Genomic DNA, 72,089 nt, shown 5'->3' with positions numbered 1-72,089 from the left:
CAGAGTGGCCCTGGACATCGTATCCAAATACGCCCAGGTTTCTTTTCACATGAACTGGATTGAGGCCAAACAACATAACCTTACAGAAAATCAGGTAGTGCAAATTATTACAGAAAAAATGGATTTAGCCAAATATAAAGACTTCATATTGGGGCCGAAAACATAAAATCTTGTAAACAGTTGCATGAGAGAGAGTGAACGATATGTTGTTTCAAATTTCAGTCTAGACATTTTTGACTATGATTGATTGTGGTGTGAATTCATTTCCAACTCGATTGAAAATTAAACCAATTCAATTCAAGTTGATGTATTGATTAATTAACCTCAGTTAATGTTCAACCATTGAGTTGAAAGGTAATGAAAAATGGTATGTAGGAGAAAAAAGCAGAGGTCGAGGAAACGGGGTAGAGGAATCTTGAGTTCAGCGGCAAGAGTTTTTAAAGGTGTGTCAGGTTTGGCAGGTAATGTGACATCAACTATTTTAAATAAGGTAATTGATAACCTGGGAGAAGAATATCATATTCTGGGATACGAGTATTGCGGGCCGGGCACCAAGGTTAATGAAAGGTTAAAGAGAGGTGATCAAGGTATAAATTCATTAGATAGAGCTTGCAAGATACATGATATAGCCTATACTCAAAATAGCGATAATAAAACTCGAGCGGTAGCTGACAGAGCTCTAGCAAACGCTGCATGGGACATTTTCAAAAATCCTCAAACACCCCTTGCCGAGAAAGCACTTAGCTATCTTGTTACAAACGTTATGAAAGCTAAAGTGGCGTTTGGTGGGTCTTTGAGAAAGAAGAAGAAGAAGAAGAATGAGAGAAGTTATAGTAACGATATTAGACGCAAAGCTATAGCTCAGTTGAAACAACATATTGCAGGAAAAGGATATTATTTGAAGCCTTACCCACCGCTTAGTGGTGGCAGACTTCCACCCCTACCCCCATCATCATATGGAGTGAGTTTATTCCCTCAAGTTAAGAAACGTAGAACAACAAAGAAGAGTAGGAAGAAGACAAAGAAGAAGAAGGCATGAATATTGAAGGAGAATTGAGTAAATATGATTTGATTGATTGGTCGAAATTATTACAGATTCAGCTAAGAGGAATATATATGCTAGATGCATTACCCAAAAAAATTCTAAAAAACGAAAATGCCATTGTGAATTTAGCAAGGGAAAGCGAGGATGGCACACATTGGGTAGCATATAAGAAAGTTGGCTCTAATGTTTGGTATTTTGATCCAATTGGAAATTTACAACCTCCATACGAATTGGACAAATATTGGAAAAAAGAAAATGGAGTAAATATATTTTATAATGTGGAGCATATGCAGCCATTAAATAGCGATTTTTGTGGTCATCTTACATTATTGTTTCTTGCAAATCAGTTGTAATTAAGTGTTTGTGGTGAACACACAAGATGGTCGTTATTACCTTGAGATCAAAGTCAAGTAACCTCTATGAACATTTACAAGAAATTATAGAATTGGACAAAAATTGTGAATGGGAAATTGGACTGATTAATTTTTCTAGTTACAATAGCATTGCAAACGTAAACAAAGGAACAAATTCTAGTGTAACCGAACTGGCGGGTAGATCTGGTAGCGGGCCCAACCAGTTCGGACATAAACTTAAACCTAGTTAGGAGGTTGGCCCAGTCCTGCCTATACGCCCCTGGAAGAGGCCCTCTGAGTTCAAGTGGGTTGAAATCTCAACCCCAATGGGAAAGAGGCACAAACTCCTCCAGGAGACGCAGACCACAGCAGAACTATTCGACTCTCCCTCTTATCTATTTAACATGCCTTAACTAAGTGAGAACAAGGCGACTGGAGAAACAACGACTGTTGAAATGAAATAGATTTAATTTACAAAATAAATTGAATAGATCAATATTATGTATCCCTCACTAGTTCGCAAGAATGTCCAATTAGTTGTTAACGTTGAAACATAAAATTCTTCTCAACTCACATTAAATTCGAATTTTAATACTACACCAAATTAATGCCTTAGACATCGGCTTAAAAAGTAACATAGGTACACACATTTAAATACTCTCTACATCATAAAAATATGCAACTGTCGTCAGGATAATTGTTAACAAAATTATAACTGTCTTCTCGTTAATGGTACAATTGAATAAAATGGACAAATTATTATAAGTGTTCCTCAATAGTAGGCGAGAGTATCCAATTAGCTGTTAACGTTGGAATATAAAAACCCTTCGCCACTCTCGTCCAAATCAAATTCTAATAAAACACTAACATTTCAATTAAATAACATTCAGAGTAATTATCAACTTGGTCAATAAATAATATTAAATAATAATAGCACAGTACAACCTATCTCTTACTCCAGCCGCCAAATAGACTAAGATAAAAGTAATTCTCGACAATTCCAAAGGGAAGGTTCGGTCAAATATTAATCAATTATAGTGGCCAGAATAGATTCACTCACCCGTGATAATAATTCCGAGGGTCACTTTCATTAGGATCCAAAACCGCATCTTGGCTTCTGGATTCAGGTTAGAGTCACACGAATACGTTGTTCCCGCGAATTAATTTATTGTTCTCACGGAAAATAATCACACGAATAAGTTCCACAAGATATATCAGAAAACTACAGGCGAACTTTATCATTCATACTTCAGGAATAAGTTCAACAAATTAGCCTATAACGAAAAACTGGAACCAATCCTTATTGTCCGTATCGCTCGAATAATTTCAACAATATTATAACGAAACACAAAGAAAGATTCTATCGTTCATATCTCACGAATTGTTCAACATAACACAACGAGTACAACGAATTAATTCGACATCAACTAAACACTAAAGACAAATTTTATCGCTCGTAGCACGCGAATAATTACAACAAATATAACGAATCAATTGAACTTGATTTTTATCGTTCGAATCACAAAATAAATTTAACAATATATAACAATTAAAACTTATTTCACCGCAGTGCGTCTCGCGTTCGAGAGTAACCGTTCGCTCAGGAGTCCATCGCTGACTGACTCGAGGGCTGTCCATGGACATTACCCTAGCCTAAAACGCTTGGGAAACTCACCTTTTTCTCACGGCAGAGAAAGAGTGAGAGCTCAAAATTGGATGGAGAAAGAGATAGTTCCTCGTGGAAAACTGTCACCAGATTGCAGTTTTTTCTCCACGAGGCAGAAGAATACGCTGTACTGTGCACAATTCTTATATTCTAAAACGCAATAATCTATTTCTCACACTAGAGAAAATTGAAATACCCTTACGTCTAGAAAAAAAATGAACATTAGAAAATTCAGTCCGATCACGCCATCGAGTCCAAAGTTCAATGATTTTAGATTGGCGTATCATGAGAAATAAAAAAATTAAATTAATTCACCTCCTCTCAATAATTCTACCCATTTACATTGCACCCCCCTTCGGGGAAGGGTGGACATCCCCTTCCGCACTTCTAACCGCACTCTCTTTCTTTGACACCTTGGGAACTTTGGCTTTGTTTATGGCACTATCACTAGAACTCACTTGTTGGGTGGTGGTCACCTGGGGCAGAGGTGCAGGCGCCTCCTCGCCGCTGGGGGTGGGGGCGGTCTGACTGGTCAGCAGCCTCCAGGCCACCGCGCCGCCGGACAGTGCCATTACCATAGTGACCGCTGCTATAACGTAGTACCAGCAGGGAACCAGCTGGTCAGAAAACTCCTCCGCCTCCAACTCTCGTAGGGAGTTCATCAAGTGGTTGACCGTGACCTCTTCCACTCCACTCGTTCCAGGCCAAGCATGACCTTCTTGCAGACGTCTCGCCAGCTGCAGGCGAATCTGGGAAGCCGAGAATCGACCCTCAGCCAATGACAGGGCCGCTGGGATGTCGATGGCCACTGGCCTCAGTCGCACCTCGGTTCGACCACCAAGGCTGGTTGGTGCAGGAATCTGATAAGAGGGGTGACTGAGTGTGCACCCTTTATCGCTCGCATCGCTCCAGTGCCATGAAGGTGTAACTCGTTCACAGTCGTCTGCCCGCCCGTCTTGCATTGAGAGACGAATCGTTTCTCCATTGACAGGCTATATATCCAGCTGTTATCGCTCCGACGCCATAGCCAGACGTCAGGATGATCCTTAGTCAGCACAAGACGTGTGCAGTGCTGACGGGCGAGCGTGATCTCTCCCAGGAACAAGAGGCTCAGACAGGACGGGTGGTGTCTGGCATAGAGTGGTGAAAATGCTGGACAAAGGGTGAGCGAGCCCACTCGGTTACACTGTTCAAGCATTGATTCACTCAATGTGGAATAACGGTCTCTGTCCTTGCTGACAAATAGAATTGTAGAGTCGAGTTGGTAACGCACACTCACATTAGTGTGGAAGTCCTTGACGGGGAGTACAAGTGCCTGAAACATATCAAATCTGCGTCCAATTGAAGAGAGGGGTACAGTCAACAATAGTTTAATCACTTCACCACTGGTTACCGCACAAGTCTTTATCAACTGGTAAAACGCCATCACTTGAGAAATGTCTGTTCCAAAAACTAATTCTAAGCCACTAGGTAAACTTGACCGAACCTTTAACAATATATTTCTTAATTCTAAAGGCGATAATAAATTCATACTCAATTTGCCGCTAGCAGCATCATTTAGACATTGTAAAATTTTTCTTAAATCTATTAGGGCCTTAAAAGTAGCAAGTTCTAATTCTTCTAACGCAGTAGAAGTATCCATATATACATGTAGTAAGTTCTCTACTTCAATAGTTTTCTTATTAGTTGTCAAAAATTGATTCATGAGAACAGTTAGATTACCATAGATTTCTTGTGAAACCCTTCCTAACTCTTGATGATTACGCTCCGTTTTCCGACTGAGTTCTCTAGTAACGGTCAAGTGTTCTCCTTCAATGTGTATTAAACTGGCAGTTTTCAACTTCGTCAACTCTTCGCTGTGTTGTACCTTCTCTAAGTCCTCACTCTCGGCTACTCCAAATAAAATATGAAGGATCTTCCCCCCCAAGTTTATTAATCCTCTACGGCTCCGTCCATAGTACAGATCGGTTAACGTTTGTACAATATCTTTTAATTCATTTTCCATTGTTATTATTCGTTGAAGTACTTTATGTTGAACTCCTAGAGCAGGGAGTTTCTCGGCCGCTTGTGCTAGCAGGAACGCTGTATCCTCTGTTCGTCCCTGAAGTTCGGCTACTTCTTGTCGAGTTTCAGTGAGATTGATTTCGATGACGATGGTCCACTTCTCTCCGGTAATAAGCGCCTCTCCCATACTTTCGAACCATACTCCTTCCTTATTAGCTTCGTGTGGAGAGATAGACATCACACCTGTAACCAATTATATTCGATGTTCTATTCTGTCAGAGTTATCTTTATTCCACCCTTATTCCACCATAATTCCACCACACCTCCATTAATTTTTATGGGTTGACAATTTGGTTACCCATTCATTCAATTCCGATCAATTCCAATTAAAAACCGGTTTTAATGTCAAGTGCCAATTGAAGTTAACAATTTCTCTGAACAACGGTGACTCAATGTTCATTGTTGGCCTAGGAACGCTGATTCAACAAGGCTGTCACAAGGTAGAACCGTTGACCTACAATGTAAACATTGGACTCCATTGTTATAGTTACAACTGTCGCCGCTAGATTGCGTAAGATTCCAATCGCAGAAATTAATAAATTTTTCTCTAATATTTTTCTCACGGCTGTCGTTCGTTTACCCGCGTGAACATGGTTGCCGTTTCTATTGAGTTGTGGTAAACAATGGGTATTAGCTTAGGCGTGTTTGTCACTTTTCTTCTATCATGTAATTCGATACAATAAATTACCTTCCGTCACAATAATTCAACCCGTAATCTTGAACAAATCATTTTCCTAGATTATAGGCCTGCTTGCAAACCTTTCTATCAATCATAATAATATTATTCTATAGTCTCTATCGTCGTCATTCGTCGTTTATTGTTTTATTCACATTTGTATTGAAGTACATTTTATCACAACAAAAATTTTACTACTAAAATTCTTTCACTACTAAATCCTTACTAAAATAAATTGGAACGTTTCTTGTTCTCTTCTAGAACGTGGGCCTATTCCAGGGAAGTTCAACCAGGGCTCGGTTTGAGTACTACCGCCTACTCAATTCAACGATAGCCCTTACCCCTTATGGTTTTCACTAACCAACTGGTCATCCCTTACCGCAACAGCAATTATAACGTTCTCGAATCAGATACAATAAATTTCGTAATATTTCCATTGAAAATATTCATAACTATTCCACAAAATTCAATGACAATTCAATATTATACAGTTGCAATTATTCTCAACACGACTTACAAGGTAACAATTTAACAATAACTAAACATCAATCCTCATCAATCTAATCTCAATTATAAAATTACAATCAATTACTGCATCTCTGTATCGAAATTAATTTTTATACATCATAGTCACGTAATCTAAAACAATTCTTCCTAACACATTGAACTACAATAATCACGAAATCATCAATATCATCATAACATAATACAACAGTTAATATTTCATAGTCTTGGACTCAATCAAATTAATCGTTATCAATCAAAACATCAAATAACCATAAGCACTCGTTATCGAATTACTCTTCAAGTACAACATAAATCAATAATTCATCGAAATCATATTCTCATCGGAATCATAATTATTGAATCGCAATTAAAGATACATTACAATAATTCATCAATTATACACCGTAGTCGTCAGCAATCGATAATTACATTAATTTTCGTAAGCAGCATATGAGTTAGCAACTCTATCACTTATATTTTTACCGCACCTTATTCATAATCACATATAAATCAACAAAATAACGTAGCAGTTCTAATCTATAATCGTCTAGTATTCATCAACATCATAATAACGTCATCGTCTTATCAATATTCGTTCATCTTCATACTAATCGTAAATCGTTTTTTTTTTGTAAACTAATTCCTTAATAGTTTGTTTGTCGGATCTACCTTCATCTCATTTCGAAGCGATTAGCAAGCCATTGTGTATGCCTTGACATCTTATAACAATAGGCGGCTGTCCGTCTTCTTTCCTTCATTTCATTTCGCTCGTGAATAGTGTATTGATCTATCACACTCATTCATTCTCGATAATAATATTATGAAATTTAATATTATTCATGGTCTTTTTTTTTTCATCTCGATACAATAGCTTCTTACTCGAAATTCCTTTCCTATTTCGTTCTACTCCAATTATCACGTAATTATACTCCATTCAATCGTTACATCAAATACGTTACATTCATTAATTTTTCCGTACGAATTCATTCAACACTCTTTCCTTAAATACGGTTTTCCTACACTAATTTTCGAACGCAGTTTTCTGACATGCTCGGGTCATAATTTTCTCATTTTCCAAATATCGTTCGCCTACCCTAATCTTGAACGCAGTTTTATGACATGCTCGGGTCATATTCTTCTTATTCCTTATACTCTAGGTGATTGTGCGTGCTCTCGATCGCAGAGGATATGGTGATCTCTGCTCCAGATTTACACGCTCGGTTGGTTCAAAAGTGAGGTCCCGTGAATCGTCATCAAAAACGTTATCCGGTGAAGAGGGCTCCATCACTTCCACGTTTCCTTCTTCTGATCCCATCTCGTCATTGTTGTCGACGCGATTTCGTGATTCCTCAACATATTCATCTTCGTCGCTATCTGGCTGTTGATAAGGTTCTTCTTCTCCATCTGTTTCGTTCATGTATTCGTCATTGTCCATTATATCGTTCTCGACTTCCTTCTCTGCTTTTGAGTCATTGGTACTTTGTTTCTCCTTGTTACTAGATTTCAGCCTATTTACGTGCACTACGACTTGTCTCCCATCTGGTAGTTGTAATGCATAGTTCACTATCGATAACTTTTTAACAATGATAAATGGTCCATTCCAGGGTTGGTGGAATTTGGTCGCCTCTCCCGGTTTGACAGCAGGGTCGTATAGATAGACTGATTCTCCAACTGCAAATTCTCTCAGCTTTCTCCCTTTATTGATTATCTTAGATCTTTTTTCAGCAGATTGCACGGATTTTTCGTGGGTTGTTCTGTAGGCTTGTGACAATTTATTCCGCAGTTTGATTAGATGGTCGCCCACGGCCGTCTCCTGGACTTCCCTTGGGATTACACAGGTCCCTGGAAATATCATCTCTCTTCCGTGTAGCAGATAATAAGGGGAGTATCCAGTCGATGCATGAGGGATAGATCTATAGGCGGCTAATACATACGGTAGCCATTTATCCCAGTCAGCTCCATCCCTCTGCACATAGTGTGCAATTGATTCATTCAGTGTCCTATGCAGGCGCTCCAATCTACCATTTCCTTCGGGATGGTATGCTGTCGTCCTCAACTTCTTAACTCCTAATAGTTTACACACCTCGGTGAACAGTTGGGAAAGAAAGTTGCGGCCTTGATCGCTAAGAAGTCGTCCTGGTACGCCGTGTCGGGTGATAACGTGGGTAACAAACACACGTGCGATCGTCTCTGCTGTCTGGTCGCGAACTGGCACGGCCTCTGCGTAGCGGGTGAAATGATCAATGAAACTAACGTAGTATCTATTGCCAGCTTGTGTTACAGGCAATGGACCGACTACATCGACACTTATCAGTTCAAACGGATATCCAGGTTCCTCTGCAGTTTGTAAGGGTGCTTTTAACATGATGGGTGTTTTCCTTCGAGCACACTCATGACATCTCATTACGAAATTTTTTACATCTTCGTCTATACGTGGCCAATAGTAACGTTGTTTTATCAAGCGGCTTGTTCGTTCTCGTCCTGGATGGCCCGCCCATGGCACGCTGTGGTTGAGCTCGATTATATTCATTCGCATAGATTGGGGTATAGCTAATTTCCACTGTCTGTTCTCTTCTATATTTTTAGTCCACCAGATTATTCCGTTTTCGCATTGACCCTCTCCGGTTTGTAGAATCTTATTACACCAATCATCCCCTTTTTGTTCTTTGACTATTTCTTCCTCTGATAATTCACAGTTTTCAATCGTCATTACAGCTCGACTAAGAGCATCACAATTTACATGTTTCTTCCCAGGTCGATGCACCACACTGTACTCGTATTCGGATAATCTTAAGGCCCATCGTGTCAACCGTGAAGAAGGATCTCTCAAACTCAGCATCCATTTTAGGGCTGCATGGTCAGTGATAAGAGTAAACTTTCTTCCCAGGAGATAACATCTGAACTGGGTGGTTACTGCCCATATTATGGCTAAGAGCTCTCTTTCAGTTGTCGAATAGTTCCTTTCGGCTGTATTCAATTGTCTACTTGCATAGGCGATAGGTCGTTCCTCTCCATCAAAGTCTTGTGATAGTATTGCACCAACAGCCACCCCTGATGCATCGGTTGCTACTGTGAATGGTTTTGTAAAATCAGGAAAGGCTAGCACTCGGTCTGAACATAGGGTCTGTTTCAAGCTGTTGAATGCCTGTTCTTGTATAACTCCCCAATCGAATTTCACTTCCTTCTTTGTTAATTGAGTCGTGCTATTTCCGCAAAGTCTGGTACAAATCTCCTGTAGTAGCCAGCTAGACCTAGAAATCCTCTTACTTCTTTCACGGTTTTTGGAGTTGGGAATTTTGCTACTGCTTCTATTTTCGACGGGTCAGGTTTCACTCCTTCTGCTGATACTACATGTCCCAAATATTGTACTTCCTCCTTTCCAAAATGACATTTTTCTAAATTGGCTTTCAAGTTTACATTCTCCAAAATTCCAAGTACTTGGTCTATCCGTTTGGCATGCTCTTGAATTGAACTACTGGCTATCACTACGTCATCTAAATATACGAAACATCCAGTACCTTTTACGGAGGCAAGAATATTGTCCATTAGTCTCTGAAACGTTGCTGGTGCTCCACATAGCCCGAACGCCATACGTTGGTATTCAAAATGCCCGCCTACCGTTGTGAACGCCGTCTTTTCTTGATCTTCCTTAGCAATTTTAATCTGGTGGTATCCAGCAGTCAAATCGAGTGTAGAGAAATAACAGCAGTTTCCCAGATGTTCTAAAGTTTCGTTGATTAGAGGCAACGGATAGGCATCTGTTTTCGTAACTTCATTAAGGGCGCGAAAATCAGTACAAAAACGGTATTTTATTGTTCCGTCAGTGGATTTTTTCTTGACTAAAACAACTGGCGCACTATACGGACTCATAGATGGTACGATTACTCCCTTGTTAAGCATATCCGAAAGGTGTTCCTCTACTACTGGTCTTAAATGAAAGGGGACTCTGTACGGTCTTTTCCTGATGGGTCTGTCGTCTGTGGTTGGAATCTTATGTTCTACAGGAACATTACAACCCTCCGTATCTGGTTCACCAAACACTGCCCAATATTTCATTAGAACAGGCTCCAGGATTGCTCTCTCTCTTCCTGGAAGGTGAGCTATTTTTTCTTTTATCTTCTGACGAATCTCTTGGCTATCACTTTCATCCTGTGATATGGTTGCTATAAATGGTCCAATATTTTCATGATCCAATAATTCACCGGTTCCAATTACTGTCTTCTTCTGTAATTTTATTGCGTTCTCTGTCACGTTAACTATGGAAGTGGTTACACATCCTTTCTTAGGTATGGCTAGAGCTCTGCTAACATACAAACCCGGTATCTGATGGTGAGGTTCAATTAATATCGGATTACCGTGTAAATCCCCATCAATTGACAATTTGATCAACAACTCCGACTGTGGTGGTATCACCAAGAATTTGGAATTCCTCAATTCATAAGTGAATACGTCATAAGCATGGTTTTTTGAAACTGTACCGCGCGCGGTGACATCACAGTTTGAAGCTCTCCCTATGCAGGCTACAGAGGGAATTTCGTTTCGGCCGCATTGCCGTGGTGACTGGGAATTTCCCTGCGGGTGGGAAATTTCCATAGGTTGCGGAACATTTGATGTCGGCTGTTGGTTAATCTGGATGCGCGCGCAAGGCTGACCCTCCTCCTCCTTCATCACAACTCGTCTCGTTCCATTCTTGTTCTCCTTCTTCTTCTTCTTGTCGGCCTCTCTGCTTTGTGCGGTATTTCGTTTCTCGCTATCAATTCTATCTCCTTGTGCTCCGTCGTTTGTACGCTCCACTCCCTGGTCACTGTTATCATTGTCTATCGGTCTCTCTTTCTTCTCTCTATCCGTTCCACTTCGTTCCACGATATGCACTGCGCTGACTGGCGATCCTTGACGCTTATCGCCTATTTCATTATACTCATCTTCTTCTGGTGCGACTCCACAACACGTTATTCGTTTTCTTTTCACGTCTATCACTGCTTCAACTCTGTCTAGGAAATCAGCTCCTAAAATGCCGTCAGCTTGTATTGCGATTTCGGCTATAGAGAAAGGGTGAACAAAATTCAAGTGTGCTATCTGACAATTTAAATATTGTATGCCGAATACCCCCAGTGTAGCGCCGGTCACTCCCCGTGATCTTGAGTGTTTTTTCGATAAATCCACGCCTTCTATAGGATACTTCAGGATGGATATCTCGGCTCCGGTGTCCACTAGCAGGGTTCTCGTCTCTCCCTCTATGCGTAGTCTGACGTAGATGTTGTTCGTCTTGCCTGCTGCAATACAAGGTATCCAATCTACTGGTCCATTTTGGGTCTGGCCGGCATTTGGACCTCTGATACCTGGCCGTTCCCATTTGGGTGATTTCGGATATTATCATTTTTTGCTCCCTGTCCGCGAGTCGGGCAGTTGAATGAGAGGTGATCGGGCGCCCCGCACGAAAAACAAAATTTCGGCCTTGCTTGTCCTCCGTCTCGACGTCCACCTCTCGATGTTCGGTTCGGCTCACTCGGATTCGTTCTCTTCCTCCTTGTGGCACACTCTCTCCCATAATGACCGAACCCTCCACACTCGTAGCAGGTGTCTTTCTGGTTGCCTCGTTTCGGAGTAGACTCGTCTCTACGTTCAACTTTTCGACCTTGTATTAAATTGACATTGACGTCATTATTCATATATTCAGTTGCTATTGGGAAAATATTATTACTGGAGTTAATTGAGGGTTGTGCCTCTGCCGTTCGCTCTGCTATTCCGATCGCCTCCTCCAAGTCCTTGGGTGGGAATACTTGTAGCGTGGTCGCTGCTGGGCCCTTGATCCCTCGTACGAAGGCAGCCAGGAGAGTGCGTTGCAGCTGGGCACGCGTCCACTCAGCCTCTTGTCGGTTGCTAGGAGCTGGCATCGCCTTCAATCCCATTTCTCGGCATCTATCAGCAAATGCACGTGCGCTCTCTCCTACATTTTGCTGTACCGTACTCAGTGATAACAGCCAGCGTTCGGGGTCGATGGATCTTTCAAATCTTTGGAGAAGTAGCTTCCTAAAATCTTCAAAAGTTGCTGATTCGAGTGTAAGCTCTGGGTGGGCTTCAATACACGATGCAGCCGCTCCCGTCGATTTCAAACGACAAATCAATTTTTTGTCTTGATCGTCCCAACTTCCCGTTTGAGCTACAAGGTCGATGTTTCGTAGAAACTCTCGTACATTTTGGGTGCTTGATTCACCTGAGAAATTTTTAATGAGTGATTGTAATCCTAAATCTTTTCGCTTCGCCACCTGCCTAGTGTTACTGCTACTTCCGGAAGCCTGATTTCCGGCAGCGTCCCGGTTGATTTGTTCTGTCAATTCCCTGTTCTGTTGTCTTAATCTTTCTAGCTCCTCCCTCTCCGTGGTCGTCTCGTTCTGATCTTCCGCATCTGACATGATTGTGGATAGGTGGTAACTATTCTCTATATCTATCTACTCCGAATTAAAGGGTGAATTTGAAGGGTCACTTGAATTGAATCAGAGTTAATTAACTCAAATTAATTCTCCTAAATCAATCAATCAATCAAATAGTCAAAAATTCCTAACAGTGCATCGATCATTTCAATAAGCATTGAGAACACATTGTGTGCGTAATGGTTGAAACTTGGCATAAGGTCAACTATGATTGATACAAGCTCTACAATGAATTCGGCGACATTGTATGATAATAATCTACGACCATTAGGCATTTTTGCAGCCTAATCCCACCGCTGGGGCCACCAAATAATGTAACCGAACTGGCGGGTAGATCTGGTAGCGGGCCCAACCAGTTCGGACATAAACTTAAACCTAGTTAGGAGGTCGGCCCAGTCCTGCCTATACGCCCCTGGAAGAGGCCCTCTGAGTTCAAGTGGGTTGAAATCTCAACCCGAATGGGAAAGAGGCACAAACTCCTCCAGGAGACGCAGACCACAGCAGAACTGTTCGACTCTCCCTCTTATCTATTTAACATGCCTTAACTAAGTGAGAACAAGGCGACTGGAGAAACAACGACTGTTGAAATGAAATAGATTTAATTTACGAAATAATTGAATAGATCAATATTATGTATCCCTCACTAGTTCGCAAGAATGTCCAATTAGTTGTTAACGTTGAAACATAAAGTTCTTCTCAACTCACATTAAATTCGAGTTTTAATACTACACCAATTAATGCCTTAGACATCGGCTTAAAAAGTAACATAGGTACACACATTTAAATACTCTCTACATCATAAAAATATGCAACTGTCGTCAGGATAATTGTTAACAAAATTATAACTGTCTTCTCGTTAATGGTACAATTGAATAAAATGGACAAATTTATTATAAGTGTTCCTCAATAGTAGGCGAGAGTATCCAATTAGCTGTTAACGTTGGAATATAAAAACCCTTCGCCACTCTCGTCCAAATCAAATTCTAATAAAACACTAACATTTCAATTAAATAACATTCAGAGTAATTATCAACTTGGTCAATTAAATAATATTAAATAATAATAGCACAGTACAACCTATCTCTTACTCCAGCCGCCAAATAGACTAAGATAAAAGTAATTCTCGACAATTCCAAAGGGAAGGTTCGGTCAAATATTAATCAATTATAGTGGCCAGAATAGATTCACTCACCCGTGATAATAATTCCGAGGGTCACTTTCATTAGGATCCAAAACCGCATCTTGGCTTCTGGATTCAGGTTAGAGTCACACGAATACGTTGTTCCCGCGAATTAATTTATTGTTCTCACGGAAAATAATCACACGAATAAGTTCCACAAAATATATCAGAAAACTACAGGCGAACTTTATCGTTCATACTTCAGGAATAAGTTCAACAAATTAGCCTATAACGAAAAACTGGAACCAATCCTTATTGTCTGTATCGCTCAAATAATTTCAACAATATTATAACGAAACACAAAGAAAGATTCTATCGTTCATATCTCACGAATTGTTCAACATAACACAACGAGTACAACGAATTAATTCGACATCAACTAAACACTAAAGACAAATTTTATCGCTCGTAGCACGCGAATAATTACAACAAATATAACGAATCAATTGAACTTGATTTTTATCGTTCGAATCACAAAATAAATTTAACAATATATAACAATTAAAACTTATTTCACCGCAGTGCGTCTCGCGTTCGAGAGTAACCGTTCGCTCAGGAGTCCATCGCTGACTGACTCGAGGGCTGTCCATGGACATTACCCTAGCCTAAAACGCTTGGGAAACTCACCTTTTTCTCACGGCAGAGAAAGAGTGAGAGCTCAAAATTGGATGGAGAAAGAGATAGTTCCTCGTGGAAAACTGTCACCAGATTGCAGTTTTTTCTCCACGAGGCAGAAGAATACGCTGTACTGTGCACAATTCTTATATTCTAAAACGCAATAATCTATTTCTCACACTAGAGAAAATTGAAATACCCTTACGTCTAGAAAAAAAATGAACATTAGAAAATTCAGTCCGATCACGCCATCGAGTCCAAAGTTCAATGATTTTAGATTGGCGTATCATGAGAAATAAAAAAATTAAATTAATTCACCTCCTCTCAATAATTCTACCCATTTACACTAGCTTCAAATATGGCGATAAGTTAATCATGTTGGATACCGGCGCATATGAACTTTAAGATATTATAAAATCTTTAAAGAATAAATTGAATATTGATGGGAAGAAGAATAAACTTATTATACGTGCAAATGCAAATACTATGAAGATTGAAATTTATTCTGATAAGCCTATTGATTTAACACGTTCTGATTCGATTGCTAAGATACTCGGTTTTGATAATGTTGTTTTGCAAGCAAATAAATGGTATTATTCCAAACATTTGGTTAACATAGCAAGCATTGACGGTATTCTTGTTGAGTGTAATTTAGCATGTGGCAGTTACTTTAACGGAAAAGAAAAACATATAATCTACGAATTTTTGCCAAAGGTTCCTAGCGGTTATTTAATAAACGAAGTACCCTCTCCAATTATTTATGTACCTTTGAATATGCATCAAATTCAAACTATTAATGTAAAGGTAACAGACCAGAACGGATCGTTTATTGATTTCCGCGGAGATACAATTACAATTGGACTGCACATACGTGAAAAACAAAAGTAATGGGATATCTTGTTTTTAATCCACGTTCGAATAAGACCAATCAAGTCATTAGAGAAAGGAACGCGATAGCGTCAACATCTACTAAAAGCAATAGGGCGTTATCGGCTAAAAGCGCGAGAATATTGGAAAAATTAGGTTTTATAGTTGATTGGCGAAATGTCAGGCGCAGCAATTAGTGATATTCTGGATGTGGAGACAGAGCTTCAGTTTTATAATGACATAACCAAATTCCAATTTCATACTCATACAGTTTATTCGGGACAAGAAATAAAAAACTCTGATGAAGCTCGGATAGGAATAAATTCATTGGATGTGTACACTTTACCTTGTAAATCATTTATATTGATTGAGGGAACGGTTAGCTGCACAAAACCGGCAGCGCCTGCGATTACAGTAGCAGGGGAGGCAACTCAAGCGGCTGGTGCGCCCGTTCCGGCAGATTATAAATTAAGCAGTAACGTAGTGGGCAACCTTTTTGATGAAATACGATACGAATTAGCAGGTCAACAAATTTCCAAATCAAGATTAATTGGTTTAACTTCTACAATTAAAGCTATTCTTGTGAAGAACGCATCTGATAAAAACACATATCATTTAGCTGGTTTTGACAGAGCAGGATATGAGCTAACAGATATTAAATTCACTTTCTGTGTGCCGTTGAAATTAATCCTTCCATTTTTTGAAGATTTTCAAAGAATAATTTTAAACTTGAAACAAGAGCTTGTATTATTGAGGTCGCCCTCAGACCTCAATTGCGTCGAGTCTGCAACCGGTACAGAGGTTAGTGTAAAAATTACTAAGCTCCAATGGCGGATGCCCTACATTACTTTAGAAGATCATGTGCGATTGAAATTTTTGAGACTGCTCGATGCCGACACTCCACTGAAATTAAGTTTCCGCCATTGGGAAATTTGTGAATTACCAAATTTGCAAAATTCGCTTGTTCATTCTTGGTCAGTACGCACGACATCGAATTTTGATACTCCAAAATATATTATAATTGCATTTCAAACTGATCGAAAGAATAAAATTAAAAAATCAATATCTAATTTTGACAGCTGTGATATTTATAATGTTAAAGTATATTTGAATAGTGAGTATTATCCATACGAAAATCTGCTAGGTAAGAAGGAAGTTTTATACCGGATGTTCCTGGATTTCGCACCCTCGTATTATAATCATTCAATCAATAGCGAACTCGGAACAGAAATCGATTTTAAAACGTTTCGTGAATCAACACCGCTGATTGTTGTAGATTGTTCACACCAACCAAGTCATTTGAAATCATCGACAGATGTTCGTATTGAAATGGAATTTAATAGTGCAGTACCTGCAAATACTTCCGCGTATTGCATTTTAATTAGCGATCGTGTGATGGAGTACATGCCTCTCACGAGCATGGTGAAAGAAGTTCAGTAATTTGTTGATAGAGCGTGCCGCCTATATAAGGTGTGCATTCTGCTCAATTTAGTTCATTATCAGTTTCACCTTTGAACAGACAACATGTCCTATTCTTTGTGTTCTGATATTTTGGACAAGCCACAAACTCGCTCATTGGTATTCAGTGTGATCTTGATAGTTTCTATTATGAACCAAGCTGTGGTGCACCGATCCAGAAGCCGCTGCAGGTGGAGGAGGAGGAGGAGAAACGAGAAGAGAAAGACGAAGGATTCGAGGAGCCCGCCGTCGAAGATAAAGAAGTGGACAAGCAGACGTCTACGAAAATTGCTACGGTTGATCTTCACTGGTTTAAACAAGATTGTAATCAAATTATTGTGAAAGAACTTGCCATAATTGATCAGTTTAATAATTATATTGTGTTACATTTCAAATCACCATTTGCAAAGACAGAATTGAGTGCAAAATTGTATAACGATGTAACATGGTTAGAACATCACTATCATAAAATAAAATGGGAAGATGGAGATTTAGAATACAGTGACTCATTAATACGTGATTACCTTGCAGGTTATGAGAAAATTTTCACAAAAGGAACTGAGAAAGCAAAGTTTTTAAGAAGATTGCATAGCAACGTTCAATGTATACCAGAGGATTTTCCAAAACCTGATTTCAGCCTTTTCACTAGTTCATGGTGTTATGCTGCATGTAACATTCATAAAAATAGACCACATTCCCGCTGTGCTTTATTCTCTGCCCAACATTATAATTCTTTGTTGTTTAAAAATATGTATCAAACAAATAATTTCTTGTGCGAAAACAATCGAATGCAAAGTATGAAAATGGCTCCGATGTACACGAATTCACAGAAAAGAAACTTTGCTCGTTATGGATTCTTCTACAACGGAAAGGATCTACAACGTGTTTATTGCCTGCATGCATTGAGACTGCATAAAGCACGTACATGTTGTCTGTCGTCAATTAATGAAGAAAGACCACTTAATTACTCTATAATAGTTCCTGCCTATACTTAGTTTTCTTCATTCGCTCAACAACATGGATCCGAGAAAGTGGTTGGCTGCTGACAACGAATTGGAAGTGAGGTTAAAAAACTGTATTGAATGGTATGATGAGTGTGAAAGTGCAATTAGGAAATCAACTCCTGAAAATTATAGTTTGGCGAAACAATTGAAAGACATTTTTCTAAGCACGGTTAATTTAAATGACATAAGAGACTATCTATGTTATTATCGTCCTCATAATTTGTGTATAGATAAGCTAATTAGAATTGAAGATGAAATTATGAATAGTTGTGCCGAAATGTGTAAATAAACTTTTTCTGCCTTCAAATGATTTTTCATTCCAATATCCCATTCACGATTTTTAGTTTAGTTGCTGCTTAGAGCTAGACCAGACAACACGTGTGGGGTGATCTTTTTTATACAGACACGAGCCCCTATAACACGTGCATCTCATCAATTTAGAAAGAGAGATATATCTTTCTCTATTCCCCTCATTCGAGACATCTGCGAGATGCAGTGTTATGGTTTTTCAAAATTCAAAAAATTAACTCGTCTCTTGATGTCAATTTCATTTAATGAATTTGATTCAATTGCGAAGAATATTAAATTTTCAACAGGATGTCAAGATGTTGATTTACCGTTAACAAAAACAGAAAATGTACACTTTTCGATTTTATCTGAGATTTTCGAACTGCTCAATATTCTAGACAGCGGTCATCTACATTATGATTGTACAAATGATTCAGCATTATCTGTTGTTAAAAATTCCGATGAACTTTGGAAATGCTTGTACAATATTGCAGATAAAAAATGTAAAAGAACTTAGATCATTGTAGAGATTTATAGCATTAGATGTGAGAGAGAGAGAGAGAGAATTTCTCAATTCAATTGGATGTAGAGAGAGTCATTGACCTCACTCTGGATTCGCCAGTATAGAGTAATATGGATTCACTTTAATTTGTCAGTAGAGAATTTTTTCCCCCTCAAAGGGAAATTATTCCCCCTCATCTATACTGGGAGAGAGAGAATTTCTCAATTCACTTCAATCTGTCAGTATAGCAATATGGATTCACTTTAATTTGACAGTATAGCAATATGGATTCACTTTAATCTGTCACCAAGGGAATTTTTCCCTCTCAAAGAGATTTTTTTCCCTCATCTAGCATTCACTTTAATTTGACAGTATAGCATTAGATGTAGAAATATGGATTCACTTTAATCTGTCAGTATAGAGAGGGAATTTTTCCTCCAAAAAGGGAAATTTTTTTTTCCCTCACCTGGGCAAGGGGAAGGGGAGAGAGAGAGAGAGAAAGAGATATATCTCTCTCTTTTCAACCCCCTCACCTCCACTGGACAAGGGGAAGGGGAAATCTATTTTTAGAAAGAGAGAGAGAGAAAGAGATATATCTCTCTCTTTTCAACCCCCTCACCTCCACTGGACAAGGGGAAGAGATTAGATTAGATTAGATAAGATAAGATAAGATAAGAGATTAGATAAGATAAGATAAGATAAGAGGGAGAGGGAGTGGGAGAGGGAGAGGGAGAGGGGGGAGGGGGGAAGGGGAAGGGGGAGTTTCAGGGGGGTGGGGGAGGGGGTAGGGGGGAGATTGCGCAAAAAAGCTTCCTTGAAATCTTAGAATTCATCTACTAGCAACTATTGATTATGCCTGAGATAACATCATTATGAGAAGAAGTGGTAGCTAATACCTGAACTGATTGAGAACTGATTTCCTGAACCGATTTCTCTAACTGATGAGAGACATCATTTGAAGTTAGAAAATTCGACATGACCCTACAGGGAGCGGCCACAGGCGAAGCAGGGAGGCACGTACGAGGTGCTGCAATAGGACGAATAGTTTTACAAGAACCAAATATGACCCAACCTAGACTGGTTTTCTGAAGAATAGGAGCATTTTGAGCTAAATACAATTTACCAGGCTGAAGTATCGATGCGAATATGCCAGCACCAAGTAACAAATCTACAGGTTTAGATTGATCAAACAATGGATCTGCTAATTTAAGTTCAACGGGAATTGAAATTTTGGAAAGATCGATGTTCACACTAGGAACATTAGATGATATGCTATCAACTACAATACAATTTTCTTCAACCGACCACGAATGATCAGATGAAGACAAGCAAGCTGAATGAGAAATAGATGATTTGGTCTTATTCTCACCTACACTATGAATCAAAGTGTCCGAATACAAAGTAACAAGTGACAATTTTTTAGCCAACCTAGTTGACATCAAATTACAATCAGAACAAGAATCTAAAAGCGTGGTTGCTTTAATGAATTCCCCACTAGAAGATTGAACCAAAACTTCAGCAGTAGGTAACAAAGCGACAGTTGATTGCTGTTGCAAACACAGTGACGAGGTGGAGCTCATTGTGACATGAGAGTTCTTCTGAGGCTGTTCTGCATGAGAAACAGCTTGTTTAGTTGTTTCCGCATTCTGAACCATGACGGAATTCAAAACAGCATTCTTACCCTTGGAGGGAGCAACAGATTGAGAATGAATAACATTGGAAGTTACCTTATCCTTAGAAGTAGGCTGAGTGTCTCGTGATTGGGGATACGACCTATGAAGAACAGTGTGGTGACTCTTGCCACAAAGTGTACAAGATTTGTCCGAACAAATATGATTGGGTGTGAAAGGCTTGATGCAATTATAACATAACCTTTTGTCACGGACAGCATTCCAATGATCAGTAACCTGCAACTTCAATAATTCATTACAACGATTTGGAAAATGACCAACAGAGTTACAAAAACTACAAGGTGGCATAGAAGAGGTAGTAACCTGCATTCTTGATTGAACATTTGATTGATTTTGATTGAACTTTGGCTTGCTATGAGCACCAACCGAGTTGGATGTACCTTGCTGTACATTTCCTTGATGGTGGTTAGCTGAGCTTGAAGCAACAGCATTTTGCATTGTGATTCCAAAAAATTCCAAAATTTATCAATGGTGGGAATGTTGTGTATACCAACACTCTTTTCCCATTCTCGAACAGTAGCAGTATCCAACTGCAACAACATTTTGTGCATGTACAATAAGTCCTTGATTTGCACTCCAAGTTGAAGCGCTTCGAGTGCGGTAATGTGGGACTTGCAAAAATCAATGAATGCCCGTAATGATTGCGGACAGTTACGTTTTATGGTAGGAGGAGATTCAATTGCCGTGACGTGCCTGGCAGCAATTAATCTCTTATTGTCATACCTCTCCCTTAAGAGGTTCCATGCAAGCTGAAAACCATTTTAGTCAGCTTCAATGTGTTCCACTCTAGCAAGAGCTTCACCACTGAGTGATTGACGAAGATAGAAAAATTTTAATGAGTCATTAATATTATCCTGATTACCAATAATATTGGTAAAAGTGAATGAAACGATACTGCACTGTAGCAATGCGATTGCTGCGCCAATAAGCAACTTTGGGCGCTGGTCCAGTACGCAGAGAGGCACGCCTGTGCATTTGAGGCAAGTTGTGTCAAGCTTGCTGTGCAGCGAGTCAAGTAGCGAGCTAGCAAGGCGGTGAAGTGTGCCGTGTGTTGTTTTCTCAATGCCCAATAGCCGTCTGTGACCAGTTCAGTGCGGTTCAGTCTCTCAGGGTACAAGATAGTTGATAGCTGGTGCATACACATCGCAGCGTGCTTTGAGTTGCAGCCAGTACTGAAAATTTGAAACAAGTGTGTGAATGCTTAATATTAAACAATACAAACATACAAAAGTACAATGGAATAAAATATACTCTAGTGTGGGACCTAATCATTGGCGTCAAGCTAGACTATTAGGCACACAGTCACTGAAACCCTAAGGTTCAATGGACCAAGAAATGAGTAATAAAAATTAACAATTATCCTAGGTAAACACTGGATCAAAAATGAATGGGCTGGAGGACCAATTTTTAACAATTATCCTAGGTAAACACTGGATCAAAAATGAACGGGCTGGAGGACCAATTTTTATCCTAGGTAAACACTGGATCAAAAATGAATGAGCCGGAGGACCAATTTTTAAACACTGGATCAAAAATGAACAGGCCGGAGGACCAATTTTTAAAACACTGGCTCAAAAAATCCGGCCCGGAGGACCAATTTTTATGACAGAATCCAAAGTCAGGGCAGTGGACTGTGAATGATAGTTGGTATTAATACCTACAAATGAATCTCTGAATTCTGTTCATAAAAATACTGATAGCTTGAAGTATGGTAAGTACGCCAATGAAAGACAAAATGAGTCAACAAGATGAGATTTATTATTAATAAAATAATAGGCAGATGGCCACATACAAAAACAAGTGTAAGTAGATTAAATCGAATAAAAACCTTGGGACAATTACAACATGTAATAAAAAATGTTAGAAAAATACAAAATTTAAATGAAATTAGGTCAATGACATTAATGACCATTGAAGCCTGACAATAATCGAAAGGTATTATTAATGATAACTGAATTGAGAATATAAAATTTAAGTGCTACAATAATAAAGTTACTGCTGAAAAATTCAATCTTAATGATTTTTTAAAAAGGAATAGTAACAAACGACAATGAGATGTAGCTAATGCTCTATATATAGAAATGATTAAGTGTTGATTAACACTAACACAAATAATCTTAGAATGATTGGATGTCTCGGTCGACATTAACACAAGTAAATAAGTTCAGAAATGAAGATGCCTTGGTCGACATTAACACAAGTAAGTAAGTTCAGAAATGAAAATGCCTTGGTCGACATTAACACAAGTAAGTTCAAAGGTCAATGTCATACACATTGAAATAGGCATCGGTGGCCTTAAAATAACACTTATGAGCTAAAGGTAGCTGTCAAATACAATGAAATAGTTGTTAATATTGAGTACATTAATATAGGCGGCATAGGCCTTCAGTGATTTGAATGTCAAGATAGACATCAATAGAATAATCAATAGGCATCAGTGGCCTTAAAATATCACTTGTAAAGCCAAGGGTAGCTATCAACAAACATGAATGAAGTACATATTATAACCTTGACATTATGTAGGACAGTGCTCTCAATGAGACATGCACTGTAGCATATTGAATTCATGAAGATGGACTCGATTGCCAAAGGTAAGGACAATTAAATGTTTTTAATTGCCGAAAAAAAGTTGAATGATAGCTACAAAAATCATATGAATGCACATTAAAATGTTTGAATTAGAAATAGAGAACAACGTGGTCCAGTATCGACACGCTGTAGTATTTTCATTAACAGTTATGTAATACATGCGTAAATGAAAGTTGATTAAAACAATTTACGTAACCTGAATAAAATTTTGAAGAAGAGATGCAGCCAGGCAGACAGGCAAGGAATCCACGGTACCCAAAAGAACAGGACATCAGCAAGTGACGATGTGATCTGGCCATGCGATGACAAGAATGGAAGCATCCAACAGTAGGCAAATCCCCCAGTGGAAATGTGAGCAGGAACATGTAGAATTCCAAACAAATAATCCGAATTTCAAGTTGTGGAATTTTTAGATTGATTTCCAAACGGTAGAGATGATGAAATTGAAAGTTTGAGTTTCAAGAGGTAAAGCCAATTGTTAGAAAAAATGGCGATAGACGCCAACACGAGGTTGTGATCTTGACAAAGTTTATCAGTGTAAATATGTGAAGAATTTGATGAATAATTGAATCACAATTGAAGAAGAGAGTAAACGAATTAATTTGAAAGAATAATTCACTTTTTAAAAACGTTCCGTAGATCAGATGAATATGGATGAAAAGTTTAGACCGGGAGCGAAAGTGCACTCTCCGACTAGACGATGATCAAAGACAAGGAAAAAGCTAATGCTTGGCTGAAAAGGGACATGCAGGATATGTTCAAAACATAAGTAAAACGTTTGATGAAAAAATAGCAAATATCTAGAAAGTAAGATGCCTAAAAGACAAAATAAATTCCATAAAATTGAATAATACAAATCTTAAGATTGAAACGACAAATAATACGACGAATAATAGAAAACAAACTTGATTATGTGGAAGTGACGTGGAACCGTGACTGTGACGTCACCGGACAGCGCAGATGGACAAAATGACGACATGACGTCTACGTAGTAACGGAACGAGTAACAAAGTGGAACCGTTCCAATAAATGCTATGTCAGATTTTACAATAGGTAACTGTAAATAAAACAGCTATCAGTTATTGAATAACTAAAATTTATTGCAAATGCTCTCTATAACAACATCAATAAACTTAATTTATATTCATTTAGAAATGAAACTCACTTTATCAATAATTACATTAGTAAGTATATCTTGTTTATTCAAAACCAAATATAGAAGCTTATTTTATAAAATGACATTATAGTAAGTTACCCTTTCTTTGAAAAAAATTTAACATAAAAATAATAGATTAAAAACACAAACTGCAACTACTAGTTTTAATGTTTCACATAATCTTCATAAAAACATTTAAATCGTTTACATTATCTGTACTAATATTATATCAAAACATAGTTGCTTCCTTGTTTGTACTACATGATATTATATGAATAAAATATCGCAACCACCCAGGCATATGGACAAGATTACAAGTTGAAGAAAAAATCAAGTACAGCAGTACCTACGAAGGCTATATATAAGGTTTATTACCTTGGTCAATATAAGAGTATTAGGGTTTTTGAAACTCAATTAATATTCTGAGTTTTTGTTTGAATCCTCAGTGAATTCTATACATAATGATAATACTAAAAGTTATTGAATGTCAAAATTGGAGGCTCGATTTTTATTTATATAGATTATGGGTAACAGTATACAGGGTGTCCCAGATAAGGTGTAAACCCCGGCTACCATAGATTTTACATGCAATTTGCAACAAAAAATGTTCAGTAAAATTTTCTCCTATCGACCTTCGTTTTCGAGATATATCGATTTTTTGATATTTTTCAAGTAGGCGTACTTCCAGTCATTAAATCGTCAATATCTCAAGAACCATTGGTCTAAAGTTAATTTTAAGGACATCGTTGAAAAGAGGACAAAATTTCACATTGATTTAAGGTATTAAACATGCCAAAGTCAATTATTGAGTAGTATTTTTTTAGCGGTCAAAGTTGAAAAAGAGTGATTTTTGAAGTTTTTTTGAAAACTTCTGACACATTTTTCTCGATTTTTCTTCCAGGGTACGAAATAATTTTTATAGCGCAAAAACTTTCTTTTTTGATTATCTTTCGAATGAGACCAAATACAGGTGTCTAGCTCAAATCCTCGAATCAGAATTTCAGTTTAAATTCGATTTTTTAATTGAAAACGAGACTTATCTTGTTTGAGTGTGAATAATTGTCTACAATCGAATAGCTTTGTGTCGAGTGATTGAGGGCTTAGGTTAATAAGTCTGTGAGTTATTAAGTCTAGTTTTTTCATGAGTGTTTGATTTTTCCAATTCTCTATTTCAGTTTTGTTGTTTTCTGTTTCCAAGTTTATATTTTAGTTAGAGTATTGTTTTCGAGTGTAGCTTGTTTGAGTTTTTTTTAGTTTATTAGTATGATAAGTCTTTTTTTATTCAAGTTCAATACGTTATCAAGTGTCCGTGTTTATTATTATGTTACGAACCAACTGGGAAAACTTGACTATTGACTGGAAAGACATCATTATCGACCGACTGGAAGCACGTTACTTTTCATACAATGACTGCGAGAATTGTCTCTATTGTTGGGTGAGCATTAGAAAAACATTTTATTCTATCAGAGCAGCTGATTAATGAACAGATTGATTTTTTCTTCTCACTCAATTGAATCTCAATGGTATGAATTTAAAACAACGAAAAGATGGCTTTAGGGTGCTCTACTTGAACATTTTCATTTTTTAACACTCTAGTTTTGAAATTTTCCTGGAAAATTTATACTCATTCGATAGTTTATAAAATGGCAAAGTTTTTTCATTATTGGGAAAATATTGTTACCGTGAAAAAAAATCAAGAAAAAACTGTTTGAAAAGTTTAGATTTTAACTCGACTTTGAACTTTTTTCAACTTGTATCTCAATAACAATTGCAGATACGAACTTCTAACCAGTTTCATTGAATTTCTCAGCCAAATTTCCTATACAGAAAGTATTTTTAAGCCCTCAATCACTCGACACAAAGCTATCAAATTGTAGACAATTATTCACACTCAAACAAGATAAGTCTCGTTTTCAATAATTGAAAAATCGAATTTAAACTAAAATTCTGATTCGAGGATTTGGGCATGTTTTATACCTTAAATCAATGTGAAATTTTGTCCTCTTTTCAAGGATGTCCTTAAAATTAACTTTAGACCAATGGTTCTTGAGATATTGATGATTTAATGACTGGAAGTACGCCTACTTGAAAAATATCGAAAAATCGATATATCTCGAAAACGAAGGTCGATAGGAGAAAATTTTACTAAACATTTTTTGTTGCAAATTGCATGTAAAACCTATGGTAGCCGGGGTTTACACCTTATCTGGGACACCCTGTATAAAACAGCTCAGTTATTGAATAACTAAAATTTATTGCAAATGCTCTCTACAACAACATCAATAAACTTAATTTATATTCATTTAGAAATAAAAATCACTAATCTTTATCAAAATTATTAAAATTTTCATTAATTTACATTAGTAAGTATATCTTGTTTATTCATTCTCAGATTGCCGTTGTAGTAGACCTCACGCAGTTTTCTCATCCACAAGTATCTGATGTCACCTGTTCTATTTGACTCAGTTGAATTATAATTTACTCTTAAAAACAGTTAGTTGTTTTCTTCAAGATCAAAAACTCACTTATGTTAATGAACTCAGTTCACCTTTGAATTTGTATCCCATATGATAATCTATCTAGTTCCGTGGTAATCTTTCCATCTGATAAAAATCTTTCACAACTAATTTTTAAAATTAATTTGTTTCAATCAAGAATATTATAATTTCTCCAGCATTATTTAGTTCATTGAATCATTTTTTATTTTATTTTCAATCACCTATTAATTTTTTTTCAAATGTGGGAATATTGATACTGATGGGCAAGCATCATAAAAAATATTGAAACCCTACCTTACAGAAATAGGCACGGCCAGACCTCTGTCTAATGCATGCAATGAATAATCCACTTTCAGCTGATTGATTATGAATAATTCTATAGTCTGATTAATCCTATCTTCAAAGTAGATGATATATAGTGATATCAGAGTATGGAGGAATTCCTTTTCTTTCCATATTATCATTAACATTTCAAAAAACCATGTGTATACATCGACGCCCAGTTGAAAAAGGAATATTCCTGCCAAATCTCATCGAATTCTATCAACGCGTTTGGCCGTAATCGCGTTACATACAGACAGACAAAAGAAAATCAGAGTTAAAGCATAGACCTCACTACGTTCGGTGAGTTATCTGCTTCCATATGATATAAGAAATACCCAGTCTGAATTCATTTGATGAAAAAGTTGAATACTGACTGGCTAGTGATGTCTTTTTCAATCCTGGTGTTTATTAAAGTTTTTGTAATATTTTGAATGTATGAACATCAATGTCATGTATTTGTTTCCATGCCAATAAATTATTAATTAAAAAATGTTGTAGATTCACATAATTATATTAATACCTACACATTACCCAGTAAATCAAGACTAATTTCTTAAATTAAGAGAATTCATCTCTATAGCATGGAGCAGGGTTTCACCAAGGACACTATCATATACAGAAATCTACTGAAAGTGAGAGCTCCACAAGTGTTTCTAGACCTCGGCAAGGATGGTGAAGCCAGGTTAAGGCTGACTATGACTATAGTGAGGTTCATGTTATAATGGCAGTGGAGAAAGATAGTTGAATAGCGTTGCCAATTCTCTGCCTTGTCACTGTCTTCTATGGAGGATATCTGCTACTGATATATCTGATTTAAAATTAACATGAAAATCTTGTTGAGAGTGATGACTTATATTTTATTCCTCATGAAAATATATTTGCCAAAGATTAAATACTAAATTTTCATAATTATTGAGATTGAATGTTTTGTTGAGTATAAATCTACATGGTTGGAAAAGGATCTGGAAATGTTGCAGAACTAGAAAAGGATAGAGCTTTCTGCTACGAAGTATGATAGACAAGGAAAGCAACACCAATGTTAATCAAATACTGCCATTATAACGTGGACCTCACCATAGGAGAGCTAATGAGGGAGGAGCAGAGGATCAAGCTGCATGACGTTGAGTTGATGGTGGGGAAAAAATATCATTAAAATATCATAAAAAATATCAAATATTTTATCAAATGACTTGATAATTTTATTGTGGATGATGACCATGTGACCAGGTAATGCTTGTGAGTAGGTAATGGAAAGTGCGAGGTTGATTTCATAAGGCTGACCACTAACGGTGAGACATGCATAATACACATATTGTCATAGATTGTTGTGTCATCACAGCAAAAGGCTTCCAGCAAAATTTGTTGACGTTAGGTTTTTGCATCTCCAAATTTATGTTGTTTATTTTTCTTTGCTGCACTATTTGAGTTTAAGTTTTCATTTATCTAAAGAAAAAAAGGAGGTCAGGTGACCTTTGGTGACCGGTAGGGGTCACTAAGAGGACGAACCGAACACCACTTGATCTGGAGGCAGACCGGAGTCAGTGACAAAGGCTCGCCTGGAAGACACTAGGAGACCATTTCTGACAAGTTTTGACCTGTTGCCATGCACTACAACGACGGTGATGACTGCCACTACTCTCCCACCACTCCTAGCGACTCCCCTCCCACCAGGTAGTGAAAAAGCATGGCCTATCACCTCCCAGAAAGGAGAGAATTTCAGTGTTGTGACATGACAACTGTGGTGTATGTGGAGGACACCCAACACCGCGAGGAGCCCAGCCGTCCCCAACCACCCGCCGGCACACACCAAACTGTGAGCAGCATCCCCCACTCCGCCCCTCCACAGACGCCAGTCCAGGGCAACCCTGGCAATTTAAATAGAGGAGTGGGGAGGTGTGAGCCGATACTTACTCAGTACCTCAAAAAATGTTGTTTGAAGCCTTTAGCTGTGATGAAACAACAATGTATGGACGACATTTGTGTGCACACACATGTTCAACACACTTGTCCTGTTATTAGTGACCACCTTACTAGGAAACACAGTAAAATAAATTTAAATGAGCACATGTAAAGTCACAAATTTTCAGCTGGTGGTTGTTTCTTCTTTATGATATGTTCTTATATGTCTTTTCAAATTATTTGATCGAGCACATTTATAGTCACAATACTCGCAGCTGAAAGGTGTTTCTCCTGTATGTGTTCTGATATGTCTCTTCAAAACACCAGATTGAGCACATTTATAGTCACAATACTCGCAGCTGAAAGGTCTTTCTCCTGTATGTGTTCTAGTATGTTTTTTCAAAGCACTTGATCGAGCACATTTATAGTCACAATACTCGCAGCTGAAAGGTGTTTCTCCAGTATGTGTTTTGATATGTTCCTTCAAATCATTTGATCGAGCACATTTATAGTCACAATACTCGCAGCTGAAAGGTGTTTCTCCTGTATGTGTTCTGATATGTCTCTTCAAATCACCAGATTGAGCACATTTATAGTCACAATACTCGCAGCTGAAAGGTGTTTCTCCTGTATGTGTTCTAATATGTTTTTTCAAATCACTTGATCGAGCACATTTATAGTGACAATAATTGCAGCTGAAAGGTGTTTCTCCTGTATGTATTCTAATATGTTTTTTCAAATCACTTGATCGAGCACATTTATAGTGACAATACTTGCAGCTGAAAGGTGTTTCTCCTGTATGTGTTCTGATATGTGATTTCAAAGCACTTGATCGAGCACATTTATAGCCACAATACTCGCAGCTGAAAGGTGTTTCTCCTGTATGTGTTCTGATATGTGATTTCAAAGTACTTGATCGAGCACATTTATAGCCACAATACTCGCAGCTGAAAGGTCTTTCTCCTGTATGTGTTCTGATATGTTCATTCAAAGTACCAGATTGAGTAAATTTATAGTCACAATACTCATAACTGAAAGGCTTTTCCCCAGTGTGTTTTCTCATGTGTCTCTTCCAATGAGTGATCGATGGAGTTTTATAGCTGCAGTCAGCACAGCTGTAGAGCTTGATCTTTTTGCCAGCCACAGATGGCTCAGTGCACTCTTCCATGGGAGAGATTGAATGTGCATTCAGTCCACCCACTTCTGTTGCATTGGCAGTTTCAGATGTGCTGCAGTTTGAAGGCCACATCTCCGGTTCACTCTCCACTGAACATCCTTCTGCCTCTTGCTCAACTGCAAACACCAATAATGCAACTTGTAAATGATTGAATCAGAATAAAGATAATAGAGTAATGATAGAATCTAGTGTAAAACACTCACACAATTTTCATTGCCTCACCTTAATCATACCGCATTAATTATCATAATCATTATTCATCAATTGATACATTAGTTTATACAAACCAAGAGTTTTGCAGCCGATTGTAGAAATAGTAAATAGTACATAAAACACATTATAGTGTTAAATATTCGGTTGGATTATGAACAATCAGAGAAATAATAATAATAACAAATGAATTATGCCATGAGCTACTTTTTTATTGAATAATGATCCATGATTGCTAATCCAGACCATGGTTTTCTCTCAAAATTGACATACATATACGTTGAATTGACTGAAAATGATTGGTTATGTATATGGCTGCCTATCTTTTTTGTTTCAAAACACAAAAATACTGTTTAATAGTAGGAAATTTCACCTGCGTTTTGACACAAACTGTAAGAAATGTGCATCAAAATTACAACTTTTAACTGACATGAAATTGTGAGCTCTAGTTTGATGAGTGGGGCATCCACTATTCATCGACTACTCAGAAGAGCAACATGGCTACAATTGGCAAACACAGCACATTATTGCATATCAGTTGTGCTGGAAATAGGATGATAATCTGTAGTGGACACAAGTAATCAAGTGAAGGGCAATTTATTGAAAGAATGAGACGATGATGTTGTCAATACCACTATGTATACAGAGTGTCCCAAAAGTAAAGTGCCAAACTTCGGGAATAGGTTCTATGGGTCAAAACATAGGAAAAATGTGGAATATTTTTTTCCTAAAACGCTTCGTTTACAAGATATTGGACATTTTATATTTTTTACAAAATAATTTTTATCTTCAAAGTTTTCCAACCGATCGCAATAAAAATCGGTAGGTATGTTCAAATAAGAGATGAAGTGTAGAAAAAATTTCAACTTTGTTAAATTCGAAAATTGAAAATGGCGGCCATTTTGAACTTTCAATCCAAAATTTCGGGAGAACGGTGATAGATAGAGAAATTTAACAAGAGAAACTTTTTTTAGGAAATTTCATTTACAATCATTCAACACCAAAAAAAATGAGAATCATTTACATTGACAAAGTACAGGGTGGGGCAGAGCCGATTGACGAGTTTGGAAAGGTTATAAGTAATGAACCGTTCAACTTGGAAGAACAATCTTTACTGGGTTCAATTCAGTTTGAGATGTAGTTTTATTGTTATTTTTTTTTGAAATATCAGTTAAATGGCGGCCATCATCAGCAATACACTGATATAGCGTATTTATGAAGTTTTAAAACGCATTTTGGAACACTGAGATTGATAAGTCCTGAATATCTTCTCTAATTCATTCCTTTAGTTCTTCCAAAGTGTGTGGGCGATCTTTGAAAACTTTATTTTTGAGGTAACCCCATAGAAAAAAATCTCATATGCTTAAATCGGGTGATCGTGCCGACCACCTCAAGTCCACCCTTAGTGAGATAAGAAGCCATGTGAACATTTGTCTCAACACATTCATTGAAATGCGTCCTGTGTGGGCTGTAGCTTCATCCTGCTAAACCATATTTCTCCCAAGTCATGTTCCTGAACAAGTTCTTCCAATATGGGGTGAAAAACGTTTGTAACATTGTCACATAACGCTGGAAGGTGACATTGACGGTGATGTTGCCATTCTCAAAGAACTTTGGCCAGCACGCTCACCCGATTTAAGCATATGCGATCTGTTTCTATAGATTACCTCAAAAATGAAGTTTTCAAAGATCGCCAACACAAAGGAGCGGATCAGAGAAGAGATCCAGGCCTTGCTAATCGCAAAATCGTGTGCCAAAATGCGTTCTAAAACTTCAAAAATACGCTACATCAGTGCATTGCTACTGATGGCCGCCATTTAACTGATATAATTTCCAAAGAATTAACAAAAACTACATTTCAAACTGAATTTAACCCATTAAAGAATTTTTTCCAAGTTGAACGGCCAATTACTTATGGCCTTTCCAAACCCGTCAATCGGCTCTGCCCCACCCTGTATAACAGAGATACAATGAAATGTGTGTTACTAGGCAGCAAAACATGAGTACATCACAGTAAGCTATTAGAAAAAAATATTTAAAACAAATTTTTTTCATCCAAACACAAGAAAATAATAATTTGATGTTAATACAGACTGGTAGGCTTCCTTTCTATTTATAACGAATTGATGTTTTGCTGCCTAGTAACACACATTTCATTGTATCTCTGTTATGCTTTGTCCGATTCTCATTTTTTTTGGTGTTGAATGATTGTAAATGAAATTTGCTAAAAAATTGTTCTTGTTAAATTTCTCTATCTATCACCGTTCTCCCGCAATTTTGGATTGAAAGTTTAAAATGACCGCCATTTTGAATTTTCGTATTAGACAAAGTTGAATATTTTTTCTACAGTTCATCTCTCTTATTTGAACATACCTACCGATTTTTATAGCGAATACAAAATGGCGAATATCTCGTAAACGAAGCGTTTTAGGAAAAAATTATTCCACATTCTCTCTTTGTTGACCCATAGAACCTATTCCCGAAGTTTGGCACTTTACTTTTGGGACACTATGTATAGTGGTATATAATATACCACAATATATCCTCACATACAATCAAATTATTGAAGAAATGTGTATAAATGCAACTTATACCTATAACTGTTGCTATGGCAACCACATCTGATAGCTATTACCCTACATAATGAATTATTGACCGAGCGAAGTGAGTTCTAAGATTCAAGTCGACGGTTTGGCATTTCTCTTAATGTTTAAATGTTTATATGTTTGCATTTACGCGGTAAAAATGTAATAATGTTCTTTACATTATGTTGCAGAAACGCGGTAATAGATTTCGATGAAATTTGGCAGGTATGTTCCTTTTTAAATTGCGCGTCGACGTATATACAAGGTTTTTGGAAATTTAGCATTTCAAGGATAATATAAAAGGAAAAAGGAGCCTCCTTCATACGCCAATATTAGAGTAAAAATCAGACTATAAAATTATTCATCATAAATCAGCTGTCGAAAGATTATAAATTGCATACCATGACGCAAGCAATTCAATATCTCAATGTAACTTGGTAAAAATGCTGTGTAGACTATTAATTGCATGCCTCATTGAATGCAGTTTTTATGCACTATTAAATGAACTCTTGATTACGTGCAATAGCGCATGCGATTAATAACTAAAATAACATACTATTGTCTCTCGAACTTTCTCTGCTTTGAACTCGGGCTGTCCTGTTGCCAGTATGTCTTGAAAGGAGATTAGATTTTTATGTTGGCATTTTTGATTCACCAACCCGAACAGCCATTAGCCGTTTTCACACCGATATCTCGCCGACAAGTCATAAAGACAGGATTTACTCTGATGGACAGTATAAAAGGAGGCTGCGGTTTATAACTGCGCGAGGTCTACTGTTCACAGAACTACTAGTTCCTTCATTTCCTGTTATGTGTTATTATCATTGATGAATGAAAATGAATGAAATAATAACACGAATCTCACCATATTCTTCCTCTTTGATGAATATTAGATTATAGCCAGGGATTAGATAATGTTGTTGGCTGAAATCATCATCAGTTGGAGAGCATGCAGTGCTGCACTCTGGCGCTGGTTCTTGGCTGCTATCATTCTCCTGCTTAACTCTCGCCATCTGCAATATTGACATCACAAACAATGAGGAGACAATCGATTATTGTTACACTTCATGTAAAAGACACAAATATTGGTGAAGGAGCAGCAGCTACTGAATTTGACAGCTGTCTTGAGTTATATCACGATAATTCCAGTTCAATGTCAGTAATTGTACTGGTTCTTAATAATCATGAAATTTCAAGCTAAGGCCAGCCATTCACGTTAAGGTTTGCCAAAGAGCTATAACTGTACAGATATTCGTCTGCACCCTGCAGTACACCTGGACAGGCAAGAGATACTACTGTGCACTGGGTGAGTGAGGGGTAGTTGAAGTTGAAATAGCAGCCATCAAGTTATGCTCTCTAATCTAGATAAACTGATTGCTAATGTGCGAGATAAATTACTTTTAACATGAAGAGGAGAAACCCAATTCTCCCTCCACAGTTTGTAGCATAGTCACCGACGGACATCCTGCGCACAATTGGATGCGCCGTGTCATTTCGCTTCAGGTTCTTGTAATGAACACATCTCCGTAACATACACAAACATATCACTTCGGAACATTGCCAGTGGAGGGGAGCGAAGCGTTACAATGTTCAACTCACACTTACGCGACTCAGGTAGAGAAGAGACTCGACTCTAGTCGAGAGCATGTGTTTCCAAATGATGATACTCAGACCAGTCGATTCTAGTCTCCGCGATTGTCACCATTTGAAAATACATGCTCTCGACTAGAGTCTAGTCTCTTCTCGACCTGATTCGCGTAAGTGTGAGTTGCCCCCTGTGGGTTGGGGGAGCTTTTGGTCGAGTATCGTACTCAAGAATGTGTTGAGAACCAGAATACACCCACAATATCCCTGCTTGTCGTAGAAGGCGACTAAAAGGGACCCCAAGGCAACTCCAGAAGTTGCCTTGCCTTCAAACCCACGGGATCTGCCCCATCAGGGCAGTTTCGGAGGGGCAAAAAGAAAAATCCAGGAGACCAGAGATGGGTGAAACTCCAGCACAAATGCGGGTCAAGAGACTGAATCGAGGACTAATCAGCCTGAAGAGACTGCCAAGCATATCACATTGGATTGCGACAAGCAACCAGGTGATGAATTGGATGTTAGTATAGGAAAAAACTCCAGGTTCTTGTAAAGGACACAGATATTGGTTTGCTAACTAACATACTACTTGGGAACACAATAATCTTCGGTTGACATGTGGGGTTCCATGAACCTCTGGATCCTTGAATCCGTCCCTTCAAAAACGATAAACAATAAGTGTGAGTTGAGCCTTAATGTTATTGACAATATTGCAATACAGGCATTGATTGTGTTCCTTGAATTAGAAGGGAATAGAATTCTATCCTTCTATTCCAAACAAGCTGGTCTTCCTGAGGGACTCCCCACAATTCAAGCCTGCGCTAATAATAACAACAACCGAATCTGGAAGAAAAGTTTTCATTCAGCAATAAGTTTTAATTATAATTTGAAGAGAAAATCTCAAACTAAACTGTATCATTTATTTATTCTAGTCAAGATAGAATGAATACATGCCTGATTGGAAGTTGAACCAATGTGCGAGGATGACTCATCTTTGATGCTGCTAGTTGCTAATTCACATTCTCCAAATTCATCCTCCTGCTTCTCGATCTTGATCTGCGAACATAAGATATTCTTGTATCACTTGAAAACTAGACGAATATCAAACTCAGCAAGTAATAGTGCTCACAATTAAATATGGGTTGTAGTAGTTTGTTATTTATTTCTGTTGTTGTTGTTGTTATTTCTGTGTTGTTTATCAATCAATCAATCAATCATTTATTTCTTTCCAAAACATACATGAAAAAGTCAAAAACTAAAAACTAACTTAAAGCTAAAGAGAAATTAGTGACTGTATAAAATTCATTTTTTTACAGTAAACTCGTCTATACTGTAGCATGCTAAATCCATCAAATATGCTCTCAGCAATTCCTTAAATTTTGATCTATCAGGTTCATGTCTTATGCAACCTGGGAGACAACCAATAAATTGTATTCCCATGTACGTTGGACTTTGTTTATATTTTTCCTTATTGTGTTTCTTTATTGTAAAATTATTTTTATTTCTTGTGTTGTAATTATGTATATCTACTTGCCGTGGGAATCTAGATTCGTTAGTTTTTATATATAATATTGTCCTATAAATGTACAGGCTGTACACCGTCATGAACTTTAACTTACTGAAGAATGGCTTGCATGATCGCTCTCTATCAAGATTTAGAATTATTCTTATTGCTTCTTTTTGTAATAGGAGTATTTTTTTTAAGTTTGAGATGCTTGTTCCTCCATATATTTCAACTCCATATGAAATGTGGGAGTGGATCATTGCAAAGTACACTGCTTTTAACGTTTCTAAGTTCGAAATTTTTGCTAGTCGTCTCAGCGCGAAAATTCCTGAGCTTAATTTTTTAGATATTTTTTGAATGTGAACTTATCGATCAATAGATTCAAGAATGTATCTTTTAAAGAATGGACCTTTTACTATTGTTCCCATTGATATCTACTCTACTTTTTTATAACATGCATGAAAGGCGATCAATATAGTTATTTGTGCAACTAGTGCGCAAAGTGATAGTTTGCTGCACCGAAAGAAACGTTTACGCCCGAGTCGTAGGCGAGGGCGGAATGGTTTCTTGAGTGCAGCAGAGGAACTTTGCGCACGTATTTCACATTAAGTTTTTCCTACAGTTACCATTGAATATGAAAAGTGGGTAATTATGGGTAAAATTTACTGAAATGCATCAAATGTATATCTGTGTAATTTTATTATTAATAAATAAAATAGAATGTAGTATGTGTGTTTGAATGGTGGCTGTGTGCTGTCAACTGATGTCATCCACCACACTCCACCACCCTCAAGACTCTTATAACGTGCTAGACCCACAGTCACAGTTACCAACTTAATTTCGATTTTGCTGCACTGGTGCTCCATATAACCTACTAACTATTTTGCGTTGCCATGTTGCAAATCTGGAGTGCAGGAAAAATTTTTCCCGCACTGGAGCGGAAAAGTGATTCTTTGCGTTCTGTAATCAGTGCAGCAATGGCCACTTTTCAAGGTAACTGTAGGAAAAAATATTGCATAATTATAAAGAATATTGAGACTGAAATAATCTTTCAACTAATTTCATTATAATATACTATCAACAGTAGAAAAGTTGAAAGAAAATGGGATTCAACTTTATCATATAGCTGTAGTCAGTAAATTTCAAGGTGGATTGTTCAACAATACATGCCTGCTGAGTAGCTGTATCACTACGTGCAGCTCCAATCCAACTGTCATCAAAAGCACTTTCCTGTTTCTCAAATTTAACCTGCAACAAAGAGACAAAAAATCATCTTGAATCCTTCACAGTAGAATTATGTTGAAACACGTTTTCTGTTTTAAGGTTATCTATTTCAGATACCCTGGTAAAGTACTGTACTTGACAATTAATCAGGCAACACTCTGATAGTCAGAATTTTCAAACCTTGAAATCCCCATAGATCGAATAATAGTGTTTTTAGCTGCTACATAACGGAGATCTCAAGCAACAGACCCGCATTTTACACATTAAGAGAGTACAGAGTACTGCACTGTAGATGAGTGGGAGTTGCTGGTCTCCTATCGGGCGCCTCCCCAGGTGGCGGGGAATGCCCTCTAGATATAGGGGGTACTGAGGTAATCAAATACCCGGGGTGGACCAAAACCAGCAAACTGCTGCCTTGCAGATTAGATTAGATTCCTTTATTTATGTATGTTAAACAATTTACTGGCTTATAAACTACCTAATTTACATTAAATGACGGTAATGCTAATTATTCAACGAATTATACAAACTATAGATAATAAAAATTAATCAAACAGAATAAATATTGAATGCAATTAGAATAACGATAATATAGAATTGTAATATAACTTCATAAATTGGCGGTGTTTAAACAAAAAATTGTCGATTCTTTAAGAAGGATATGAAATGATATCCTTCCCATCAACACACGATCGGGTGGTCAGTGGACACAACACAGACGGAGATCAGTGGATATTCAAAGGCTAAGGTAAGAAAATTGACTGCTGCCTTGTAGTTTGGTATTGGCTTACCAAAGGCTAGGGAAGGACTAGCCTTTTCTACTCTATATAATTATAATTAGCTTCAAATTTGGAGGCCATTATTGTCTTTGTGTGTAGCGTGCTTACAGCTTAAATGGGGACAACAGTAAGTTTTTCACTAGCTCAATTTGCTGTTGCAGGAGCACAGAATTGGAAATGCCATCTATGCATTCAAGTATCGGACAATCCCACATTCCTGAAAAGCTAGTGGCAGCTACTATTGCTCCTGTGTGCAGACTCTTACCAGATTTTGATTTTTATCTGCCCGCTTGGTCATGCATAAAAACATGAATTCTGATAATAAACTTTATTCCCGAAAAATCATATGGAATAAAAAACAATAAATTGTATGAATTTTATAAATAGACTATACTGTTTTTTAAGGTTATGTTGTAGAAAATCAATTTCAAAACTCACCTCTTTATCCATTTTCTGAAAATAGGACAAAATAATGAGAGAAATAAACAATAAAATTAAAATATTCTTTTTCTAAGTTTAATTTATTAGAATGATTTATACAGATATATCCACAGTTTCCCTTTGTTATTTTTCAAAAAATCAAATAGATCATTGACTACCAGCTTGACCAACCCAACGGCTTAGCTATTTTCATGTACTTTTCACGCTATGAAAATAAATTATTCGATTTCAATTGTATTATTCCTGATTAGATCTACCTATTTATTAATATTTTCATAATATTTACAGTTGAAATGTTTAACTTTCACGTATTTTTATTGCAACTACATATCCTAACCGATATCGAGTAAATGCAACGATGCTATCGTCATACTAAAACTAATAACAATAAAGCAATGATTCACTCACTTTAATACATGAATTAACTCTTCTTTCGTTATGATTTTCAAGAATTAACACCAGACCTGGTGTTAAAAACCTTAGTTATTTAGAAGGTTTCCAACCATGACATGCACTGCACACACTAACCGCCAATTATAAACTTCACTTCGAATCTTCAATCTTCATTATTGTAGGACCATTAACCAGCCAGATGAGCTAGGTATGTCATCACACCTATTTGGTGAATAAGATTGTTTGAGTATTTCACATAAAAAATTAATTATATATTTTACATGCAAATAATGCTTGAGTTTTGATTTTTGAATACGCTCCATTCTTGTCTTATTGCACATTTTCGATTGATACTTAGTGAGGTGGGTACATTAATATTTATTTAAAATACAATATCTATACTGTGTTGACATTTCTAAAAGTATCTTTAAAAACAAAAAAATGTAGAACAATGATTTATTCTCTTTGATTTTTATCATGATTTTTATCTCTTTGAATCATGTTTCTATCTATATCAGCATAATTACTCTGTTGTATATCCATACTTTTTAATTGTTAAAATTAAACTTGAATTGACACAGTAATTCACAATACCTCCAACCACCCAACCCAACAAAAACTTGCAGCTTACCACCACATAATCAACAGACTATTGAATATCCCCATGGCACAATTTGATTACAATCAAGAGCTCAACACGATCAAATTCATTGCCCAAAAAAATGGATACTCATCCACTCTAGTCGACAACCTACTCCACAAAATAAGAACAAAATCATCAACCAAAAATAACATGGAAAATGACCAAAAATTCATCACACTCACATAGGTACTACAACAAAAAATCACAGAAAGTAGCATCATCTTTTAAGAAACTCAAATACAGAATTGCCTTTAGAACAACAAATTCACTGAGAAAACATTTTCGAAATTACCAAACAAACAAACAGAGATTTGAGCAACCAGGCATCTACAAATTGAAATGTAATGATTGTAGTAAACTGTATATCGGACAGACTGGACGTGACTTTCAGACAAGATACAAAGAGCACATCAGAGCCATTAATAAACCACATAGCCACTCAAACTTTGCAGACCTTATTATATCAACAAACCACACATACACCGACATCGCCACCAATCTTGAAATCCTCCATATCTCACAAAAAAGCAGAAAACTCAATGTATTGGAACAATACGAAATCTACAACCACACAAAACAGTTTCACAACAGTATCCTAAATGATCAAATAACTTTCTCTTCACACACACTCTTTGACAAAATAATCCACAGTTCAAAATTACCGCCTCACTAAGTATCCACCAACCCAACCCCCACCACAACCTATTCCACCACCTTCATCCCTTACCAAACATAGCCTTGTCATCTGAGTGAATTCCCAGCATCCCAGCCACAGTCTGACGATGACCAACAACAGGTCGAAACGATCGTCACTATACAAAGTAAGTGCATTTTCACTTCAAAAGTTTTTTAAAATTCAAGTTTAATCAGCATAATATTAAAAATCCTACCTGAAGTGAATTAAACTAACATAACATGGATTTGGTGTTATGGTACCTAGGCCTATATTGGCAATGGTCATTCACACGCCTTTTTTCAACACCATCAGAGACTTTTATAAAAATTTCTATCAAACTGCCTACTAGGTTCACAACGAAGTTTAAAACATTTTCAAAATAAACGTTTAAAAGAAACAAACATGCTATAAATAGTGTTAGGTTTGCCGCATATTTTGTTATTACAGCACGCAATAATATTTTCAGTGTTTTTTTTTTTGAAACACTTGATTAAATGGTTTGAAATAGGAAAAAACTAAACTTTTCTTTGAATGCGGCTTTCAGTGTTGATGGGACTGGTGAAATACGGTACCAATAATTTCATTGGATTTTTATTTGAACCCTTGTATGATTCAAATAATTCTTGATATTGTATGATTCGTTCAGTTCACAATTTTATGCTTACCGTAGGTATATATTTGTTTCTACTTTAATCAATTATTTTTGTTTTTCTTCGTTGAATATCAATACGGTCGAAAGTGTAACGATAACGAAACGGTAGTCACTAACATGAGCTTTAAAGATATTTCTACTTCAAATTTTAAATGTGTGATATATAATAATAACATGTATTTGAATTGAAATTTAGATATATTTTTGGATGAGGTTGCCCTCTGTATTTACTGTACATCGTAAGCCTTATCTACACCAAGTGCGCAATGCAAAATGTTAATGTGAAAACGACATTATAAACAATCAAGTAGAGCAGTACCTATGAAGGCTAGTCAATATGTAAGGTTTATTACCTTGGTCAATATAAGAGTGATAGGGTTTTTGAAACTCAATTATTATTCTTAGTTTTTATTTAAATCCTCAGTAAATTCTATACATGAAGATAATACTAAAAGTTATTGAATGTCAAAATTTGAGGCTTGATTTTTATTTATATAGATTATGGGTAACTGTAAATAAAACAGCTATCAGTTATTGAATAACTAAAATTTATTGCAAATGCTTTCTATAACAACATCAATAAACTTAATTTATATTCATTTAGAAATGAAACTCACTTTATCAATAATTACATTAGTAAGTATATCTTGTTTATTCAAAACCAAATAGAAGCTTATTTTATAAAATGACATTATAGTACATTAAGTTACCATTTCTTTGAAAAATGTTTAACATAAAATAATAGATTAAAAACACAAACTACAACTACTAGTTTCAATGTTTAACATAATCTTCATAAAAACATTATTATATCGTTTAAATATCTGTACAAATAATAACAAATCACAGTTGCTTCCTTGTTTGTACTACATGATATATGAATAAAATATCGCAACCACCCAGGCATATGGACAAGATTTTATTTTTGGCATATGGACATTATTTCACATTCAATGAGATCACTGTTGAGCCCTGCACACACACATCGATTTTTACTTTTCTTGCCCTATTACCATAGGTAAGGAAAGTACGGTATTGCTTTCCGAAAAAAATTAAGGTACCACAATAATTTCTAAATTTCTATACGTTTCAAGGTCCCCTGAGTCCAAAAAAGTGGTTTTTGGGTATTGGTCTGTATGTGTGTGTGTTTGTGTGTGTGTTTGTGTGTGTGTATGAGTGTATGTGCGTATGTGTACACGATATCTCATCTCCCAATTAACGGAATGACTTGAAATTTGAAACTTGAGGTCCCTACACTATAAGGATCCGACAAGAACAATTTCAATCAAATGCAATTCAAGATGGCGGCTAAAATGGCGGAAATGTTGTCAAAAACAGGGTTTTTTGCGATTTTCTCGAAAATGGCTCCAACGATTTTGATCAAATTCATACCTAAAATAGTTATTGATAAGCTATATCAACTGCCACAAGTCTCATATCTGTAAAAATTTCAGAAGCTCCGTCCCATCTATGCAAAGTTTGATTTTAGATTTCCAATTATCAGGTCTCAGATATTATTTAAACGAAACATTTTGAGTGGAAAAGATTCAGCATGGAAATCTCTTCAATTAATGTCCAGTAACATTTTCACCTAAAATTGAAAATAAGCTTGAAATTTGAGAAAATGTGATTATTCAATACTATTGAAAACTGTTGATTCTATTAAATCATTCACTATGAAGAGATAGCAGATCTCGTGTGTATCCAGCGTTATTGTCCTGTCATCAGCTGGCTCAGATCTTTGTATAGTAAACTAGTATGCGCGGGAACACTAGCGTCAGGTGATCAATTTTCATAACGGCAAGGAAAGGTGTGAGTGCGCCACACCAGATTTTTGTTTGATATTTTGCCGTCCTTATAAATTCTATATGATTAAACAGATGTTATTTGTCAAGTTCCATTTAATCAGATGGAATTCAAAAAGACGGCTAAATATAGTACAAACAAAATTCGATGTGTGTGTTCAGGGCTTTTCATTGAATTCTCAATTCACAGATTGCCGTATTAGACCTCATGCAGTTTTCTCATCCACATGTATCTGATGTTACCTGTTCTAGTTGATTCAGTTGAATCACAATTCACAATTGAATCATAATTTACTCTTAAAAACTGTTTTTTCTCATAATAAATATATATTATTAATAAATATAAATAAAAACTTTTAGCAAAACTATAAGAAACCAATCACCTGCAAGGAAAACCCTGTGCGCAGGTGAGAAATGCTAATACAAATTCAATATGAGTCATTAAGAACTCGCATAAAAACTTTATTATGAGAGAAGAAATTATAATATCTTCATACAGAAATGTTCTATCTAATCACAGTAAATTGAGATTAATTCCCAGAGGAATGCAAAAATTTCCCTCACAAAGGCCCAGTTGCACAAAAGCTGGTTAAATTATAATCCTGATTAAATTCACGTGAATCAAATCAGAGAAGACCATTTCAAGAAGATGAATCTACTGGAATCAATAAGGATTGAAAATAACCCGGCTTTTAGCAACCGGCACTAAGTACCTGATTGAATGATTACAAAAGTTCAACAGCTGAGTCAAAATTTTGACACAGTCCCACAAACAAACTCGCTCACTCACTTCCATCACCAACAGACGAAGAAATAATTATTATCAGCTATTTTTACAAGGATGAATGATAATATTATCCTTTTAATGTTCTTCAGCGAGTTTTCCCAGGGATGAGAACTAGTGCAATCGAATCTTTATATTATAAACCTACTATGTTCTGAATTTCGAGAGAATCGTTAGAGCCGAATTCGAGATCCAGTGAAATACAAACATATAAACAGAAGTTGCTCGTTTAATAGCATAGGATAAGAAATTATATAATAATTACCTTATTTAATAAAAGAAGATGATGAATAAGTGGAATAAGGGTGAAAGAAAGAGAGGAAGGAGGAGAAGAGAAAGAATGAGAGATGGCAAACATATTATTGAAACAAGGATAAGAGCCACTCAAAAAGTATGTCCTCGATTTTACTGGTGATTATCCATTCAATAGTTCTTTTTTTAAGCAATGTGACAGAATTTCGATTAATATGCTCTGTAAGGTAATCTGGAATTTTATTGATTAATTTATTAGCTGGGTAAAAGTATTGTCTCCGGCAAACATTAAGATCCATTCTTATATTTTCAAACCTATTTCTGAAAGGTCATGAATTGAGGTTTGATTCACGGAATAGAAAAATATCTTCATTATTTCTGATGAGAATTATGAGGTTTTTAATATATAATTGACGGACTGTTAACACTTTAACCTTTTTGAATAAATATTTAGTTGGATAATGACAAGGTTTACCTAAAATAGTTTTAATAAATGTGAGCAAGTAATGGAAAGTGCGAGGTTGATTTCATAAGGCTGGCCACTAACGGTGAGACATGCATGATACACATAATTGTCATAGATTGTTTGTCATCACAGCAAAAGACTTCCAGCAAAATTTGTTGAGGTTAGGTTTTTGCATCTCAAAATTTATATTGCTTATTTTTTCTTTGCTGCACCTTTTGAGTTTAAGTTTTCATTTATCTAAAAAAAACCAGGTCAGGTGACCTTTGATGACCGGTAGGGGTCACTAAGAGGACGAACCGAACACCACTTGATCTGGAGGCAGACCGGAGTCAGTGACAAAGGCTCGCCTGGAAGACACTAGGAGACCATTTCTGACAAGTTTTGACCTGTTGCCATGCACTACAACGACGGTGATGACTGCCACTACTCTCCCACCACTCCTAGCGACTCCCCTCCCTCCAGGTAGTGCCAAAGCATGGCCTATCACCTCTCAGAAAGGAGAGAATTTCAGTGTTGTGATATGACAACCGTGGTGTATGTGGAGGACACCCAACACCGCGAGGAGCCCAGCCGTCCCCAACCACTTGCCAGCACACACCACACTGTGAGCAGCATCCCCCACTCCGCCCCTCCACAGACGCCAGTCCAGGGCAACCCTGGCAATTTAAATAGAGGAGTGGGGAGGTGTGAGCCGATACTTACTCAGAACCTCAAAAAATCTTTTTTGAAGCCTTTAGCTGTGATGACACGACAATATGGACGACATTTGTGTGTACACACATGTTCAACACACTTGTCCTGTTATTAGTGACCACCTTACTAGGAGACACAGTAAAATGAATTTGAATGAGCACACGTAAAGTCACAAATTTTCAGCTAGTAGTTGTTTCTCCTTTATGATGTGTTCTTATATGTTTTTTCAAATTACTTGATAGAGCACATTTATAGTCACAATACTTGCAGCTGAAAGATGTTTCTCCTGTATGTGTTCTGATATGTAATTTCAAAGTACCAGATTGAGCACATTTATAGTCACAATACTCGCAGCTGAAAGGTGTTTTTCCTGTATGTGTTCTGATATGTCTCTTCAAAGCACCAGATTGAGCACATTTATAGTCACAATACTCGCAGCTGAAAGGTGTTTCTCCTGTATGTGTTCTAATATGTTTTTTCAAAGTACTTGATCGAGCACATTTATAGTCACAATACTCGCAGCTGAAAGGTCTTTCTCCTGTATGTGTTCTGATATGTACCTTCAAAGTACTAGATTGAGTACATTTATAGTCACAATACTCACAACTGAAAGGCTTTTCCCCAGTATGTTTTCTCATGTGTCTCTTCCAATGAGTGATCGTTGGAGTTTTATAGCTGCAGTCAGCACAGCTGTAGAGCTTGATCTTTTTGCCAGCCACAGATGGCTCAGTGCACTCTTCCATGGGAGAGATTGAATGTGCATTCAGTCCACCCACTTCTGTTGCATTGGCAGTTTCAGATGTGCTGCAGTTTGAAGGCCACATCTCCGGTTCACTCTCCACTGAACATCCTTCTGCCTCTTGCTCAACTGCAAACACCAATAATGCAACTTGTAAATGATTGAAGCAGAATAAAGATAATAAAGTAATTATAAAATCTAGTGCAAAACAATCACACAATTTTCCTTGCCTCACCTCAATCATACCGCATTAATTATCATAATCATTATTCATCAATTGATACATTAGTTTATAGAAACCAAGAGTTTTGCAGCCGATTGTAGAAATAGTATATAAGTTAAGTAGATAGGAATAAAACGTCTCATTCAAACTCAGATAAAGAATGATTGTTTATTTAATCAACATCATAATCTTAGCTGTCTCCATAGAGATAGTGAAAGACGTCAGCTGAGGCTTCCGTAACTACCCCCCTCCAGTCTTTACTATCTCTATTATAGAGATGTAAATAGAACTCATAAAAACAAAACATGGAAAACAACATAATAAAAACATTTTGGAAATCTTTCCTTACTCATCTTCATTATAGTTCCTTTTCGATCTTCTAATCTCACTCAAATGCACAATTTCATGTCTACCTCGTCTATTGTTGTGTTGCTTTTTTACCTCCACTCGGTTCCTATGTAGTAGATCAATCACTTCATATGGTCCAACAAATCTATGATCCGATTTCGTTCTCTTGTGATGATTTTTCTTGAAGATTATGTCACCTACTTTTATTTTATTCATGTCTTCAGTCACCTCCAAATTATACTTTTTTGTCCTCCGAACTTTCTCGTTCATGATTTTTCTCTCCACTTCTCTATGCTCCTCTGGATGCTCAACTAACTCAAATGGTGAAAAATTTGTTGAAGAATGTATGCTACTATTATATGCCAGAATAGCTCTTGCCATTGCTTCTTCCCCACAGATGTTTCTATCAACTTCTAATAAGTGCAAATGTTCAGTTAGCGTGCTATGTAAACGTTCCATCATTCCATGAGATTGCGGATGCCCTACTGTAGTGAAGTGGCTGTCGATACCAAGTTCCTCTAAAAGTTTTTTGATCCGATTGTTGTCGAATTCTTTTCCTTTATCCATTAACAACATGTTGGGGGTATTGAAGAGCCCAAAAAATGCTAGTAAATTTTGTTCCATGCACTTGGCTGTTTTATTCTTTAAAATCCATGCAGAAGCAAGCCTTGTAAAACAATCGATTGTAGTAAGATACTTCAGTTTATTGTAATAGAAAATGTCAACTTGAATTATTTCTGCTGGTCTTGCGGAAGTAGGTGTGACCATCTGAGGCGTCTTGTAAGGCTTTCTGTCATATTTTGCTATATTGCATGCTGCACACTTTCCCAGCACATTTCTTATTGTTTTGGCCATATTCAGCCAATAATACTGCCGTTTCAGGTGTTGCAACGTTTCCTTTTCCCCTCTATGGTTGGTCCTTCCAATGTGATATTGTTCTACAACTTCTTGTTGTTCTCTTCTATCTTCAACTGTTTTAACTTGTCTATCACAAATTATCAAGTGTATTTTTGAGTCCCAGCATTCATCTTTATGAAAGCTCTTAATTTTATCAATAAAATCTTTTTCCTTGGAAAATATAAAATAAACTTTCCCCCTTACCATCAACTGCTTTATTGTATGTTTCAGTTCATCATCTGTCGCCTGAGGGCCAATTGTAATTGTATAAGTATGAATTGGGCCATAACGATGGGTAGTTTTTGTTATACCTCCAAAGTTTTGTCTTTCAAGAATTATTTGATTACGTTTATCATTATAATGCAATTTTCCGTCACTTCCAAATTAATTTGCTTCACTTGTAGAGGATTTATATTCCGAGATAAACAATCAGCAACTACATTATCTACTCCTTTAATGTGTTGAATTTTGAATGAGTAAACAGCCAATTTTTCTTTCCACTTGGTTATCCTGGCGGATGTTTCTTTCAGCTTATTCATCCATAAAAGTGGCATGTGATCTGTTCTTAGCACAAATTCATTTCCGTAAAGGTATGGTCTAAAATTCTCAACACACCATACAATAGCAAGAAATTCCCTTTCAATTGTACTATAACGCCTCTCGGCCGGAGTAAGTTTCCTGCTTGCAAAAGCAACCGGTTTCTCATTTTGGGATAGTACACCTCCTATTGCTTCCCCACTAGCATCTGTTGTTAATGTAAAGGGTTGTTGAAGATCTGGAAACTGAAGTATAGGCGTTGAACAAATTGCTTCTTTACACTTTTCAACTGCTTGGATAACATCTGATGATATGTGGAACTTCACACCTCTTTTTAATAAGTTTGTTAATGGTTCAGTCATCTGTGCAAATTTGTGAATGAATTTTCTATAATAGCCGACCATGCCTAAAAATGTTTTTATCTCTTTCAAATTCTTTGGAATTGGAATGTCTTTTATTGCACTAATTATCTGGCTGTCAGGACGAACTCCACTTTCCGAAATCACATGACCCATGAATTTCACTTCAGATTGACACAAGTTAGTTTTTTCCTTTGACAGCTTAAGGCCAAACTTCCTTATTCTTTCAAATAACTGTGTGAGATGTGCTTTATGATCTTCGAGATTCTTGCTGAACACAATGATATCATCCATGTAGATTTGTATTGCTTCTTCATTTATGTCTTCTAAAAACTCATCCATCAGCCTTTGAAACGTTGGTACTGCGTTTTTCAACCCAAAAGGCATCCTTGTAAATTCATAATGTCCTCTCTCAAAGCTAAATGCTGTCTTCTCCATGTCCCTTGGATTCATTCTTATTTGATGGTATCCCGACTTTAGATCCAGAGTGCTGAAAACTTTAGCTCCGTGCATTCTGTCAATCATATCCTCTAGCCTTGGAAGGGGATATCTCTCCAACTCTGTTTGATCATTTAATACTCTGAAATCTACAACCACCCTATGTTTTGGCGGTTCTCCAGGGGAAGACTTTTTTGGTACAACCCATAATGGATTACAAAATTGAGAGATAGACTTTTTTATAATGCCCTGTTCTAGCATATCCTTAATGTGTTCTCTAATGATTTTTTTCATTGCATGTGGATACCTTCTGGCTTTTATAAATATTGGTTTTGATGACTTTAGTTGAATTGAGTGCTGAACTCTCCCTGTTGTTGTCAGACTCTCTCCTTCATTATATAAAGTGTCCTTATACTTTTCCAGCATATAGAATGCTAATTTTTCTTGTTCCTTGTCTATAAATTGTTCATTACAATTTCCTCTTACAATGGAACCCATTAGTAAATGTTTTTCTTTAGCAATTGAATTTTTCGATTTATAATTTCTATCCCCCAACTTGATTATCCATTGACCATTTATATTGATAGGAGCAGCTCCAAGATCTCTCATCATATCACAACCAATTATCACATCATACTTGTTGTTCATTATTTCTGTTGATACATGAACTCTCATAATTTTTTTAAAACCAATCAATCCAAACAGATTTAAATCTACTTCCCCTTTTAAAGCTTTTCTTCCTGTCAAAGTTAACATTTCACAAGAACACCCTTCTATTTTCAAACTATGATCAATTTTTATTAATGCTTCTTCCGAAATTATTGTACTGTCCGATCCTGTATCATACAAGCAATAAACATCCCAACTCTTCACATAAAATATAGGTAGCTCTCCTTTTTTGCAATCCACTTTTTGTTCCTTGCTACCTATATTCCTCATCCGAAATCCTCAATCTTTATTCCTACCTTTCTTTGTCGATAATTTGGTTGATTTATTTTCCTTCAATTCAGGCCAGTCTTTTTCATTTTTCTCTCGATATTGACTTTCATAACGGTAACAGCTATTTTCACTATCTGAGGAGTGAGTTAAACTCTCTCCATCAGAACTACCTTCCAAATTTTTTTTGCGATTTTCCTTCCTCTTCAAAGCATTGACTTCTCTTCTTCCAAAATTCTTTTTTGGGGTAACTTCCTTTCTATAAATGTAAGGACATTCTCTGGCAAAATGCCCTTCTTTCCTACATTCCCAACACTCGTTTCGTGCTAATTTCCTTTCTCTTTCCTTTCTATTTCCTTTCCCATTAGTAACCAATCCCTTTACATCAGTTCTCCATTTCTGGTTTGATCTGTTACCATAAACAGGAGAGGTTCTACTATTAAGTGAATATCTTCTCTTATTCTCAACCACTCTCCAATTTGAGTGTCTATGACTAGCTTCTTTCCAATAAGACTCCTCATCTTTGACAATTTGAATAATCTCTTCTAAAGACTGAGGTTTTGCAATTTTCACACTCGTACATTCTCGCTCCGAAGCTGCTCTTAACAAAACTTCCATTGATAACTCTTCATAGATTTTATTTCTCCATACCCCTTCCTCTTTAGTACCGTATTACACGAATCTAAAACTTTCGATTTCAATTCTTTAACCAATTGCAATAACCGATTGGCAAAACTACCAATTGACTCTCCCAAATCACGATTCAATTCCAACACTCTCATTGCCATTGCAGAGACTGATTTCCTTGCACCTGCATAACGTTCTTTAAGGGCTTTTTTAACATCCTCCCAAGATGAACTGAACGATACTCCCAAATCAACCATAATTGATGTACTTATTCTAGACAAGAAAAACGAATGCAGGTTTGTAGTTGTTAATTCATCAAAATTGCTGTCAATAATTTGAGAATGGATGGCATCCATTCTCTCTAAGAATAGACTAAGTTCTTTTACCTCTCCTTGGAACTCCTGAATTGATCCGATCAAATTCATGAGACATTTCACGTCCATAAGTGGTGGTTCTTTCCCGGTAATTTCAATATTTGATGCAATTTCCTTTTTCCTCCTTGGCATTTTCAAAATCTATCCGAAAATTCCTATTAACTTCAACTAAAAATACTAGATAATATTTTGGTTTCGGCACCAGTTAAGTAGATAGGAATAAAACGTCTCATTCAAACTCAGACAAAGAATGATTGTTTATTTAATCAACATCATAATCTTAGCTGTCTCCATAGAGATAGTGAAAGACGTCAGCTGAGGCTTTCGTAACTTATACATAAAACACATTATAGTGTTAAATATTCGGTTGGATTATGAACAATCAGAGAAATAATAATAATAACAAATAAATTATGTCATGAGCTACTTTTTTATTGAATAATGATCCATGATTGCTAATCCAGACCATGGTTTTCTCTCAAAATTGACATACAGATAGGTATGAATTGTCTGAAAATGATTGGTTATGTATATGGCTGCCTATCTTTTTTGTTTCAAAACACAAAAATACTGTTGAATAAATAGGAAATTTCACCTTCGTTTTGACACAAACTGTAAGAAATGTGCATCAAAATTACTACTCAGAAGAGCAACATGGCTGCAATTGGCAAACACAGCACATTATTGCATATCAGTTGTGCTGGAAATAGGATGATAATCTGTAGTGAACACAAGTAATCAAGTGAAGAGCAATTTATTGAAACAATAAGACGTTGATGTAGTCAATACCACTATGTATACAGAGTTTCCCAAAAGTAAAGTGCCAAACTTCGGGAATAGGTTCTATGGGTCAAAACATAGGAAAAATGTGGAATATTTTTTTCCTAAAACGCTTCGTTTACAAGATATTGGCCATTTTGTATTTTTTACAAAATAATTTTTATCTTCAAAGTTTTGCAACCCATCGCAATAAAAATCGGTAGGTATGTTCAAATAAGAGAGATGAACTGTAGAAAAAATATTCAACTTTGTCCAATACGGAAATTCAAAATGGCGGTCATTTTAAACTTTCAATCCAAAATTGCGGGAGAACGGTGATAGATAGAGAAATTTAACAATAGAAACTTTTTTCAGGAAATTTCATTTACAATCATTCAAAACCAAAAAAAATGAGATTCGGACAACGCATAACAGAGATACAATGAAATGTGTGTTACTAGGCAGCAAAACATGAGTACATCACAGTAAGCTATTAGAAAAAAATATTTTAAACAAATTTTTTTCATCCAAACACAAGAAAATCATAATTTGATGTTAATACTGACTGGTAGGCTTCCTTTCTATTTATAACGAATTGATGTTTTGCTGCCTAGTAACACACATTTCATTGTATCTCTGTTATGCTTTGTCCGATTCTCATTTTTTTGATGTTGATAGATTGTAAATGAAATTTCCTAAAAAATTGTTCTTGTTACATTTTTCTATCTATCACCGTTCTCCCGCAATTTTGGATTGAAAGTTTAAAATGACCGCCATTTTGAATTTTCGTATAGGACAAAGTTGAATATTTTTTCTACAGTTCATCTCTCTTATTTGAACATACCTACCGATTTTTATAGCGAATACAAAATGGCGAATATCTCGTAAACGAAGCGTTTTAGGAAAAAATTATTCCACATTCTCTCTTTGTTGACCCATAGAACCTATTCCCGAAGTTTGGCACTTTACTTTTGGGACACTATGTATAGTGGTATATTATATAGGTACCATAATATATCCTCACATGCAATCAAATTATTGAAGAAATGTGTATAAATGCAACTCATACCTATAACTGTTGCTATGAATGGCAACCACATCTGATAGCTATTACCCTACATAATGAATTATTGACCGAGCGAAGTGAGTTCTAAGATTCAAGTCGACGGTTTGGCAATTATCTTAATGTTTAAATGCTTATATGTTGCGCATTTACGGCGAAACGCGGTAATAAATTTTGATGAAATTTGACAGGTATGTTCCTTTTTAAATTTCGCGTCGACATATATACAAGGTTTTTTGGAATTTTGCATTCCAAGGATAATATAAAAGGAAAAAGGAGCCTCCTTCATACGCCAATATTAGAGTAAAAATCAGACTATAAAATTATTCATCATAAATCAGCTGTCGATAGATTATAAATTGCATACCATGACGCAAGCAATTCAATATCTCAATGTAACTTGGTAAAAAATCTGCTGTGGCGCACTCACACAACTTTCCTTGCCGTTATGAAAATTGATCACCTGACGCTATAGTGAGGTCCACGTTATAATGACAGTATTTGATCAACTTTAGTTTTGCTATACTTGTCTATCATTAGACAAAGCCGGTGGTACTATCCTTTTCTAGGTCCACAACGATGCCAATTATGTTTTTGACAGTGTAGAAATAAAGTTAATAAATGCAGAGAATCGGCATCGCTATTCTCTTATCTTTATCTACTGCCATTATAACGTGGACCTCACTATAGTGTAAACGCGCAACTCAAGTCAAAGATCTGAGCCAGCTGGTGACAGGACAATAACGCTGGATACACACGAGATCTGTTATCTCTTCATAGTGAATGATTTAAAAGAATCAACAGTAGCCAACAATTTGCAATTGAATAATTACATTTTCTCAAATTTCAAGTTTATTTTCAATTTCAGGTGAAATGTTACTGGACATTAATTAAAGAGATTTCCATGTTCAATCTTTTCCACTCGAAAATTTTCGTTTGAATTATATCTGAGACCTAATAATTGGAAATCTAAAATCAAACTTTGCATAGATGGAGCGGAGCTTCTGAAATTTTTACAGATATGGGACTTGTGGCAGTTGATATAGCTTATCAATGACTATTTTAGGTATAAATTTGATCAAAATCGTTGAAGCCATTTTTGAGAAAATCGCGAAAAACCCTGTTTTGGACAACATTTTCGCCGTTTTAGCCGCCATCTTGAATCGCATTTGATCGAAATTGTTCGTGTCGGATCCTTATAGGGGAAGGACCTTAAGTTCCAAATTTCAAGTCATTCCATTAATTTGGAGATGAGATATCGTGTACACAGACGCACATACACTCATAAACACACACACACACACACACACACACACACACACACACACACACACACACACACACATACAGTCCAATACCCAAAAACCACTTTTTTGGACTCAGGGGACCTCGAAACGTATAGAAATTGATACCTCCCTCGCGTTCGCTACCTTTCAGCCTGCCGCTCTGCTCTGCTCCCCATGCCATGCATCAACCAAATGAGTGGTTGACCCACCCGCCACCAGGGTGCGCCTCAGTCGCCGCCACCCGTTCCTGCATTTCTATTGGCCGAGCACCGCCGGCCAATAGCAGTGCAGGTGAACTCGGGGACTGTGAATAAAAGGGGGCTACTCAGCTACCCTCGATAGCACTTGCTCACTAGCAGCCTTCCACTGAAGAGCCAGAAGAGACCACCAGCCGAGACCACTACCGAGACCAGGAGCAGAGCAGCGAGCAGGCCAATGAGGGAACCACAGCGAGACTAACCGCAACCTGAGGTGTCTTCCTTGTCTACTACCCAGCCGATGCCTAGGAGAAACCGAGCCGGCCGCCGAATCCAGAAGAGGAGGGCCCTATGTCGGCTTCGCCAGGTGGAGGAGAGGCTGAGGCTGTACACTGCCACGCCAGCTGCGCCCCAAGACTTAGCGCCCCAGCCTAACAACTGGCGCGCGGTTCTGGATGCGCGGGTTGGGTGCCGAACCGACATCGGAGTGTGTGCAGCGGAAGCCTATGACCCTGCCTGCCCGGGGTTTGACCGAAGGCCCCTTCTAAACGAGGAAGTGGTCGAGGAGGTCCTCCCGGCGGAGATTCGGCACGACCTCTGGCTAGTAGATCACCCGGTCAGCCCTCTCCGTAGCCCGGGTAAACCAGAGTGGAGACTGCGAACCATTGACTTGAGCCCCTGCCGGCCTGCTCTCGCACCAGACAGACCTGCCCGGGACCCTCGTGCGGCGTGGTATCGCGCCAGTCGACGACTACTAAACATCTAGCCTGCCTTGGTCCTTTTTAGGGCCACCAGCAACAATCTTGGTCCCTTTTAGGGCCACCAGCAACAATCTTGGTCCCTTTTCAGGGCCACCAGCAACAAACTAGGCCCTTTTCAGGGCCATCAAAAGCCATTTTTTCGGACAGTGGTAACAAACCCCTCGCTCGACCCGACTGACTAGCCCAATTGATGAACGAGCCACACCTTCCACCATATCAAAATATACAATTTGGGGTACCTTAATTTTTTTCGGAAAGCAATACTTTCCTTACCTATGGTAATAGGGCAAGGAAAGTAAAAAGCTGTGTAGACTATTAATTGCATGCCTCATTGAATGCAGTTTTTATGCACTATTAAATGAACTATTGATTACGTGCAATAGCGCATGCGATTAATAACTAAAATAACATAGTATTGTCTCTCGAACTTTCTCTGCTTTGAACTCGGGCTGTCCTGTTGCCAGTATGTCTTGAAAGGAGATAAGATTTTTATGTTGGCATTTTTGATTCACCAACCCGAACAGCCATTAGCCGTTTTCACACGCCGACACGACATACAGACAGGATTTACTCTGATGGACAGTATAAGAGCAGGCTGCGGTTTATAACTGCGCGAGGTATCTTGTTCACAGAACTACTAGTCCCTTCATTTCCTGTTATGTGTTATTATCATTTATGAATGAAAATGAATGAAATAATAACTCGAATCTCACCATATTCTTCCTCTTTGATGAATATTAGATTATAGCCAGGGATTAGATTAAAACAAAAAATTTCAAGTGAAAAAAATTGAGCATGTAAATCTCTACAATTAATGTTCAGTAACATTTTTACCTGAATTTGAAAATAAGCTTGAAGTTCGAGAAAATGTGATTATTTAATTGCAAACTGTTGGCAACTGTTGATTCTATTGAATCATTCACTATGAGGAGATAGCAGACCTCTTGTGTCTCCAGCGTTATTGTCCTGTCACCAGCTGGCTCAGATATTTGAATAGTAGACTTGAGATGCGCGTGAACACTAGCGTCGGTTGATCAATTTTCATAACGGCAAGGAAAGTTGTGTGAGTGCGCCACAACAAGATTTTGTGTTATTATCATTGATGAATAAAAATGAATGAAATAATGACACAAATCTCACCATATTCTTCCTCTTTGATGAATATTAGATTATAGCCAGGGATTAGATAATGTTGTTGGCTGAAATCATCATCAGTTGGAGAGCATGCAGTGCTGCACTCTGGCGCTGGTTCATGGCTGCTATCATTCTCCTGCTGAACTCTCGCGTCTCGCCATCTGCAATATTGACATCACAAACAATGAGAAGACAATCGATCATTGTTACACTTTATGTAAATGACACAAATATTGGTGAAGGAGCAGCAGCTACTGAATTTGACAGCTGCCTTGAGTTATATCACGATAATCCCAGTTCAATGTCAGTAATTGTACTGGTTCTTAATAATCATGAAATTTCAAGCTAAGGCCAGCCATTCACGTTAAGGTTTGCCAAAGAGCTATAACTGTACAGATATTCAACTGCACTCTGCAGTACACCTGGACTGGCAAGATATACTACTGTGCACTGGGTGAGTGAGGGGTAGTTGAAGTTGAAATTGCAGCCATCAAGTTATGCTCTCTAGATTAAGATAAACTGATTGCTAGTTTGGTGGGTGTAAACAGAAAACATACAAGAACGCTAGTCAAAATACTCACAACTTACTGCATAACAATTAAGTATGGACTTTCTTCTGTATTCATACACTTGTATGTTCAACTCACACTTACGCGACTCAGGTCGAGAAGAGACTCGATTCTAGTCGAGAGCATGTGTTTCCAAATGGTGACACTCAGATCAGTCGATTCTAGTCTCCGCGATTGTCACCATTTGAAAACACATGCTCTCGACTAGAGTCGAATCTCTTCTCGACTTGATACGCGTGAGTGTGAGTTGCCCCCTGTGGGTTGGGGGAGCTTTGAGTCAAACATCGTACTCAAGAATGTGCTGAAAACCAGAATACACTCACAATATCCCTGCTTGTCGTAGGACGCGACCAAAAGGGACCCCAAGCCAACTCCAGAAGTTGCCTTGCCATCAAACCCACGGGATCTGCCCCATCAGGGCAGTTTCGGAGGGGCAAAAAGAAAAACCCAAGAGACCAGAGATGGGTGAAACTCCAGCACAAATGCGGGTCAAGGGGCTGAATCAAGGACTAATCAGTCTGAAGAGACTGCCAAGCATATCACATTGGATTGCGACAAGCAACCAGGTGATGGATTGGATGTTAGTATAGGGAAAAACTCCAGGTTCTTGTAAAGGACACAGATATTGGTTTGCTAACTAACATACTACTTGGGAACACAATAATCTTCGGTTGACGTGTGGGGTTCCATGAACCTCTGGATCCTTGAATCCGTCCCTTCAAAAACGATAAACAATAAGTGTGAGTTGAGCCTTAATGTTATTGACAATATTGCAATACAGGCATTGATTGTGTTCCTTGAATTAGAAGGAAATAGAATTCTATCCTTCTATTCCAAACAAGCTGGTCTTCCTGAGGGACTCCCCACAATTCGAGCCTGCGCTAATAATAACAACAACCGAATCTGGAAGAAAGGTTTTCATTCAGCAATAATTTTTAATTATAATTTGATGGAAAAATTGCAAACTAAACTGCATTATTTATGTATTCTAGACAAGATAGAATACATGCCTGATTGGAAGTTGAACCATTGTGCGAGGATGACTCATCTTTGACGTTGCTAGTTGCTAATTCACATTCTCCAAATATCCTCCTGCTTCTCGATCTTGATCTGTGAACATAACAGATTCTTGTGTCACTTGAAAACTAGACGAATATCAAACTCAGCAAGTAATAGTGCTCACTATTAAAATATGAGTTGTAGTAGTTGATGTTTGTTTATTTCTGTTGTTAGAATAGCAAACAATAGATTCAAGAATGTAACTTGTCTACTCTACTTTTTTATAACATGCATGAAAGGCGATCAATAAAAATATTGCATAATTATAAAGAATATTGAGACTGAAATAATCCTTCAACTAATTTCATTATCTACTATCAACAGTAGAAAAGTTGAAAGAAAATGGGATTCAACTTTATCATATAGCTGTAGTCAGTAAATTTCAAGGTGGATTGTTCAACAATACATGCCTGCTGAGTAGCTGTATCACTACGTGCAGCTCCAATCCAACTGTCATCAAAAGCACTTTCCTGTTTCTCAACTTTAACCTGCAACAAAGAGACAAAAAATCAACTTGAATCCTTCATAGTAGAATCTTGTTGAAACACAACACAGAAAATGTCATTTTCTGTTTTAAGGTTTCTATTTCAGATACCCTGGTAATGTACTGTACTTGACAATTAATAATTTATCAATTAATCAGGTAACACTCTGACAATGAGAATTTTCAAAACTTGAAATCCCCATAGATCGAATAATGGTGTTTTTAGCTGCTACATAACGGAGCTCTCAAGCAACAGACCCCCATTTTAAACATTGCACTGTAGATGAGTGGGAGTTGCTGGTCTCCTATCGGGCGCCTCCTCAGGTGGCGAATCGGGGAATGCCCTCTAGATAATATAGGGGGTACCGTACCGAGGAAATCAAATACCCGGGGTGAACCAAAACCAGCAAACTGCTGCCTTGGAGATTAGATTAGATTTCTTTATTTATGTATGTTACAATATTTACTGGCTTATACACTAATTTACATTAAATGACGGTAATGCTAATTATTCAACGAATTATACAAACTATGGAGCTGAGAAAGATGGTCGCGTCTGAACAGCAGCACACTTCTTGTGGTGTGTGCAAAAGTTTTGTAAAAGATGATGATAACGCGATTTTGTGTGATGGAATGTGTAATCACTGGTTTCATATAGGATGTGTGAATTTACCCATTACTTTTTATAGTAAAATAGAAGAACTTCATGACGGATTTGTTTGGTACTGTGTTGGTTGCAAGGTTAAGGTTGCTTCCATGCTGAAAAAACATGCCTGTGCAAACGAGAAAAATGTAGTGAATAGTAAAAGTAAGTTGAATAGAAGTATTGAAAATGTAAATCTCAGCTTAATTCTTGATGAGCTCGAGCAATTGAGTATAAACTATGTAGCTTTAAATAGTAGGCTAGAATCTGTTGAAAAGAAAAGTGATTTGTGTCAGCATGTAGATTTAACCTGTAGCGACAAAGTTCACGTAAGTGCTGATAATTCGGTAAGTGAAAAAAATATTTTACTAAACATGCATGATTCACCTCAGGATAAAAGGCCAGCCAAACAAGTTAAACTGTACAGCAGTGCAGTAAAAACTGTAAATTCTAATAAATCAGTGAAAGAACCAACAATTATTGAAAATAAAAAATCCAGATCAATAAGCACTGCAAATCAAAAAGTGAATAGGACTAAGACTAGATCAACTGATCAATCAAGTACTACCAAATCTAAATTTATTACAGGTAGCTCTAAGGCAGTGCATAACTTAACCACAGTAGGCAGAAAAGATTTTCTGTTTGTCTCTCGGTTTGAGAGACAAAATACTAAAGACTCTGATGTTAAGGAATTTATGAATGAAAAAATACCAGCAGATTATGTCGTTGAAAGGTTGTCATCTAAATTCCCAGATGAGTACTCATCATTTAAAATAGGAGACCCATCCCAGATACTGAGCGAGGTGTATTCAGCAACTTTTGGCCTAGCAATGTTTTTGTTTCTAAATTTTTTAATAGAATACAAAAACAGACTAGAATGAAAACTTTTGATTCAAGTGATTTAAACTCAAATGATCAGAGTCCGAGAGATTAACCATGACTCACTCTGACAAATGTATCACTGGTGAAAAACTAAAGACAATCTTTGTAAATTTTCAGTGTCTTAGAACAAAAATTAACTTGGTCTCACTTTTTGTTCATAACATATGTCCTGACATACTGTGCATTAGTAAACATCATCTAAAAATTCATGAACAGGAATACTTCAATGTAATAGAAAATTTAAAATTTGCTACTGGTTTTTTTCGCATAACTCACAGGAATAGAGGAACTGCAATATACCTGAGGGAGAATTTAAGTTTTGATCGTCTGGATCTGAGTACCTTCAGTGCTGAGCTAGATATTGAACTTGCAGGAGTATAGATTGATGAGTATTCTGTTATTATCGTCTCAGTCTATCGCTCTCCAAATGGCAATATTGAACATTTTTTCAATGCTATGGACAAATGTCTTTCAAGTTTAAGTAATTTGCACTTGCCTATTGTACTTGGTGGTGATTTGAATGTCCAGTTAAATGTTAATGACAGTATCTATCACACATTTAGGTGTATTCTCCAAAGTCATGGAATGTACATTACAAATCATGCACCCACCCGAGGAAATAATTGCTTGGATACTGTTGCTACTTCTCTTGACACTTGGAGCTATAATGTAGTTGTTCAGGAGCCTTTGATTGCCGATCACGATGCAGTGGTGATAGATGTTTGGCGGAGCGTGATGAGTGACACCTCCCATACCTTGCCATGGCACAATCTTTATAAAAAATCAGTGAGAAAAATCGATCCTGATAAGTTTCCACTATTGAAGATGGCATTAGCTAATGTGAACTGGACAATGATACTTCCTGGCTGTACGGATAACCCTGAAGAGTTATTCGATAGATTTTTCAAAAAATTCACAGAAGTATTTGAGAACATTTTTCCTTCAAGACCACAGAAGCTACAAAGTTGCCAGACGCATAATAAAAGGAAAGACAAATAAGTGATGGTACACACCTAGACTTCAATTGCTCAAGAATATTGTTCTGTCACTAAACTATCAGAGCAGGGCTAGCCTCAATGATGAGGATAAAAAGAAATATAATGAGCAATATCTCAGGGCAAAACAAATATATAGACAAGAAGTAGATCTAGCTAAACGGGAGGCCAACATAAGTACAATTAACAAGCCTCTAATAAGTGTAAGGCAGCTTGGAACCTGGTCAGGTCCATCACTGGGTCTGCTTGTCAGAGGGTGAGGCCTAAAGTCACTGCCAGCCCCGATGAGTTCAATCATTTTCTCATTCAGCAGGTCGAGAGGATAGTGGAGTCGATTCCAGGGAGAAGTGAAGCAGATGAAGACTTCCACGTGCCACGAAATCAAAACACAGTCTTTGATAGGTGGGACCCGGTAACAGCAGACGATATCATTCTGATGGTAAAGAGTTTCAAAGGTAAAAGTACCCAGGATATATATGGTGTGTCAGTTGACCTATTGAAAGCTATTATTGAGGAGATTGCTCACCCCCTCAGCATTGTCTTGAACTTTTGCCTAGAGGCAGGCTATTTCCCTTCTGCTATGAAGCTTGCCAGACTGTACCTGTCTTCAAGAAGGGAGATCCATCAGACATGGGTAGCTACAGGCCCATCTCAATTATTCCAGCTCTGGCAAAGACTTTTGAGGTGTGCATGAAGAAGCAGCTGGTTCTCTACTTTGAAAGAAGAGACCTATTTACAAATGCCCAGCATGGATTCAGGCAGGGAAATTCAACGGTCACTGCTGTATCACAGCTAGTTGCTGAGATCCTCAACTCTTTTGAGGCGGGTGACTCAGTGTCTCTTGCTCTGGCGGACTTGAGCAAGGCTTTTGAGTGTGTTTCACACGATATTCTCCTCAAGAAACTGGCTGCTTATGGAGTGCGCGGTCCAGTCCTTGCCACCTTCAGAGCCTACCTTTCTGATAGGAGGCAGGTTCTTACCCTTGATGGAGCAAACTCAGGTCCACTACGGGTTCGTCACAGAGTGCCTGGTTCAGTGATTGGTCCTGTTCTGTTCCTGGTAATGATAAATGACCTTGGATTTAAGGGCAACATCCTCATGTTTGCTGACGATGCCACTATTTTCGCAAGGGGTAGAGCACCAGATTTGTCCAAGAGGTTGGCAGCAGATATTTTTGAGCAGGCGAAGCAGTGGTTCACCAGCAACGAGCTGATGCTTAATGAAAGCAAAACCCAGGAGACAACATGCACTCTTGTTCGGGAGCATCTTGACGATCTCACAGAAGTGAAGCTACTGGGTTTTACGCTGGATGCTAAACTTGGCTGGAGTAGCCACATTGATAACATCTGTAGGAAACTAGCCAGAGTGTTGTACCTACTGAGACATCTGAAGCCATTAATCTCCAGGAAGCATCTGGTGGAGGTGTATTTTGCTATGTTTCATAGCCTTATTAACTATGGACTTCAGTTATGGGGGCATGCTCCAGGCTGTAAAGATGTACTGCCCCAGCAGAAGAAGGCTCTAAGGATCCTAGATTCGGCGGGATACTTGGACCACTGCCGACCCATCTTTATCAAGCTGAGAATACTCACGGTATATAATCAATATATCTGGCTCTCCCTGTTGCACGCAAGGGATAATTTCCACTACTTGCTCACAAGAAGAGAAGACAGACACTCCTACAACACCAGAGGAAAAGCGAAAATAGACATCCCTTTCTGCAGGCTTATTGTTTCTCCCCTGACTGTTTGTATTAATCTGTGTTTCCAGCAGTCTATATTTCCTTCTCAACTTAAAATTTCTAAGACAGTGCCTGTCTTTAAGAAGGGTGATAGGCATGATCCTACTAACTATAGGCCTATCTCCATCCTGCCTATTATATCGAAGATTTTTGAAATTCTTATTGCTGAGCAACTCCTTGCTTATTGTGACCAGTGCGGCCTGTTTGCGACCACCCAGTTTGGTTTCAGGAAAAATAGATCCACCACTGATGCAGTAGATTTCCTGCTTTCCAAGATATTTGATTGCTTTGAGGCACGTGGACTTGCTGGGCTCACCTTGTGTGATCTCAGCAAGGCCTTTGATACAATGGATCATGCTATTCTCGTGGACAAGCTTAGGCATTATGGTGTGGGACCATCTCCTCTCAAACTGATTCAGGCCTACCTGGGGGGGTCGCAGACAGGCGGTGCTGGCCAGTTCTCTCTGAGATCAGGGATTGTGTTGACTGTGGAGTGCCTCAGGGCTCTGTCCTGGGGCCTCTGTTGTTTCTTATTTCAGTTAACGATATAGCTCAGGTGGATGACAGGTGTGTTGTTTGTTATGCGGACGACACCACCTTCTTCAATGCTGGTCGTGAGATGGGAGGACTGAGGGCAGCTATGGTGGAGACTGGAGCATTTGCATCGGACTGGTTCTCTGCCAATCGCTTCCTCCTCAATGAAGACAAAACTCAGTCTATTGTGTTCAGTCTCAGAAATGGGAATGAATACAATTTTGCGCCTGTCAAACTGTTAAGGTTTACCCTTGACAGGAAGCTCTCATGGGGCGAGCACATTGAGACAGTTTGCGCCAGGTTGAGCAGAGTGGTTTTCCTGCTGAGGGGTCTCAAATACAGTGTGCCAACTCATTATCTTAAAATGTGCTATTTTGGCTTTTTTCAGAGCGTGATTTTATATGGCCTCCCCCTCTGAGGTGGAGCCACAGATGTCGCCTGAGTCCTTCGTCTCCAGAAGAGGGCCCTGAGGATTATTTGTGGGGCTGGTAGATTAGCCCACTGTCGCCCACTCTTTATCAAAGAGAGGATCCTCACCATCTTCTCCCTCTATGTTCTCCATACCCTTTGCAGAACACATGCGAACGTGGGGTTGCTCATGACCCGACAGAGCTTCCACCCATATGAGACTAGGGGTAGACTCAGGCTGGATTTACCCTACCAGAGACTGAGCAGAACTCGGACTGGTCTGGCTCATATGTCTATCAGCCTCTATAATAGGCTGCCTCTGTTGGCCAGGGATCTGCCTGCTGTGCGGTTTCGAGGGGCTCTGAGGAGCCTGCTAACGGATCACCCTCTGTACTCACTCTGTGAGTTCTGTATGTTGGAGAGCAGTGTGGTGAGTGCCTATTTTCGTATTTGATTTCTGCCTCTGGGCAGTTGTATTTTTTACATTTTTGATGTGTCCCAGTGGGCTTCACTTTAGTGATCCCTTTTATGGACTTATTTAAATAAATACTAAAAAATAAATACAGGCTGAGTAAGAAGAAGGATTGTTTCCCAATACAAGCCGCCCTGAGGATTTACAACGCCTTACCTGACAGTGTGAAGAACTTGGACGACAGGAGCTTCAGAACAAAAATCAAAAACTGGTTAATAGAGTCTCCATTCTATTCAGTGGAGGAATACTTTGAGGCCACTAGAAAGATCAGCTAACGTCGAGTGATAATTAATGTAATGCATACAGGCAAATCCATCTTGAAATAGTTTAAATATTACTATTCTTAAATGTTTTTTAAATGTTTGACTAAGTTTATAAACGTAAATAAGTGTTTATTAGGGACATAGTTTTATGTCAACTCTACGACAAGGACCAAGTCAGGTCCACTTTCTGACACAGTCAATCCAGTTATCTGGTCATGACTAAGGAGAGAAGTATGAAGTATGAAGATAATTAAAATTGATCGAAGATAATAAAGATTGAATGCAATTAGAATAACCATGATATAAAATTGTAATGTAACTTCAAAAATCGGCGGTGTTTCAACAAATAATTGTCGAATCTTTAAGAGGGATATGGAATAATATCCTTCCCATCAACACACAAGCGGGTGGTCAGTGGACACAGCACAGACGGAGATCAGTGGATATTCAAAGGCTAAGGAAAGAAAATTGACTGCTGCCTTGTAGTTTGGTATCAGCTTACCAAAGGCTAGGGAGGGACTAGCCTCTTCTACTTCATATAATTATAATTTGCTATAAATTTGGAGGCCACTAATTTCTTTGTTTGAAGCGTGCTTACAGCTTACATGGGGCCAACAGTAGGTTTTTCACTAGCTCAATTTGCTGTTGCAGGAACACAGAATTGGAAATGCCATCTATGTATTCAAGTATCGGACAATCCCACATTCCTAAATAGCTAGTGGCAGCTACTATTGCTCCTGTGTGCAGACTCTTACCAGATTTTGTTTCTCATCTGCCCGCTTGGTCATGCATAAGCATGATCAATCTTTTACTAGCACATAGATGCATTCAATGTGATCACACCCTTAAATAGACGGGATGACAATAAAAATATGAATTCTGACAAAAAAACCTTATACCGGAAAAATCATATATGGAATAAGAAACAATAAATTATATGAATTGATAAGTGTAAGCGATGCTGATTTTTAAGGTTATGTTTAGGAATCTTTTACTGGCACATAAAATAATGCATTTAATGTGATCACACCCTTATATAGACAAGATAACAATATGAATCAGAATTCTGATAAAAACGTTACTTCTAAATAATTATATGGAATAAAAACAATAAATTGTATAAATTTTATATACTGTTAAGGTATGATATAAGATATACTGTTATATCATCCATGATATACTGTTATATACTGTTATTAAGATATACTCACGGTATTTAGATGAAAACGGTAGGGGTCATGAAATGCGTGCGCAGTGGCCAGCCAGCTAGATTGCGTCATCGCCACCAACCGAGGTTTTTAACACCTATTGGCAATTTATGAAACTTATTTATTTAAAACAGATGATTGGATATTATAAAATGACGTCAGCTACACCGGAAATTTAGCACAAACATGCGCGTGACACCTACCGTCTTCTTCTATATACCGTGGATATACTGTTATATACTGTTACATACCTTAAGGTTATGTTGTAGAAAATCTATTTCAAAAACTCACCTCTTTATCCATTTTTCTAAAAATAGGACAAAATACTATACCACAAGGGAACAATAAAATTTAAATATTCTTTTTCTAAGTTAAATTTATTGGAATGATTTAACATATATTTACAGTTTTCCTTTGTTATTTTTTGAAAAATCAAATAGACCATTGACTACCAGCTTGACCAGCCCAACGACTTAGCTATTTGCATATACTTTTCAGGTTATGAAAATGAATTATCCGATTTTGATTCTATTTCTCCTGATAAGATCTATTTAATAATATTTTTATAATATTTGAAGTTGGAATGTCTAACTTTTACATATTTTTATCGCAACTACATAATATCCTACCTGATATCGAGTAAATGCAATGCTGCTATCGTTCATACTAAAACTAATAACAATAAAACAATGATTTACTCACTTAAATACATGAAATTAACTCTTGTTTCGTTATGAATTTCAAGAATTAACACCAGACCTGGTGTCAAATACCTTAGTTATTTAGAAGGCTTCCATCCATGACATGCACTGCACACACTAACCGCCAATTATAAACTTCACTTCGAATAAGATTGTTTCTGTATTTCACATTAAAAATGTATTATATTGTAAAATCTGACAAAGCATTTTTTGGAACGGTTCCACTTGTTACTCGTTCCGTTACTATGTAGACATCATGTCGTCATTTTGTCCGTCTGTGCTGTCCAGTGACGTCACAGTCAAGGTTCCACGTCACTCCCCCTATCAAGTTGGTTTTCTATATTATTTGTCGTGTTATTTGTTGTTTCAATTTTAATATTTGTACTATTCGATTTTTTGGAATTTATTTTGTCTTTAGGCATCTTACTTTCTAGATATTTGCTACCTTTTCACCAAACGTTTGTTTGTAAACGTTTTACTTATGTTTCAAACACTTCCGGCATGTTCCTTTTTCAGCCGAGCATTAGCGGTTTCCTTGTCTTTTTGATCAAGTATAGTCGGAGAGTGCATTTCGCTCCCGGTCTAAACTTTTCATCCATATTCATCTGATCTACGGAACGTTTTTAGGTGTAAGTGCACGTCCAGTGCCAACATACCTATTATCAAATTTTTGGTTGGGATTGATTTAGTATGTTATTTTGAGCACAAAATCACAAAAATTAAATGGCACTCCCTATTGTTTTTTAAATAAACTAAGTTCAAATTAGCACAATTTTACATGCATTTAACCTATGAGTAGCAGCCATTTTGATTATTCAAATCATCAAATTATGATATTCCTAATCTGAGTTTTCCTAACCCAAAGCTTTTCCTAACCTAAGCTTTCCTAACATAAAGCTTTTCCTAACCTAAAGCTTTTCCTAACCTACAGCTTTTACTAACCTTAGCTACTTATGGTTGCTACTTATAGGTTAAATGCATGTAAAGTTCTGCTACTTTGAACTTAGTTTATTTTAAAAACAATAGTGAGCGCCGTTTAATTTTTGTGATTTTGTGCTCAGAATAACATACTAAATCGATCCCAATCAAAAATTTGATGACAGGTATGTTGGCACTGGAAGTGCACTTTAGCCCGTTTTTAAAAAGTGAATTATTCTTTCAAATTAACTCGTTTATTCTATTCTTCAATTGTTATTCAATTATTCATCGATTTCTTCACTTATTTACGCTGATAAACTTTGTCAAGATTGCAACCTCATGTGGGCGTCTTCGCCATTCATCTGATCGACGGAACGTTTTTAAAAAAGTGAATTATTCTTTCAAATTAATTCGTTTATTCTATTCTTCAATTGTGATTCAATTATTCATTGATTTCTTCACTTATTTACGCTGATAATTTTTGTCAAGATCACAAACTCGTGGTGGCATCTATTGCCATTCTTCTAACAATTGGCTTCACCTCTTGAAACTCAAACTTTCAAGTTCATCATCTCTACCGTTTGGAAATCAATCTAAAAATTCCACAACTTAAAATTCGGATTATTCGTTTGGAATTCTACATGTTCCTGCTCACATTTCCACTGGGGGATTCGCCTACTGTTGGACGCTTCCATTCTTGTCTTCGCATGGCCAGATCACATAGTCGCTTGCTGATGTCCTGTTCTTTGGGTACCGTGGATTCCTTGCCTGTCTGCCTGGCTGCATCTCTTCTTCAAAATTTTATTCAGGTTACGTAAATCGTTTTAATCAACTTTCATTTACACATGTATTACATAACTAAATGCAAATTCTATGCTTGGCTTGCAAGCACATTCACATATTTGAGTTGTTCAATTGATGTCTAACTTGACATTTAATTCACTGAAGGCCTATGCCGCCTATATTAATGTATTCTATATTAACAATTATTTAAATGTATTGATAGCTACGCTTGGCTTGCAAGCATGTTCTCATATTTGAGTTGTTCTATTGATGTCTAACTTGACATTTAATTCATTGAAGGCCTATGTCGCCTGTATTGATAGCTACACTTGGCTTGCAAGCGTGTTCTCATATTTGAGTTGTTCTATTGATGTCTAACTTGACATTTAATTCACTGAAGGCCTATGCCGCCTATATTAATGTATTCTATATTAACAATTATTTCAATGTATTGATAGCTACGCTTGGCTTGCAAGCATATTCCCATATTTGAGTTGTTCAATTGATGTCTATCTTGACATTCAATTCATTGAAGGCCTATGTCGCCTGTATTGATAGCTACACTTGGCTTGCAAGCGTGTTCTCATATTTGAGTTGTTCTATTGATGTCTAACTTGACATTTAATTCATTGAAGGCCTATGTCGCCTGTATTGATAGCTACACTTGGCTTGCAAGCGTGTTCTCATATTTGAGTTGTTCTATTAATGTCTAACTTGGCATTAAATTCATTGAAGGCCTATGCCGCCTATATTAATGTATTCTATATTAACAATTATTTCACTGTATTGATAGTTACGCTTGGCTTGCAAGCACATTCCCATATTTGGGTTGTTCAATTGATGTCTAACTTGACATTTAATTCACTGAAGGCCTATGCCACCTATATTAATGTATTCTATATTAACAACTATTTCAATGTATATGACATTGACCTTTGAACTTACTTGTGTTAATGCCGACCAAGGCAATTTCATTTTTTTTTGAACTTACTTAGCTGTGCTATTGTCGACTGAAACATCCTATCATTCTAGATTAATTTTGTTAGTATTGTAAAATCTGACAAAGCATTTATTGGAACGGTTCCACTTGTTACTCGTTCCACTACTACGTAGACATCATGTTGTCATTTTGTGCGTCTGCGCTGACCAGTGACGTCACAGTCATGGTTCCTTGCCCCACTGCTCTAGTCAAATTGGTTTTCTATACTTCTATTCGTACTTTTTTGTCGGATTATTTGTCGTTGCAATTTTAATATTTATACTATTCGATTTTTTGGAATTTAATCTTGTCTTTAGGCATCTTACTTTCTAGATATTTGTTACTTTTTCACCATACGTTTGTAAACGTGTTGTTCGTGGCTGTCATTTCCGCCTTCCCTTTTTGTTGCTAGTGCCTTTTGCTTTTTGCTGTTTGTCTTTCAATGGAGGTCGTCGGGTGTGCTTCCTGCGCCCGGTCTAAACTTTTCATCTGAATTCATCGGACCTACAGAACGTTTTTAAAGTGTGAATTATTCTTCAAATTAATTCGTTTGTTCTATTCTTCAAGTGTGATTCAATTATTCATCGATTTCTTCACTCATTTACTCTGTTAACCTTTGATAAACTTTGTCAAAAATTGCAACCTCGTGTGAGCATTCAGCGCTATTTATTTGATCTACAGAACGTTTTTAAAGTGTGAATTATTCTTCAAATTAATTCGTTTGTTCTATTCTTCAAGTGTGATTCAATTATTCATCGATTTCTTCACTCATTTACTCTGTTAACCTTTGATAAACTTTGTCAAAAATTGCAACCTCGTGTGAGCGTTCAGCGCTATTTATTTGATCTACAGAATGTTTTAAAAGTGTGAATTATTCTACAAATTAATTCATTTATTCTATTCTTCAATTGTGATTAAATTATTCATCGATTACTTCACATATTGCTCTGATAAACTTTGTCAAAAATTACAACCTCGTGTAGGCTTCAATTGCCATTCTTCTACAATTGGCTTCACCTCGTGAAACTCAAGCTTTCAAGTTCATCATCTCTACCGTTTGGAAATCAATCCAAAAATTCCACAACTTGGAGATCGGATTATTCGTTTGGAATTCTACTTGCTCCTGCCTACATTTCCGCTGGGGGATTCACCTGCTGTAGTAGACGTTTCCATGCTTGTCATCGCATAGCCAGATCACATCATCGCTTGCTGATGTCCTGTTCCTGTGGGTATTGCGGAGTCATTGCCTGTCTGCCTGGCTGCATCTCCTCTTCAAAATTTTATTCAGGTTATGTAAATCGTTCTATTCATTTTTCATTTACGTATGTATCATAATTGATTTATTAATGTCTATCTTGACATTCAATTCACTGAGGCCACTGACGCCTACTTATTGTTTGATTAATGTCTATCTTGACATTTGATTCACTGAGGCCACTGACGCCTACTTATTGTTTGATTAATGTCTATCTTGACATTCAATTCACTGAGGCCACTGACGCCTACTTATTGTTTGATTAATGTCTATCTTGACATTCAATTCACTAAGGCCACTGACGCCTATTAATTCATTGGATTTGACAGCTACCCTTGGCTTTACAAGTGATTCACTAAGGCCACCGACGCCTATTAATTCATTGTATTTTACAGCTACCCTTGGCTTTACAAGTGATTTTCTGAGGCCACTGACGCCTATATAATTGTATTCAATAGTAGCAACTATTCATTGGATTTGACAGCTACCCTTGGCTTTACAAGTGATTTTCTGAGGCCACTGTCGCCTATTAATTGTTCTAATTGATGTCTGTCTTGACTTTCAATTCATTGAAGGCCCATGTCGCCTATATTTACCTGGACAAGCTTCACATTGTATTTATTAGCTACCCTTAGCTCTTAAGTGATATTTTAAGGCCAGTGACGCCTATTAATTGTTTTGTCGATGTCTATCTTGACATTCTAATTACTGAAGGCCTATGCTGCATATTTTTATGTACTCTATTTGTTGAACACTATCTGCAGATCATTGTCATATTTTTATTAATAATAATATTATTATTATTCCTCTTATAATTCATTATATTGAACCTGACAGCAATAACTTTCATTATAGCACTAAATTTATATTCATTTCAGGTATCATTAATACTACCTTTTCGATTATTGTCAGGCTTCAATGGTCATTAATGTCATTGACCTAATTTCATTTAAATTTTGTATTTCTCTAAAGTTTTTTCACATGTTGTAATTTTCCCAAGATATTTAACTTATTCTACTTACAATTGTTTTTGTATGTGGCCATCTGCCTATTATTATTTTATTGATCCCAAGATATTTGACACAATTGTTTTTGTATGTGGCCATCTGCCTAATATTATTTTATTGATCCCAAAATATTTGACACAATTGTTTTTGTATGTGGCCATCTGCCTATTATTATTTTATTGATCCCAAAATATTTGACACAATTGTTTTTGTATGTGGCCATCTGCCTATCATTATCTTATTATTATTAAATATTATCTTGTTGATTCATTTAGTCTTTTATTGGCGTACTTACCACACTTCAAGCTATCAGTATTTTTATGCACAGAATACAAAGATTTATTTGTAGGTATTTATACCAACTATCATTCACAGTCCACTGCCCTGCCCTTGGATTCTGTCAGTATTTATCTACATTTAACAATTTCTATTTAACGAACACTACCTACAGCTCATTTTCATTTATTACTATTCCCTTTTATAAATCATTAAGATTGAATTTTGCAGCAGTAACTTTTTCATTATAGCACTCAATTTATATTCGCAATTCAGGTATCATTAATAATACCTTTTCGATTATTGTCAAGCTTCAATGGTCATTAATGTCATTGACCTAATTTCATTTAAATTTTGTATTTCTCTAACGTTTTTTATTACATGTTGTAATTGTCCCAAGATTTTTCGATTCAATCTACTTACACTTGTTTTTGTATGTGACCATCTGCCTATTATTTTATTATTATTAAATCTCATCTTGTTGACTCATTTTGTCTTTTATTGGCGTACTTACCACACTTCAAGCTATCAGTATTTTTATGCACAGAATTCAAAGATTTATTTGTAGGTATTAATACCAACTATCATTCACAGTCCACTGCCCTGACTTTGGATTCTGTCATAAAAATATTTCACAATAAAAATGTATTATATATTTCACATGCAAATAATGCTTGAGTTTTGATTGTTGAATACGCTCTATTCTTGTCTCATTGCACATTTTCGATCGATACTTAGTAAGGTGGGTACACTAATATTTATTTAAAATACAATATCTATATACTGTGTTGACATTTCTGAAAATATCTTTATATCATTATTTTTTGTTATCACAAATTAGTCTAGGCAATGAATGCTCAAAAAAGGGTATAGAGGGAAAACTTGGAAAGACAATTTTTGACCACCACACAGTTCTGTTTAGGGTAGTAAGGAGGTAAACATATCAAAAACCCCCACCCCTACCCCTTGTGATAAGGTGGAGGGGGTGGTTTCAAGGTACCATTTTTTGGTTTCTCGTATGCAACTCAAAAACTATGTATTCTAAGGACTTGACTGTCATATAACAAATTAAAGCTCACATAATTTCCTACAATATTCATTCTATAACTTTTTTTATATCTTTATTTTTCGAAATATCCGCTCTTGGAGGTGTGACATTTTTGAAAAGAATACGTTTGCCATAATTTTTTTATATTTTTGCTCTTATAACTTTTTAAAAATCGATGGAAAAAATCCATGCTAATTATGAGCTTTTAGAACATTGAATTCTCTTCAATTTGATGCATAATTTCACACTTTTACGAATTTCTCTGCACCTTTTGCAGCAGCTTTAGTGTTGAGTATGATTATATGATGTATATGGGAATGATTTAAACAAAATTTTTGACTTTGCAGCTTTGTTGAGACTAGTTAAGAGGAGAACACATCAAAAGTCCCCATTCCTAACTCATGTGTCAAGGGGATGAGGGTGGTTTAAAAGTTGCATTTTTCAGCGTTCTGCTTCCACGCTCATATCTCGAGAACAATGCATTCAACCGACATAACTAAAAACTCAA

At 37.1% G+C, this 72,089-nt stretch overlaps 1 protein-coding gene across 5 annotated transcripts; it reads right to left on the bottom strand.

The window, feature by feature from the left end:
* Positions 1-26,303: 26,303 nt before the first annotated feature.
* Positions 26,304-65,055, bottom strand: LOC111045606 (gastrula zinc finger protein XlCGF57.1-like). 5 transcript variants are annotated; one of them, XM_039443828.1, is made up of 5 exons: positions 38,312-38,465; positions 37,041-37,118; positions 35,321-35,422; positions 33,651-33,798; positions 26,304-30,106 (listed from the first exon to the last, which is right to left on the bottom strand). In XM_039443828.1, the coding sequence occupies exons 1-5, from the start codon at positions 38,321-38,323 to the stop codon at positions 28,998-29,000; spliced, it is 1,449 nt and encodes a 482-aa protein (XP_039299762.1). In that variant the 5' UTR covers positions 38,324-38,465; the 3' UTR covers positions 26,304-28,997. The 5 variants fall into 5 exon arrangements, with proteins under 5 accessions (XP_039299762.1, XP_039299761.1, XP_039299760.1 ...); XM_039443827.1 differs by lacking the exons at positions 37,041-37,118; positions 38,312-38,465 and adding exons at positions 57,395-57,472; positions 64,906-65,055 and having other exon boundaries at positions 28,839-30,106; XM_039443826.1 differs by lacking the exons at positions 37,041-37,118; positions 38,312-38,465 and adding exons at positions 57,395-57,472; positions 58,823-58,867 and having other exon boundaries at positions 28,839-30,106.
* Between the last annotated feature and the right edge of the window lie 7,034 nt (positions 65,056-72,089).

This window comes from Nilaparvata lugens, unplaced genomic scaffold (genome assembly GCF_014356525.2).
Source record: "Nilaparvata lugens isolate BPH unplaced genomic scaffold, ASM1435652v1 scaffold1677, whole genome shotgun sequence".
Lineage (NCBI taxonomy): Eukaryota > Metazoa > Arthropoda > Insecta > Hemiptera > Delphacidae > Nilaparvata > Nilaparvata lugens.
This window is presented reverse-complemented; position numbering and strand designations above follow the sequence as displayed.

What these genes read in the sequence shown, in the direction of transcription:
- LOC111045606 (XM_039443826.1), bottom strand. Translation starts at nt 58,852, where the DNA reads ATGACAACCTTTCAACGACATAATCTGCTG. An exon ending in TTCAACGACATAATCTGCTG is followed by an intron (nt 57,473 to 58,822) that starts GTATTTTTTCAT and finishes TCTTTGTTGCAG; the next exon opens with GTTAAAGTTGAGAAACAGGA. An exon ending in TTGGTTCAACTTCCAATCAG is followed by an intron (nt 33,799 to 35,320) that starts GCATGTATTCAT and finishes TCAATATTGCAG; the next exon opens with ATGGCGAGAGTTAAGCAGGA.